Consider the following 72,089-nt stretch of genomic DNA (forward strand, 5'->3'; position numbering starts at 1 on the left):
TTGAATATTCTTAAAAATAAGCATCTCATCTGATAATAGTACATTGTTCTCATTAATAAACTTTTTTTCTTCTAACACTTTACGGCATCAATTGATAAGAGAAAAAAATTTCAAATATTTTTCTCCAACAGATCCTTTCCTTCCCTTTTCCTCTGAAGATCTTCACTATGCATTTTCTAAAAAAAAAGAAAAAGCAGTGTCCGAAAGCCGATCTTATTATAGAATAGAAATCTTTATTGCAATAATAATAATAATAATAATAATAATAATAATAATAATAATACAATGGATACATTGCAATAAGCCCATCACGGCCACAAGGCCAGGGGTTAACAGTAATATTACAATATGTAAGAAAAAGAAATTAATAAATTAAATATAAAAATACATATGTGAACGAATAAAAAGTAAATACAGCTCAACACTCAAAGTATAATACAATTAAAAACATCACAATGTACAAAGAATATACTGGTGGAAAACTGCAAGGTTGGTTGGTAAGCCATCTTCATGTCGCATTGCTGGATTGCGGCGTTAAGGCGAGCTTCAAGGAGTAGGATCAGGGACAGGGAAGTACAATTTAAGGATGCGGCATCTGTACTCCTTATCACTAGAAAACTTATTAAGGTCAGCATCCAAAGACTGGGCACATGAAAGTAGCTGATATGGCAGAAACCTATCGGATAGGTGGAGACGGCTGAGATGTGGGCATAGAGTTGGAGTCGCTCTGAGGAAAGACTGAGGGACTCTCCAAGAGCACAGGTCCCAGAATGATGGTGCCGAGATCTTTCCAGTGATCATTTTTACAGTTGTGGTAAGGCATTTTACCCTAATAAGCGTGGGAAGCCTGTGAATTTTTATCAAACTGGCCATTTCAGTTGTCCTTAACTGTGGAGGAAGTCTATGTTTGTTTATGGCCCATTTTAAGAGCCCAGACTCAGCAGAAAAGAATGGTCGAATTGTGCTAGGGGCGGCAGATGCCCATACTTCTGCAGCATATAGAAGCGGCGAGTATACCGTGCTTTTTATATATCTTCTGATGGTCGTTACTTCATTAATATAATGCAAATGCTGTTTGGTTATCCATCGGAGTCGAACTGCTTGGGTGAGCAGCTTTTCCATGTGGTTACCAAAGCAGAGCTTAGGATCAAAAACAACCCCCAAATCAGTACGTTTCTTGACGATGGGAATAGGGGAATTGCATAGTGTTGGCTGAATATAGGAAGGCGTTTTCTTTAATGAGAATATCATAAATTCAGACTTTTCTGGATTTATTTTTAGTCCAAACTGGTTGAGGTAGTTTGCAAATTCCAGGAGTATATTGTTAATTGATGCTGTTATCATAAGAAGATCATCATGTGGAGAAATCAGTGTGAGAAGTTTCATATCATCAGAATAACATAGAGTATCATGCCTGGACTCAACAAGCGGCGAGATAAGCGCTGTAAATAAGAGGCCGGATAAGACACCACCCTGTGGCACGCCTGAAGAGACACATCGCTCGTATGTTTGGCCGGGGACAGTAAGCCGGATTATTCTATTTTGAAGGAGTGAAGTGAGGAACTGTAGAGTGTCTCCCTTGATTTGATAATGGTCTGAAAGTAGCTTCAGCATTGCAGGAACGTTTATTGAGTCAAAAGCTGCTTCAAGGTCTACATAGGTCAGTGCAAGCTCTGCATGAGATTCAAACGCAGAGAGGATGGAGCTGGTGGTGGCTAAGAGATTAGTCACAGTGGATCTATGAGGAAGAGAGTAGTGGTTTTGATGAGGCTGATTTGAAAGAAGTTGTTTAGTTATAATGGGGAGAAGTACCTTCTCTAGGAGTTTTAGAAGAATCGAGGCGTTGGAGATTGGTGGGTAGTGCTTAAGAAGAGTAGGTGATTGAATTTTTGGTATAGGTTTCACAAGGTAAATGTTCCTCTGCTTGGGGAAAGAAATTACTTGACAAAATAGCATTAAAAATAGTTAGAAGGGGACCCAAAATGTATGGGCTAAGACATTTAATAATGAATTGGGGTATTTCATCTGCATCTGCCTTAGCAGAAGCCGGTGTAGAATTTATGGCAGCAATAAGCTGTTCCCTGGAAATTGATACTGCAGATAGCATGTCAGGTGGGATTTCAGTTGTTGGTGTCTCAAGATGAGCACATTGTTCCGAGTTCGATGCAAATCTAGATATAAAGTCTAGCCACTGGTTAGGTTCAAGTTTTTGTGGGAAATCAGAAGGCCGTTCAAAGTAGGGGGTTTTTCCTCTACGAAGGGGGTGTCCATATAATTCTTAATTGCTTGAGATTTCAGCCTGTTGAATGTTGCACGGGCTCTAGAGTAGGCTATCCTGTCTTGAGCACTTTGAGACTGCTTCCACATTTTGTGGAGTTGCTGTTTTAATTTGAAGCTCATATTAAGATGGGGAGTCCACCATGCTCTGGACCGAGGCATAATAGAAATTCTCTTTGATGCTGCAAATGTCGCAATCGTCTTAAGCCAATGAGTAAGCAGATTTACTGCAATTTCAAGATCACAGTTTTGTAGGACTGACCACGGGATGGCAGAGGCAGCCTCAACACATTTAGCAATGCTCAAAAATCTGGGACTAACTATTACTCTGGTGTTAATTGAATTCACAACATTGAAGTTTGGAGCAGGTATCTGTAAAAGAACAATAATTGGCTTGTGGTCCGAATTAAAATAAGTCTCTGGCATCTAATCAGGTGTGCAAGGAAAAGAGGCAAGGATGAGATCTAGTTGATTGTTACCTCTGGTCGGAAGGTCGTTAATTATTTGTAACCCTATACAAGATAGGTTTGACAGGAGTATTTTCTGAAGGTTAGCTAGTTGGGGAGGAAGATTAAAGTCTCCACAGACAAAGTGCAAAGCTGAAGGATGAAGCTGGTTAATGATCCAGTTTGATATTTCATGGATGGCGTCATATGAAGGTGCTGGGGGTATATATATGGCAATTACATCTATAAGAACGCCATGGTAGCTGAGAGTAACAGCGAGAGCTTCATATGCTGTTGTTTTGCTAGAAACTTGATGAACAAGTGAGGCCTGTGAGCTCTTAAAGAAAATGGCAACGCCGTCTCCTCTTTGGCCAACTCTGGAAGTAAACGCTGATTTATACCCAGCTGGAGTACAAAATGTAAAAAATTCTTGGTCTTTATCAAGCCAGGTTTCTCTAACACAGAGAATATCGATATCATTAGCGAGCAGAATTTGATCAATCATATCCAGTTTGTTGCGGAGTCTTCTTTACATCTGGTACAAGACTCTGATTATGCTAGTTTTTTAGATCTTTTTAAGGCAGGTGTCTCTAGTATTTTTATTCAAGGCAGGCTTTCTAGTTTGTCGGTTCGTGACCCACGTTGGGATGAGCATTCCCGAACTGTTATTTGTTGGTGGTTGAAGGCTGATGGTACCAATTTGATGATGCCGATGCCGCTGTTTGTCACCACTTGTATAAATTTGAATTATGCTGCGCACATTTTGAGAAATTGCCCGGAATGTGGGGCATTCGTGGTTGTTCCCGTGCAGCGTTGATTGCTATTGAGGAGGGTGAATTATTTGAGGTTGTTGATGGGGGCTCTTTTTCTCAGAAAATGGTCTGATATATATACCTTGGGGCCAGGAGGCTGGATCTATAACCTTTTGATAGACAGCAGGAGAACACATTATAAGGAAAGAGGCATAGCGTGTTTGCCGGCTTTTAAGCCGTTTAACCTGAACTGAGAGGTTATGTTCCTCGTTAAACATTCTCATTATAGATTCGGGAGATGTTCTAAGTCCAAATCTGGATGCAAAAATCTTGGCTTTGGTGGAAACTACCGAGATGTTATATTTCTCGGCCAGTGTCAGACGAGATTTAGAGGCTGTTACTAGGCGGGGCAGGGAGCTCTGGTTATAAATATTAGCGTGATGGGAAAGGCAATCAATATTGATATCAGAAAGGCATCCAGAGGAATTTGAGGTAGGGTTGGCTGTGGTAATGACGGAATTTTGTCTATCTCCAGATGGGACGTAAGTATCGCTAGAAGGGCTGTTGGTAAGCAAACCAGCATATGACATGGGCAGAGCTTGATGGGCGTTAATTGAATTACTGTTTAGTTCTGGGGCTTGTATGGAGTGTTTATTATTTTCTGGTGGGTTCTCTGGTTGGGATACTTCTTCATGAGATTGCAGCTGTAGTTGGTCACCAGCCTTCTGCTGAGTGCATGATTGGGCCCTGCTAATGTGCTCAGTCGGAGTGTCTGGAGATCTATCTACTAATTGTCTCGAGTGAATTTGAGCATGGGAGCCAGGCTTTATAAGGCTAGGAGGTTTGACATTTTGAGTAGATTTTGTCCGTTTATTTATTATTGGTGGCTGAGATGTCAGCTTTCTATTATCGCTCACCAAAGAGCAGAGGTCAGAGAGCATATGTGTGATATGTTTATTTTGGTTCCTCAGCGAGTAAACCTCAGCGATCCTTCAGATCCTCAATTTGGGACCTCAACTGGTGAATTAGGAGGATCAAGAAGTCTACGCTGTCTGGCTGTAGAGGAGGGGTCGACACTGTAGCTTCGGCGTTAATTCTTGGAGATTCATCTTCACGTTGAAAAGTACCTGCTGTGACTAGCGTCTGGTTTGAGGTGGAGGACACATTAACGACCGAGGCATAATTTTGATCATTGATTTCCGGTGGAGACTTGGACTGATTAGCGCTGCATGGATTGTGGTTGGCAATCCCGTCAGGTGGTGTTCTGTTGACCACTGTTTCGTCGCATGCGATGGTCATAAGTTCAGGCAAACCAGCATTTGAATGTTGAATGAGATCAGTTAACATCTGGTCGATAGGGCTAGTTTCAGTCTGGGATAGAGGAAGTTCAGATATTTCAGCGTCTTCTCTAAGGCATTTGTCACATGCAAACCTTCTCCGACGTAGTTTAGAAAGATGTGTGATGTCTGTTTTAACTGAGTGGGCACAAAAGTTTAATTTGCATACATGACATCGAATGGTTGGTTCCTTCCCATCGCGGCAGTCTAGGCAGACGAATTGTTGCAAGTTATTCTGTTTCTGTGACATGACTGATTTCGGGTCTTTAAATCGCTTGGTAGTGAACTTGGAAGTGAAGCTTGGAATAGCTTGGAAGTGAAGTAGTGAACAATGTTCAGTTTTATTAGTTAGTTTTTAATTCCGGATAGTTTGTTTGCTCTGGCACTATTAAGCTTTCATATTCACGTTTACAAAGAGATTACTGAGAAAACATAAATGGTTGTGACAGGTGTGCTAAGCACAAAAGACAGAAGAGAGGGAGGATTTCTCTAGGGAACTCAGTAGTGGCGACGCTTTGTGAGTTGGTCAAGGTTGACTCATTATCCACTTTTGCGAATTAAATGGCCATCTTGTGAGTTATTTGGATTAGGATATAATAGAAAAGGTGCATTGCCTTAAAAGGGATTAATGACTTTTAATCAAGATTGTCTCTTATCGATCATCTGAAAATGTCTGTGTACCTGTTTATCATAATCCTTCTCACTATCAAACGCAAAGAGATGTAGTTAAAGAGATAACGATAAAGTGACTCTTGATATTTTAAGGAGTCCTTATGTGCTGTAATGTAATAACTAGATCGTATGTATAGCTTAGCTTAATTTTCAGCACTCACCTCATAGTAATCCGCTTAGCTGGTGGAGGGTTTTATCACATACATAGTGGTTATAGGATTCTAATACTTTACAGGGATTATGGGTTTTAAAATTAAGTTATGGGCTGTAGAAAAATTTTTAAGAAAGGAAAGTGCACCTTCCATGGTTGCTTAATTAAATTAAATTAAGAGAAAAAAGGGAAATATATAAGCTAATAATCGCGCACGAGCGACTTTCGAGTTTCCTCGTCTTCAGTTAGCTATAGAGGAGGGGGGGGGGAAGAGAGCGCGCTTGTCTTATGTATGGGTTGGGTTCCCGAAATGCATTTCAGTGCACGTGGAAACTTGATACGTGCTAAATTCCAAATAGGGAAGAAGTTGGCAGGAATCTTTTTGTTTAACACGTTGAGTGATGTATGGCGCTTAAACCATTCAATAACGAGGGCTTCGTTTTCAAGGATTTTGTAGCTAGAATTTAATTTAATTACTGTGATGGCTGAATCGATGAGTGGGTTGTGATTTTGAGATTGGACATGTTGTGTTAGTTCTGTACTTGCTGAATTGGTTTTGAAGCTATTAAAGTGGTAGTATACACGCGTGTTGGAAATTTTTGATGTCCCGAATTTTGCTGTTGTACTGCCTATGTAACATGCTTGGCAATCTGATTGGCATCTGATCAAATATATGATGTTGTTGTAATCTTGTGTCTCGTACTCGTGTGTTGTCATGTATGAATTGAATTTGGAACTTAATTTGTTATACGATGTGAATATTAATTTTATATCTGTATTTTTAAAAATCTGTTGAAGTCTTCTAGCGTATTGTTGATGATATGGGAGCGCGATAAGGGGTTTATGTATCTTATTCTTGTTCACGTGGTTAATAATTTTGTTTGGGTTATTAGTGTTATGTATGTGATAAAACCCTCCAACAGCTAAGCGGATTACTATGAGGTGAGTGCTGAAAATTAAGCTAAGCTATACATACGATAACGATAAAGTTTAACGTGACTCTACGTCACGATATACTCACAAATCCATAGATATACTCACAAATTCCTGTTGCATACTGTGACTGCGGGAAGCTGATATTTTTCAGGCTTCGTTACGGCGATGTCTAGAGTCACGGGGTATCCAAGATATATAGCCAAGAAAAGGTATGCTTGCCAGGCGAATCCAGCGAGGCAAATCAGGAAAACTATGACCTTCACTGCCTTCATCATGGCTTTTGTTGCTGACTGCAAGAAAAAACATACTTTAGTTAAATCCAAATGGTAGGTTGTTGGAGCCCTTTAGGAAGGCCTAACGAAAATAATTATTCGTTTAAGACTCGCGTGTACGAAACAATTTACTGTATAGCGGAGCTATTAAGACTTAACCCGTTCTACGTTGATATCAATATTTGTAGAAGAATAAGAGAAATTCACCTCCATATGATACGCATGTGCGGGGGGAGGTCGACAACGAACTCGTATGCACTTGGTCAAAAGCTCATGAGCATGTGTTTGAACTCGTATGAACTTGTCCTGACACCCCCGATAATGCAATCAATTTGTTAACGGAACTGTTGTTTTATTTCCGAGGCCTGTGCTTCACGTTGCAAATCTATGGAGGTCTTCGGTACAGACCAGTCGTTTGTATGTGGCTAATTTTGTAATTTGTCGAGAAGTTTCCTAAAGTGAAAATGGTATTTTTGTTTATTAGAGTACCGAAATTTTAAGGCAAGTTTAACTATATTACGCGATGTGGCAAGTGCTAGTTGCTTTATGCCCGAAATTATGACTTAAATTAACACTGGAAAACTGTGGAACGATGTTGTTTTGAAAGCAATACTTTATAAAATAAATAGGGTAAATTTGGGCCGATTATCTTAGTGTTAATCTAATGTATTTTTGCACCAAGATGGTCAAAATATCTCCCATAATTGTGTGTATCCAAAAGTTATGCCTGGATAGGAAGAAAGTGAAGGAAATAGTCAACAAGAGTATAAAATATGAATTTGATAATATTTGACAGTATATGAAAAAACTTGTCTTTCAAAATTTACGTTAAACTTTTTAATTAATTTCTGAATTATTTTAATTAAATTTTTAATTAATTAATCTTTTATTCGTTTTAATTTCTGGAGAGTATCACACGGGAGTGTTCTACATATCATATTGAGGTAAATTTCTCTTATTCTTCTAAAAAATCATTTATAGTCTAAAAAAGAATGTCAAATTCCTTGATCAAAGCTACTTTCATGACCATATAATAAATTAAAAAACTAAGAGAAAAGCATTCTAAATATGACAAAAATGAACAACCAACCGTTTTCTTGATTAGTCCATCAAAGTAGCTCTTTCGCATTAAAAGAAGTAGGTAGAGGCCAAGAAAAGGAAACCACCTTTTTGTTTCTTTTTCTATTAGTACTAACTTACTGACCAAACAACAAGAAGGAATCAATCACTTATAAGTTTATCAAGTGGAAATCTGCTGTACGCCAATGGAAACAGTGAAAGGAGTGAAGGTGGAGTTGGGTTTCTGGTCCATAAAGATTTTAAAAACAACATTTTGGAATTCAAAAGTACATCACCAAGGGTGTCAAGACTAATACTCAAGATTTCTAAGAGGTACAAAAAGCTAAAGGTTATAATGATTTATGCACCAACATCGAGCCATGATGATGAAGAGGTTGAAGAAATGTACACCGAAATTGAGAGTCTTCTAGATGAGCAGAAAACCCAATACACTATTATTATGGGAGAATTCAATGCTAAGGTTGGAAAAAGACAAAACAGCACAGAAAGAGGAACTATAGGAAATTTTGGAATTGGTGAAAGAAATAAAAGAGGTGAAAGACTTGTGGAATTTGCAGAATCTCAAGGACTGTCAATAATGAACACTTTTTTCAAGAAAAGGGTGAACAGAAAGTGGACATGGAAGAGTCCAAATGGATTAACAACTAATGAAATCGACTTCATCCTCACTAACAGAAGATATATTGTGAATGATGTTACCGTCCTGAATAAGGTAAATGTTGGAAGTGATCACAGAATGGTAAGATGTACACTTGATATAGATGTAGGAAAGGAAAGGAAAAAACTGACTCGAGTAAATAATACAAATGTCTTTGAGATAGCAGAAGAGGAGAAAAAGCAGTATGTACAGGAACTTAAGAACAAGTTTGAGCTTCTGCAGACTGCTCAGGACCAAGATATCGACGAGGAATATTACAACTTTCTGAAAGTGATAAAGCCCAAGAAACCTATAGGGAAAAAGAAATCCAAAGAAGAAAAAATTAGTCAAGAAACACTTGCCATGATGAACCGAAGACAAATGAAGAGCAAGAAAAACACTGACAGGGAGAAAATTGAGTATACTGAGTTATGCAAAGTCATTAGAAAGAGACTCAGAGAGGACATAAGAAGATTTAACACAAGAAAAGTAGAACAAGCATTAAGGGAAAACAAAGGATTTAAATCAGCAGTAATACAGAAAGACAAATGATACTGAAACTGAAGAATAGCGATGGTGTACTTATAAACAGCAGAGAAGGCATGACTCAAATAGCAAAAGACTACTATAGAGAATGATGCCAGCAGTGGGAAGATCGATTTCAAAGTAGCAACACACACACGACATACTCGATATTCTTCCTGATGAGGTAGAACATGCATTGTAGAAAATGAAGAATCAGAAAGCCCCGGGGGAAGATGAAGTTACTGTAGAGTTGTTAAAATTGGGAGGAAGAGACATAACACAAAAACTGACAAGGCTCTTCATAAAGTGCATTCGAAAAGGTGTGACGCCTAAGCAGTAGAATAATGCAATCATAGTTTTGCTGCATAAGAAAGGAGATAAATCAGAAATTGGAAATTATCGACCAATTAGCTTGTTATCCCATATCTACAAGTTGTTCACAAGGGTAATTACTAACAGATTAGAAAGAATACTTGATGAGAATCAACCGAAAGAGCAAGCTGGCTTTAGGACAGGGTTCTCAACTATGGATCACCTTCACGTAATATCACAGCTAAAAAGAGAGTAAGCAAATGAATATAAAACACCATTATGCCTGGCATTTGTGGATTATGAAAAGGCATTTGACTCCATACAGCATAAGGCAATGTTTCGGGCACTGGAAAGACAAGGCATGGATACCCCACATATTATGATTTTGAAGAAAATATATGAGAATGCTACCTCCTTTATTAGACTAGACAAAGACTGTAGGAAATGTAAAATGGAGAAAGGACTTCGACAAGGAGACACAATATCTCCGAAGCTGTTTATTGCTGCCCTTGAGGAAGCTTTCAGAAGATTAGACTGGTCGCAGAAAAGAGTCAATGTGAACGGAGAGTGCCTAAACCATCTACGATCCGCAGATGACATTGTGGTCATAAGCCACGACCCCAAAGAATTAAAGGAAAAATCTTAATCAGTTATGCAGAGTTAGTAAGGATTTAGGACTAAAGGTGAATATGGCTAAAACAAAAGTAAGGATGAACAAGTATGCCACAGAAAGGGAAATAATGATTGGAGGAGCAGCAGAAGAATAAATTTTGGATGGATAGTATTCAGAAAATATAGTCACGTACTGAAGAGCAATATTCCAGTTTGTCTGAAACGTAAAATAATGAACCAATGTATACTCCCCACCATGACTTATGAAAGTGAAACTTGGGCACTCACCAAAAGAATAGAAGAGAAGCTGAGAACTACACAGCGAAGAATGAAACGAATTATATTGGGAATAAGACTGTTAGATTAGAAGAGAAACACATGGATTAGGTAGCAAACTCAAGTAAAGGACATTCTTATCAAAACTAAAGAACTAAAATGGTCTTGGGCAGGACACATAGCTCGAAGGCATGATGACAGATGGATTAAAAAATAACAGAATGATATCCAAGAGGAGCTAGAAGAAATCCTGGAAGACAAAGGCGGAGATGGATAGGTGAAATTCATGAGTCTGTGGGTAGTAAATGGATGGTAAGTGCTCAAAACAGAAAGCACTGGAAAGTTGCTGAAGAGGCCTTCATCCTGCAGTGGATTGAAAATGGGTGATGATGATGATGATGATGATGATGATACTGACTCAGCCTCTTGGTTACCTTGTGGCACTGCACCTGCCTCCCCGTGGCGAGGTCGGAAACCTGGGTGGAAAAGCAAATCGCTGTGGCCAAAAGGGGCAAAACATGGATTTTGATAACTTTCCCCCGATTCAAAATCAATGGATTTGCATCAACCTGATGATGACTAAACCAACCGAAAGAGACTGAAAGACACACACACACACACACACACACACACACACACACACACACACACACACACACACACACACACACACACACACACACACACACACACACACACACACTACTTCCAAAGGTGTCATCTCAGAATGAGACCTAATGAATGTCTCAGAGGAGCAAATTGTCAGTGAATTGGAGTATCAGAAGGTCACACAAGCGAAGAGAGGGCGAAGAAAGCTGAAGGAAGATGGTGAACTTATCCCAACTCGCAGCATCATACTGACATTTAGTTCACCAAACTTACCTTCATCGGTGAAAGCCGGGTATTTGAATTGCCGCGTTCAACAGACCTGTATATTCCAAATCCAATAAGGTGTTCTAAATTCAGAAATTCGGACACTCTCGAACGGTCTATCGAGGTGATGTAGTATGCCCTAACTATAGTTCGAAAGAGCATGCCCAAGATAATTGTAAATTGCAGTCCTCACTTTTCCCTAACTGTAAAGGAAACCCAGCTTTCTCTAAAATATGTGACCAGTAGAAATATGAAAAGAAAAGTACAAGATAAGAAAGAAAGTCGCATTTTCTGAAGCAAGGCAAAAAATGAGCGCAACAGATGTCGAGACGTACATATGCCGATGCTGCTGCTCAAAGAGTTCATTCAATATCAGACTGATACATTAATTCCGACAAGGATCTCTATTTCTGAATGGGCTCGACGTTACTCTATTCTATACCACAATCTTCGAAACAACAGACTTCGTATAGATCTAGTAATACACTGTCTTCTGGATAATCATCCATAAGACGTAACAGATGCAAGGCCTGTTTTTTCAAAGAGACACAGAATGAAAATTGACCTCCTGAAACAGACTTCCAAAAAGCCGACAGACAAAGTTTCTCCGTTTAAATCCAAACAATGAAAAACATCGTACAATGGATCTGCAGAGGCTTTTGCAACATTTTCGATGACATCCACGAGATAATTATGCATCATAATCCAGTTGGAATCTGTTTACTAGAGACATATTTAACACCTTAGACGTCTCTTTCAATAAATATTATACTCGCTTTGGGCAAGACACATCTCTCCCAAATAATGCTCAAGGAGGGGGTAACCACGATCATAGATTAGCGAATTCCTTGTAAACGCTTCAGTTACAAACTGCTGTTGAAACTTTTACAACGCGAATAGCGATTGGCATTACTCTCATGGTTGGGCGGCAGGTAGATAGATAAATTACTCTAATCTTTCTTTCTACCTGCCGCCCAGTCATCCTTGTACCTTTTATGAACTTTACGATCTCATTCTGCAGTTGCCGACCTTTTCTGTTTATTGGGCAACTTCAATGGACACCATCCATTGTGCGAATTTCCCAATGCAGATGGACCAGGACAACTCATTGAAATGCACGTTGACAGATAAAATCTAATCATATTAAATACTGGATCGCCAACTTACCTCTGCCTCCCAACAGGAACAGGCTCTGCAATAGATCTCTCTATCTGCTGTCCATCCTCTTTCCTAGAATCGAGTGGACAGTTCTGGATGATCAGCTCAACAGTGACCACTGCCCAATAATCTGTAAAATTCAAACGTCGCACTGCATAATTTTAGAAATCCGCACAAAATGCAATTTTTCCAAGTTTTCTGTTCTTTGCGGTGTGAAAGATTGACACCGCAAAGAACAGTGCTGCTTCCCCCCGATGGAATATATTACATAATGCTACAACACCCAGACAATAAATCACTATCTTCGCTGTTTCGCTTGTACAATCGCATCCTAATTGAACGTTCGTTCCCCAGTTCCTCGCGTCACTCTTTTTGAACTGGCGATACACAAAGCAGGAAAACACATCTCTATTCCTAATAATTATAGATCCATTTCTCTCCCCAGCTGAAGTAAAACCCTAGAAAAAATTATACACCATCGACTGACATGGTACCTCTATTCTCAAAATATGATCTCCGGTAATCACTTTGGTTTCAGAAAAAACCGGCCATTCCTGGATCTCATGATCAATGCAGAAACAAATATCAGGAATGCGTTTATTCAAAATAAACATCTCGTCGTGGTATGCCTCGACATAGAGAAGACTTTTGACACCACCTGTCGTTTTGGTATCCTGAGATATCTTCATTTCTTGAGCTCTTCATTCTCTTGAGACCACTTCCGTATTTTATACAGAATTTCCTAAAGAGGACCTTTCCTCTATCGCTATCGACTTCGCTATCGCCAGGTTTTTCCGCAAACATATATACAAGAAGAAGAAGTTCCTCAGGGCTCTGTTCTCAATCCAACCTTATTTGCAATATGAATAAATCAGATGATCAAATATATTCCCAATACTGTCAATCCATACTTTTATGCCGACGATCTGACTGTCTCTTGCAGTTCTCAGAACATGAACTTTATTGAGAGGCAACTACAAACTTCAATTAATAATATTGAGCTATGGATGGCACAGAATGTTTACCAACTATTTCATCAGAATAAAGTGTCATTCATTTTTGTAACAAACGAAAGATTCGGAAGTACCCTTAAGAAACCAACGTATCATTGTTTTGAGCAGCGTTCGTCTTCTTGGTGTGATTTTGATAACAAATTTAATTTCTCAGAATACGTCAAATATATACCGACTGCTTGCCAGAAAAAAATTAATTTACTAAGGGCTATCTCTTCTAATTCATGAGGTGCAGATCGTTATACCTTGCTTCACTTGTATAGAGCCCTACACAGATCTTGCCTTGATTATGGTGCCCCGGTGTATGATTCGGCTAGGGAAAACCTCTTCTCAGACTCAGGAGAAAGATGTTAGTTCTGAAATATATAGCCAAAATTCAAAGTCTATTTATTCTATACTGAATGATCCATAGTTCACAATGTACTATAGAAATAACCCTACAGCAGCTCAGCGTACTGGCATAAAATTGCAGGCACTAACACAAACTTGACAAAGTCCTCCGAGATCCAAACAGTTCAGATCCGCCATGGTTTTCTATTAAACCATCTTGTGACTGCTATATCCTATACTGGGGAAAACATTCGCTTGCAAATACCAATATACAGCAACTATACTGCTTAACGAAAAAATTACCCACATTTTACAAAAGTATACACTGATGGATCGAAGTCTGAGAATGGAATCGGGGCTGCAGCCGCTTTTCCCTATAACACCATCCCTGTTTCACTTCCCACTGAATGCGCTGAATTATGTGCCATAAAGCTTGCCTTAGAAAACACTCTCCATCTGTCCATCCAAAAGACTGTAATATACACAGACTCGCAGAGTGCACGTTAGCCTTGCAAAATTCCTCCTCACCAACGCATCCCTTAATAAAAACCATAAAAACTCATTGATGCATATTCATGATCACCAGCAAGTAGTCATCTTTTGCTGGATGATATCTGATATCCCAGGCCACACTGGGATATCAGGGAATGAAAAAGCGGATTTTGCAGCCAAAAATTCATCCAACATAGCATCGCTAAATTACTCCGTTCCATATATTGAGTGCAGATCCTATAAGAAATATATGTAAGAAACAATGGACTCTTCTATGGCAAGCTCAAGTGCATAACAAGCTCATTCAAATAAAATCTGAACCACAGTTATGGACCTCCAGTTTCCGTGTAAACAGAAACGCCGAAGTCATCCTATCGAGAGTAGGAATAGGTCAGTTGTCAGTTAGCTCACCCATCTTTATATTCTCAGAGGAAACGATCCTCCGAAGTGTACGCACTGCAATTCTTTTCTCACAATCAAGAATATTCTCGTTGATTGTACGCTATACATTTATGCAAGAAAAGTCTCATTTAGTTTTCTAAGAAATCTCGAAGAACCTTGAACACTTCGTCATATCGTAGGCGATGATGCAAATCTCCCGGAATTTTTCTGCTTCCTAAATCGGATAAATCTATAGGATCATCTCTAACTGTTCGTAGAATTACCATGTCTGACCTCCATCTCGTTGATAGGCGCAATATGGTCCTAGTAGCCCTTGCGCCAGAAGTAACAATACCAATGAACTACAAGATGGTGTCCATGTTCACGAACAAAGAACATCGCCGATAGAGCCAGGATAGAGGGTTCTAATTGACGCCATGAATGCTGGATAGCACAGTGGTTAATTTTACCGCCCTTCTGCACCGGGTGAAAAAAAGCCTCAGTTCGAGTCCCTCACTGACGCGGAGAATTTTTATGAGCTTTTATCACACCATAACCGTGTTAGTCGATCTGAGCAGAGGGGAGGCGTGATTTTTTCTTCCGGAAACTCAGGTTGTTCGTCCAGCAAACCGAAAAACGAAAGCACTTTACAGGCGCAATATACTGACGTTTCATGGTCTTAGGTGGTTTGCCGCTAGACGCATACGTAATCTAACGTCCGGAACAGTGTTCATATATGAGCATATTTAGAAAATCTCCACTACTCCTGGAGTAAAACACGTTTGAAATGAAAATTTACTTTAGCTGAGTAGCCAGTGAGGGAGTGCAGTAGCACGCGTTCCAGTTGACTGATATTCGAATTTACATGACTGCTAAATACAGTAATGATTGTAAATTAGGGATAAATTTTTCACTGACCCTCTTGTGTCTCTTTGTATTTCTTCCCACGCATTATAAACATTTGTAAATTATACTTCAAGTTGCTCACTTGTCAGGGAGGTTATTACCAAATATATGGGCGCCTCCGTAGCCAGGTGGGCAGGAGCAGCAGTGCGTAGCACATGCTTCTTGATTAGACTGGGTTCGAGCCCGTGACTACCAAATACGGAGGATGCGGAAAGGTCAGGGAATGACCACCGCATATTCCCGGAGCAATATGGCCTTAGTTGCTAATACTCCTAAAAAAAAACAAACAAACAAACAACCAAATATATAACCGTCGTCATTAGAAATCAGTACTAGCAAAGAGGAAGAGAGATTCTTAGTCTAATTTCAGAATAAAAGAATCAAAGTCTCACCAGGACGTTGCAAACCTTCAAGAGAGTGCTCCTCTTCTCGCTATGAAATATCGATGCAGTTGAATGTATTCGAAGCGATTCTACGACAAATGGGGAAGCATGAAAGACCACCGACATATTAATAATCGCTCATTCATTAAAATTTAATATTAAACCTTCTCATTGGTTGTTGTTATCTTTCTCATTGGCTTTTATCGATTTGGATAACAGCCAACGAGAAATCGCATTTAATGAGGGATTGATGTGCCGTACGGTGGCTTTTGCAAGATATCGATGGCAATTTTAGTTTCGTTTTGAAAACTGGTAAACGGACAAGGTTCGGAAAGAGAGAATTTTTATTTCGATCCATAAGAATAAAGCCGGTAATTTTCATTGAATCCATAGGCAGTATCCGTCTAGGGCTAGGGCTCGTACAGTCCAACACAAATTCAATTTAATTTGAATGCGAGGGCTTTAAGGATATCACGATCAATGAGCTCCTTATCTCAATCCGAATTAAGCTACTAAAATTCTTACGAAATCTTAACTAACTGGCTTCAATTGGCAGATGACAAAATCACGTTAAAATCCTACACCTTTTTAGTGCACACAATATCTTGAGTTATCTATGCAAGTAGGATGTTTTTGTATTAAGAGCATTGGCAACTAAGGCCGTGTTGCTCGGAGATTATTGTCTGTAAATTGCGGGTGTTCTAAGGCCAATTTTCTGTTTGCTGGGCGAAAATTTCCAGTTTTAGGGAGAGAAAAAAATCATACTACCCTCGCTTGACACCGACTAACTCAGCCACATTGTGAAAAAGGCCAATAAATATTCCTCACGTTATCGATGGGATTCGAACTCAGTTTTTTTTTTTACTTGGTTTGTGGAGGGCAGCGAGTCTACCAACTGTACTATCCACGCGTGCAAGCATCAACGGTCATATTAATGAAAGCAAGACATTGAAAAACATAAACACGTAAAAAAGAGACAAAGAAAAACGTAAAAGAAAGAAAGACATTGTGCTTCTTGAAAAGGTACAAAGACGGGTAACTCGCCTGGTGAGATCGGCAAAAGGGCGTCGATATGAAGAAAGCATCTTTGGTTCATGGTTTACGTTTATTACGAAAAGATCCAGTTTTCTGCGAAATCTTAAAGAACCTTTGGCACTTCGTCATATCACAGGTAATGATGCAAATCTTCGGAATTTTTCTGCTTCCTAAAACCAATACATCTATACGATCGTTTCTGACTGCTCTTGCAGTCACCACGTCTGATCTCCATCTCGTAGATAGGTGCAATATGGCCTAAGTAGCCCTTGTGGGGGGGTGGAATAAGAAAGATGATATATAAGTCATGATGGGGGGAACTTTTTTATTACTTATATAGTTCCTATTTATTTATTCTTATTTCGTTTCGTTCCCTATTATGTGTTTGTCCACTTTATTCTTATTTCCCCTAATTACGCATCTGACTTTTCTTCCTAGGAGAATTCCAGATTCGAGGGAACTTCTCAGTTGTGTATAATTCCCTTCGGAAAGGCTGAGTGTTCAGGAATAACAAACTCACAATTTAATAAACAACAAAGTTTATTTAAGTATATATATACAGTATACAACATAATATACAATTGAATAAAAAAAACATGTAATATGCATACAAGGTTAAGTCAAGGATACCTTGCATATATTATTCTTATATTAACAATCAATATGCTATTTTCATCATTATACTCTGTGTTCTCGCCATTCTGTTACAATACACTGAAGACTAATCTTAACTTTCCTAAAGTCTCTAATTGTTATTAGTCTTTCAGTTGGACCAACAATTCTTCATCAATACAAACACTATATTCAATTATCTATCCTTAGATCATTCAAAGATTCTCACTATATTCAATTATCTGTCCTTAAAACATAATCAAAACTTATATAAAATTTACTATCCTTCTAACATATTATAATCATTTGAATAACAATTGAATCTATTACTTATCTTTCGTGTCTCTTGCATTTAACAATTTTTTTGAATTAATTAAACTCTTTTAGTATATATTTAATTTACTTAAGACATAATTTATCTATCAATTTTCTTCTAGTGCTATCCCTTTTTCATTAATTAATCACTATACTGTTTCACTCACAGTCCTTGTTAACTTACAGTACTTACTATTATCTTTTTTCTTTCCTTTGCTTTCCGGGGCGGTTTCAGACTTCCATTTTTGGCTCACTGAGGATCTCCTTCATCTGCTTTCAACTGAATTTGCTACAGATAATTTTTTTAGGAACTCTTGGCTGCATGGGACTGGAGTTCTTTCTCCACCTTATTCGGGCTACCATCCATTCGCTGCTTCCTTCCTTCTCATCGAGCTACTAATTTCGCATTTTCGCTCCTTTCTCTCCATCTACTGATTCTGCGGATTTCGCTCCCTTTCTCTCCACCTTATTAAAACCTATCACAAGGAAAACTCATAGGGCATCTCACTCTAACTCCTTCTCCACTCCACGTTATTAAAACTCACCACAAGAAAAAACTCATAGGGTGCTACCCTCGTTTTTTCGCTCCACCTATTAAGAACTCTTTCAAGAAGAAAACTTCCCAGTGCGCTACCCTGCTTTTTTCCCACCACGACCAAACACTCCACTGTTAACTGACACATATTTCCTACCGCAACAGAACCCTCAACTGTCCATGTTACTAACTCATATTACCTATCTCGACGAAAATCTCGACTGCTGTGTCCGCTGACTATTTCATTTTCCCTAGCGCCAACAAAAACTCAACTTAGAATCCCACTAACCCATTTTCATAAACACCCACAGAACTCAACTTGGGGATCTGTGTCTAATTCATCTTCGCAAAACACTCCCGAATTCTCAACTCTGTGTCCTAACTCATTTTCCCAAACGCCGACGAGAATCTAAACTTTGTCTCCCCCTAACTCAATTCCATAAACACCCACATAACTGAACTCGGGGATCTGTCTCTTTCTCCCCCTGTTCACTCACTTTTTGTTCATCTCAATTTCTGTACCGCCTACTTATGTCAAATCCATCCTAGTTTTTAGTTTAACCAATCTTACTCATTTTATCAACTTTCTCTCTCTTCTTATTTGCCCATTTTATTTTCTCAAGCTGATTCCTTGTTGCTCGATCTAGCTTCTTATTTTAAGAAATTTGTAAAATTTCTCAGGCTGTCAGTACCTTTGAAGTCAGCCGCTTATAGTTATACTGTAGCAGACTAATTTCCCACGATCTAAAAACTTGCCATCACTGCCAGCCAGACGCTAATCTTAAATCTAATTATCAGCATTTGTTCCGTTTTCATTCCCTTGTCTCTGTCCAGATGTCACGATCAAAGAAATGTCCTGATAGCACATGGTCCACCGCGCTATTGTTTACCAGAGTTGATACCTTCTACTAATAGCCGTTGCTACTGGTTTCTATTGTTCTGGTCTGCCTGTGTGAGCTGGGAGTCGAGTTTACCCAGGTTGCTAATAGCTTTTCAGTTACCGCTCCCCTTGTATAGACGTTGTCTAATTTAATCCCTTGGCTTGTAAGGTTCGCTCCCCCATATTGTCATATTATAAGTTTTACTTTAAATCAATCTCCCTCCTCCACAAAATATTATATTTGTAAGATTTTACATCTTACAACCTTGCTCCAGAAATAACAATACCAATTGTGAAATGACTTAGTATTGCGTTGGAATGAAACCCTACACGTTGGAATCATTGAAGAATATTGCGTTCACTAGTCAGGGGGTCAGGATTGATACAGACTCCATTGTAGGAAGACCACTTGATGAAAAGAATTCATTTTAAGCTCTAATGGCCCTAATGACTGAAGATGTAATTGGATTACAGAAATTGGCATAACTGAAAATATTAGAATTGACGTCTTATTACTTATTTCTATCCAGGATAAGGTCGTTTATGAAGGGGAGGAAATAAAGGGAGCACTCATCTTCTTGATAACGCAATAGAAGAAGAATGAAGTTCTGATTAATCATTACCGGATTAATCAGCTGTATAGTCCAACGAACATACATTTGGGTTGTCTTTCAATGTATGTAATGAAATTCACATTTACTCAGCGGAAACGTTCAGCATGAAACTTTGGCTTCACGGCTCCATTCTTTTCCAAAATTCATTCTCCCTAATATTTTCTAAGATTCTTTTCCATATTTTTTTCTGTCTTTTCTATGTTCTTTAGCATTAGCGTGTAGAGGAAGAAAGCAAGCTTATGCACCATCAGCCAAAACAAAAAAAAAAAAAAAAAAACACTGCCATTTCACCCCTCTGTTCGTTCAAAATACCTGTCCAGCTGAGCCTTAAATTTGTTTAGGCTATCAACTTCCACGACAAGGGATGGAAGTCTGTTCCACTAACCAACCACCCGCTGGCTAAAGGAAAATTTCCGCACGTCGATCCGCCATCTGTCTTTCCTCAATTTGAATTTTAATTTATGCCCTCTCAGGTGATTATTCTGAGCAAGAGGCAGTATTCCATCAGCTTTCAGCATTCTCAAACCATTCAAGGCTTTATACACCTCTATCAGATCACCTCGCTGGTGCCTAGTCTCCAGACACTGTAATTTGCAAAACTTAAGCCTTTCTTCGTAAGAGCACCCCTTTGTTCCATTCACTAATCTTGTTGCCCTTCTCTGTACTCGTTCCAGCAGCTCTACATCCTTCTTAAAATGAGGCTTCCAGACCTGTATACACTACTCCAGGTGTGGCCTGACTATTGCCTTATACAAGGAAATAATCACCCCCTTATCCCTGCTAGAAAAATTCCTATATATCATTGGCAATACACCATGAGCTACTCTTGCAGCCCGTCTGCACTGCTCAGAGAACTTCATATCTGCCTGCACAATAACCCCCAAGTCCCTTTCATTCTCTACCACTGTCAGTGTAGTACCACAGAGTTGATACGTTGCTCTGGGGTTGCTGTTTCCCATATGTAGTATTTTACATTTGTCAATGTTAAACTTCATTTGCCACCTCTCAGCCCATCTGCTCAACCTTTCAAGATCCTGTTGCAGCAGCATAGTGTTAGTAGTGTCCTTGACAACCCTGCCAACCTTGGTATCGTCTGAACTTGGACATTAAGCTTGATATACCACCATCAATATCATTTATAAATAGAGAAAACAACAATGGACCCAACACTAAACCTGATGGACTCCACTAATAACATTAGTCTACGATGCGCAGTGTCTTGATTACCACTCTCTGTCTTCTCCCCCTCAACCACCCCTTTATCCATAGCAGCAATTTGCCTTCAATGCCACACTGCTCCAATTTGTGCAGCAGTCTTCCATGTGCAACAGTATCAAAAGCCTTTCTAAGATCCAAGTATATAATATCAAAGTTATTCCCTGCATCCAGTTCTTTTGTGACTGCATCATAGTATCCAATCAAATTGGTCAGGCAAGACTTCCCCTTAACAAAACCATGCTGTGTCCGAGCTATAACTGAAGTCTTGTCTAGATGATCCTGCAGTGCTTCTTTAATCAGGGTGTCCATTAATTTTCCTGGTACAGAAGTTAAACTCACAGGTCTATAATGACTTGGGTCAGCCTTTGATCCTCCTTTGTGAATTGGAGTCACAATTGCACATCTCCAGTCTGTGGATACCTCCCCTGTGTCCACAGAAGCTCTCATAATTATGGCTAAGGGTTTGCTTACTTCCTTTTCTGCCTCCTTTATTATAACTGGATAGATTCCATCCACCCCAGGTGCCATTCTTGTGTTTATCTTCAACAATTTCTCCTCCACTTTACTCTCAGTTATTAAAAGATTCCCTAGCTTACTGCCAGAGTTGAATACACCTCTGGCATTCCCCTCGCTGAATAACTGCAAATATTCATTTAGTTTGTTAGCTACCTGAGCAGGATCATCGACAGTTCACAGATCGATATCAAGTGGACCAATCTGATTCATCCCCTTCCTTCTAGAGTTTACATAAGTAAAGAACTCCTTGATGTTTTTCTTTGCATCCCTTGCCAAAGAATTCTCGTAATCTGCCTTCGCCTGCCTAATCTCCTTTGTAACTTGGTTACAGATAAACTTGTATCTATCATAGGCTTCTGTGTCACGTGTTAATTTGTATGTATCCCATGCATTTTTCTTCTCTGCCACATGTCTCATTAGTTCATCTGACATCCATTTAGGCCAAAACCTTGAACAATATTTCTTAGGTGGTATGTAAAGCCTAGTAGCTTCGAAGATAAGTTCTTTGAATGCTTCCCACTTTGAATTTGCTGTTGGTAACATCATCAGTTGGTCCCACTGTATAGAATTTAAATACTGTCTCAGTCCATCGTAGTCTCCTTTACGAAAGCAATAACCCTTCCCTTTACCCCTAATGGTAGTTACCTCTTTGTGTAAATCCCAATTTAGCACACTGTGATCACTGCCACCTAGTGGTTCTTCTATCTGCAGATTATTAATGCATGAAGAATCACTACTGATAATCAAATCAAGAGTATTACTCCCCCTAGTTGCCTCCTAAACATGCTGATGTAGAAAACAATCATCGAATAAATCCACAAAAGCCTTGCTAGTGTGTGAGTGAGTGACCAGCCCCAAAATTCCAGTCAATATCTGGGAAATTAAAATCTCCCATTATAAGACTCTCTGATTTACTGGCCCACTCTATTTCCCTGTACAGTTTCTTATTATACTCATCAGAGTCATTAGACCTATAGTACACTCCTACTCTCAATTTTGATCTCCCAATGCTTATGTCACACCAAACTGACTCAACACTGCACTGTCCAGCGATGTCGACTGGCTTCACTTCCTTGGATTTTATGTGTTTCTTAACTAATAGCATAACCCCTCCTCCCTTCCTATCCAGTCTATCCTTTCTGTAGACATTGTACTCCCCAAATTCCAGTTCTGCATTCCTTATATCTGTGTGACACCACGTCTCTGATATCCCAACAATATCTGCCTTTGATGTTTTGAGCAATACCTCAAATTCATCAAATTTATATACCAAACTCCTAGCATTGGTGTACACGCAAGTATACCTGCACCTGTTTCTATTCTTAGTTACCCTAACACAACCCATGTGTTTACGTGTACCGCAATGACTCCCAGCAGTCTCTGAAATATCCTGCAACTTGTGTTTCAGGCTTCTGCTCATTCCAATAGAACTCCACTTTACTCTCAGTTATTACAAGATTATCTAGCTTACTGCCAGAGTCGAATACACCCATTCCCCTCGCAGAATAACTCCTCATGTGTGAATGTCGATGCAAAATATTCATTTAGTTTCTTTACCAGTCTGCGAGTGTTGCACAAATGGTATAATCACGGTCCTCCTCACACTTCATCGAAAAGACCCAGGTTCGGATGGAGTTGAAGAGACGAGTAATATTTATGGGATATTTTCACTAACACGATACTTTTGTATTATCCTCCGTAGTAAACCTTGAGTTCTTACGGATAAGAGTTACTCTCAGGAATACGTGTGATCAAAATGACCCCGAAAATTCAGCTGAGATCAACAATTATTATTACTAGTATTATTAATTTGTTTTTAATCCCCGGATAGTCGCCTAGATGGAAGAATGTACATAAAACAGTATATCAGGTTACACAAGTATTACAAGAAAATAATAAGGTACACAAGAAAAGTAGAACAAGCATTAAGGGAAAACAAAGGATTTAAATCAGCAGCCATGAGCAGTAATACAGAAAGACAAATGATACTGAAACTGAAGAATAGCGATGGTGTACTTATAAACAGCAGAGAAGGCATAATTCAAATAGCAGAAGACTACTATAGAGAATTATACAAGGAGCGAGGGAATGATACCAGCAGTGGGGAAGATGGATTGCAAAGTAGCAACACATACGACATACCCGATATTCTTCCTGATGAGGTAGAACATGCATTGAAGAAAATGAAGAATCGGAAAGCCCCGGGGGAAGATGAAGTTACTGTAGAGTTGTTAAAATTGGGAGGAAGAGACATAACACAAAAACTGGCAAGGCTCTTCACAAAGTGCATTAGAAAAGGTGTGATGCCTAAGCAGTGGAATAATGCAATCATAGTTTTGCTGCATAAGAAAGGAGATAAATCAGAAATTGGAAATTATAGACCAATTAGCTTGTTATCCCATATCTACAAGTTGTTCACAAGGGTCATTACTAACAGATTAGAAAGAATACTTGATGAGAATCAACCGAAAGAGCAAGCTGGCTTTAGGACAGGATTCTCAACTATGGATCACCTTCACGTAATATCACAGCTAATGGAGAAAGCAAATGAATATAAAACACCATTATGCCTGGCATTTGTGGATTATGAAAAGGCATTTGACTCCATACAGCATAAGGCAATGTTTCGGGCACTGGAAAGACAAGGCATAGATACTCCATATATTATGATTTTGAAGAAAATATATGAGAGTGCTACATCCTTTATTAGACTAGACAAAGACAGTAGCAAATTTAAAATCGAGAAAGGAGTTCGACAAGGAGACACAATATCTCCGAAGCTGTTTACTGCTGCCCTTGAGGAAGCTTTCAGAAGATTAGACTGGTTGCAGAAAGGAGTCAATGTGAACGGAGAGTACCTAAACCATTTACGATTTGCAGATGACATCGTGCTCATAAGCCACGATCCCAAAGAATTAGAGGAAAATCTTAATCAGTTATGCACAGTTAGTAAGGATTTTGGACTAAAGTTGAATATGGCTAAAACAAAAGTAATGATGAACAAGTATGCCACGGAAAGGGAAATAATGATTGAAGGAGCAGTAATTGAAAAGGTGGAGTCATATACTTATCTGGGACAAGTTATTAGCTGTAATAATGATAAATGGCTGGAAGTCAAGAGAAGAATAAATTTTGGATGGATAGCATTCAGGAAATATAGTTACATACTGAAGAGCAATATCCCAGTTTGTCTGAAACGTAAAATAATGAATCAATGTATACTCCCCACCATGACTTATGGAAGTGAAACTTGGGCACTCACCAAAAAAATGGAAGAGAAGCTGAGAACTACACAGCGAAGAATGGAACGAATTATATTGGGAATCAGACTGTTAGATAAGAAGAGAAACACATGGATTAGGCAGCAAACTGAAGTAAAGGACATTCTTATCAAAACTAAAGAACTAAAATTATCTTGGGGAGGACACATAGCTCGAAGACATGATGACCGATGGACTAAGAAAATAACAGAATGGTACCCAAGAGGAGCTAGAAGAAAACCCGGAAGACAAAGGCGGAGAGGGACAGATGAAATTCATGAGTTTTTGAGTAGTAAATTTATGGCCAGTGCTCAAAACAGAAGGAACTGGAAAGTTGCTGGAGAGGCCTTCATCCTGCAGTGAATTGAAATTGGCTGATGATGATGATGATGATGATGATGATGATGATGATGATGATGATGATGAATAAGGTACATTAAACATTCTTAAAAGATAATTAAGTTTAACGATATGTTTATAAGGAGATTAGTAAACTCGCATATATGTTTACCAGAAAATACATATTATGGTTAACATCCCTTTCAGCAAATGATTGAGTTAAATATAAGATAATAGTCTTTTGAAAATATCTACTTTTGGAAAGTTTCGAATATATCTTGTGTCCTTTTGGAAAGGCTACAGAAACATAAATGTAGTTTTAAATATTTAAATACAGTTATATGCACCTCGGTATAATGTGCAGTTCACTAAACCTCCCAAACACTTCCTAATTCATTTCACAAATATACGTGGTCTCAGTTCTAAACTCAATGATGTTCATTTCCACATGCAGTCTGGAAAACCCCATGTACTTTTTCTGACAGAATCTCAGTTATCGGTTGATTCAACTACTGGTCACCACAATTGCCCAAATTATTCGCTGTATGATTCCTTTCGCCTCAAAGGTGGTACTTGTGCATATGTCCGTTCTGATATTGCCTGTCAGAGACTTGGTAATTTGGAATCTCCTCTCTTTGATCTTCTCTGGCTTAAAATCTCTTTGCATCATTGTGTCAAATTCATCTGTTGTCTCTACCGTTCTCCCAACTCCACTAATCACTTGGAGCTCTTGGACTTCCTCTCTTTGCAGCTTGACTTTCTCCAGTCCAACTTTCCTAACAGTGAGGTAATTTTCCTTGGTGATTTTAATGTTCACAACTCCAGCTGGCTTCCATTTTCTAGTCACACGGACCCAGCAGGTCGAGATGCTGAGGCTTTTGCAATTACTAATGACCTAGCACAGATTGTTCATTTACCTACCGGAATACAGGACAATCTTAACCATACAGTCAACACGCTTGATCGTGTTCTCACAAACAACACTTCTAAGTGCACGGTCGAAGTGAGTGCTCCTTTAGGTACCTCAGATCACAACTTGGTGATTGTCTCTTCTCCATTGGAGCCTTTATCCCATGGCTATTTCAAACCTCGTGTTGTTTCGCATTACAAGAATGCAAAATGGGATCACCTGCGCGATTTCTTTTCTTCTTTTCCTTGGTCGGATTACTGTTTCAAAAGTTCTGATGTCATCGTTTGTTCAGATCGTGTCAGTGAAATGATCCTTGTAGGAGTCTGCGCGGATAGCACAGTGGTATCGTCACCGTCCTCCCCACACCGGGTGGAAAAGGCCTGGGTTCGAATCTCGTCGATGACGCGGGGAACTTTAATGGGCTTTTTTTCACTCCGTGGCTGAGTTAGTTGGTTTCAGGCGTAGATAGCAAGGTTTTTCTCCCCAGTAACAGGGGTTTTTTCGTCCAGCAAAACAGGCAAATCAACCATAGAACATACGCAATTTACAGACACCAATACGGGTTAATGTATTTAATTACGGGTAACTCTAAAATAATAATTCGATTTTTTTTTATCCTTGTAGGAACGGAATCCTTTATTCCCCACTCCACTGTAAAATCTCGTCCTTTATCTAAACCGTCGTTTTCCAATAAATAAGTTAAGGCTGTTCAAGAGAAGAATGTTTCATATTGTAATTGGCTTGTGTCCAATTCTTCAGTTTCATTTTCTATCTACACCAAAGCTCACAAGAATTGTAAAGCAGTTATAAATCAGTCGAAACTAGATTTCGAACAGGCCAAGAGTAGAAAACTTGCTTCTTGCCCTAATCGTAGCCGAGAATTCTGGTCTCTTGCAAAGCTATTGGCCGCAACCTTTGCCCATCTTCGCTCCCACCTCTTTCAAAACTAGATGATTCTATTGTAACTTCAGCCAAGGATAAAGCTGACCTATTAGCATCCCATTTTCTTCCAACTCATGTATTAATGATCTTGATAAAACACCTCCCACCATTCGCAACCCGCTCTATTCAATGCCTGCTGTGGTCTTCCGTCAAAAAGGATGTCAGAAGGATTTTGATGAATCTTGATGCTAAGAAAAATCAAAATCCTGATGGCATTTCTCCGCTTGTTCTCAAAACCTGCTCTCTTGAACTTACCCGTAACCATCAACTCTTAAAGTGTCTAGAAACCTGCCGTCTGCTCAACGATCGCCAGTATGGATTCCGTCAATGTCAATCCACTGGTGATATTCTGGCTTATGGTTACCCATTTATGGACTAATTCAATGGAAAGGTTCGGTGAAACACAAGTAGTTGCTCTTGACATCTCAAAGGCTTTCAATCGTGTTTGGCATAAAGTTCTTCTAAACAAGCTTCCATCTTATGGTTTACCAACTGTTTTTAGTAATTGGTTATCCAGTTTTCGCTCTGATCACTCACTGAGGGTGATGGTAGATGGCTCTCTGTCTTCTAACTTCTCCACTAATGCTGGCGTCTCCCAAGGTTCAGTACTTTCCCCACTCTTTTCCTCTTCTATATTAATGATCTTCTTCCATTGACTGGAAATCCTATCCATAGTTTTGCCGATGATAGCACATTGCATTCCATTTTCCATTTTGAGAAACCTTGTCCTGCTCAATAAGCTTCATCTTCTCGAAAATCTGCTACCAATTCCGTAAATTCCGATCTCCAGTGGGGCAAAGACAACTTAGTTGATTTCAATCCTTCTAAAACTCAGTCTTGTCTTATATCTCGCAAAAAGGATTCTTCTGCTCCTAAGCTTATCTTTAGTGACATTCCTATTTATAGGCAAAATGATATATCTCTTTAGGGGATTACCCTGACTTTTAATCTCTCTTGGCACAAGCACATTACAAATATTGCTTCCTCTGCATCTAAAAACTTGGTTTTCTCTTTCGCTCTTTGCGTTACTTTTCTTCCAAACAGCTGTTCACTCTGTACAAATCGCAAATCCACCCTACCATGGAATATTGTTCCCACATCTGGGCCGGTGCCCCCAAAACCTCTCTCAGGCTTCTTGATTCCGTTCAGAAGAGGGCAGTTAGGTTAATTAATGACTCCTCTCTAACAGATTCTCTGCACTCTCTGTCAGATAGACGTACTCTGCTGCATGCCTCTTCTACAGATACTTCCATGGGCACTGTTCTGGATTGACTTTTATAATTCTCGCTCTCTCTTTTAAAACAGTCCGAACACAACCCGACATCCATTTAGTGTGCAACTTCAAACTCACAGAACCAACTTTTCATCTTCCGCTTTTCTTCATTGAACTGCCGTTTTTTGGAACAACCTTCCTTCATACGTATTTTCTGAAAATTACAGTGTACAGAAGTTCAATTCTAATGTCACTAATAAAAACTAAGCAGTGCGTAGATAAAAGCATATTAATCTTTTCTCATACTGTTTGCTTTCATGTTGTAGATGTACTGGGGTTTAGGATAATCGGCGACTAAGGCCAATTTGCTCCGTATATCCTGTCTGCAAATTGCGTGTGTTCTGAGGTCGATTTTCTGTTTTCTTGGAAAACCCCGAGTTTCCGGGAGAAAAACAATGTTACTTTAGTCTGAGACCGATTAATTCTGCCACGCTGTGAAAAAGCCTCTTCAAAATTTCCCCGTTCCTGACATGATACAAACTCAGGTGTTTTTTACCCAATGTTCGCAGGACGGTGATCCCAGCAATTGTACTACCCATGAGGGCATTGCATGCTGTATCTATCAATTTGTTGTTTTGTATTTTTTTTTCTTAGCAATAAAGTGCGTGGGAATATGTTCCTGTTTCTTGTATTTCAAAAGCTAATTTAACTGAAATGGTAAAATATACAATAATTTCACACGTAATGTGATTGTAGACAGTGCGAGGTTTTCATTCCAATTTATGGAGTAAAGTGCTATATTGAACTTTACTGACGTGCATCTAGATACCCATCCATTGAGTATTTACACAGGATTTAGTTTTACAGTCTCTTCACTGTTATTCGCTTTATTGAATGCATGTCTGTAATTTTCCCTCTGTGACAAACTCCTCCCTCCCCAGTAGGCTTCTATAATCGAATAATGCCCACCCCACCTGTTTCCAGAAGGTCGTTCATGCTTCTTGCATAAAAGTGTCCAGTAGAGATACTGATAATAATGCGCCTGACATTCCGAATTCTGTACATTCATACCAAGAACAATTCTCAAGCAGCACCGGAGGTATGGCATTTGACATTGTCCTGTTGAAACAAACATGGGTCTGTACCAAAGAACTGACGGATCTTACAGAGTATGCAATTGCTGAAAATGTCAAAGTAAGAGTAGGCCTTCGCGGTTCCTTTGCAAAACCACGAAAGTTCCAGGCCGAGTTGAGAAATAGCCCACTCCATAACCCAATCTCTTCAAAATTGGAAGGACATTGTTTTATCAGGAGACTCCATTGTCAGGAAAACGGGGAATATTTTTTGTAATAAGGATAGGTGGAGTACAACCAGGGTATAACTGCTGGGAGCAACTATTGATGATGTCACCAACAGATTGTCACATTTTAAAGGGGGTAAAGAGAATATTATTATTCATGTCGGGACTAATGATATTAAACGTACACGATCTGACGATTTGTAGGAAAAATACAGGTGTTCAAGTATGGAGACCGCACCTCAAGAAAGACATCGAGCTTCTTGAAAGGGTGCAAAGAAGGGTAACTCGCCTGGTGAGATCGGCAAAAGGGCGTCCTTATGAAGAAAGACTTCGAATATGTGGGTTGCAGAGTTTGGAAACTAGACACCTTAGAGGAGATTTGATTGAGGTGTTTAAGGCTCTGAGAGGCATCAGTAAAATGAATGAGGACAAAATTTTCAAGATTATAAATAATGCTAGAACTAGGGGACATAAATTCAAGTTACGGGGGGAAATGTTTAGATTGGACTGCAGGAAGTTTTATTTTAGCCAGCGAGTTATAAATTACTGGAATAAGTTGCCTTCATGGGTGGTAGAGGCCGACAGTTTGGGGAAATTCAAAGGTCATCTGGATAGTACTTTCGGGTAAGGGAAGCGCATAGGATGATAGGTTTAATTTCCTGTTTTTTTTATTAATTATTATTATTTATTTATTTATTTATATTGTTTTTTTTTTGTTTTTATCATTGTTTTGTTCGTATTTTTTTTTTTTTTTTTTTTGGCTGGTGCAGCATATAAGCCATAGGCTTTCTTGCACCATGCGGCCATTACTAATACTAATATTTGTTGGCACGAAGCACTGCTTCTCCAGATTTCCTCAAATCATTGTGATCAAATCATTGTGACTCATACATTGTGATCAGAGTGAGACTGGACACAGCGTAGAACCGATTTCAACTGCTTTCTGTAAATATTACAGCATTGCTTGAACCATACAAGACGAGACGACTGATTTAGTATTAGCATTAGTAACGGTCGCATGGTGCAAGAAAGCCTATGGCTTATGCTGCACCAGCCAAAAAAAAAAACAAAATAAATAAATCCGAACAAAGCAATGATAAAAACAAAAAAAAAATAAATAAATAAAATAAATAACTAAATAATAATAATTAATAAATAAAAAAAAATAAAATAAAAAATAAATAAAAAGGAAATTAAACCTATCATCCTATGCGCTTCCCTTACCCGAAATTACTATCCAGATGACCTTTGAATTTACCCAAACTGTCGGCCTCTACCACCCATGAAGGCAACTTATTCCAGTAATTTATAACTCGCTGGCTAAAATAGAACTTCCTGCAGTCCAATCTAAACATTTCCCCCTGTAACTTGAATTTATGTCCCCTAGTTCTAGCATCATTTATAATCTTGAAAATTTTGTCCTCATTCATTTTACTGATGCCTCTCAGAGCCTTAAACACCTCAATCAAATCTCCTCTAAGGTGTCTAGTTTCCAAACTCTGCAACCCACATATTCGAAGTCTTTCTTCATAAGGACGCCCTTTTACCGATCTCACCAGGCGAGTTACCCTTCTTTGCACCCTTTCAAGAAGCTCGATGTCTTTCTTTAGGTGCGGTCTCCATACTTGAACACAGTATTCCAAGTGTGGTCTAACATAAGCCTTATATAATGGGATTATCACGTCCCTATCTCTACTTGCAAAAGTTCGATAGATCATCGATAGGATACCATGGGCCTTCCTTGCAACCTGTTTACAATGCTCAGAGAATTTCATGTCTGACCGTATCGTAACACCCAAGTCCCTTTCCTCCAGTACTGGGTTTAGTTGAACTCCACCAAGTGAATAAGTTTTTTTGGGATTACTGTTTCCCAGGTGAATACCTTACACTTTGTTGGATTAAAGCACAGCTGCCATTTTTCTGACCATTCCTGAAGTCTATCTAAGTCTTTCTGAAGAAGCTCAGCTTGACAGTGATCATTAACTACTCTACCAATTTTAACATCATCTGCAAATTTAGACATCACGCCCTCTATCCCTTCATCAATGTCGTTTATGAAAATTAAAAACAACAGCGGTCCTAATACTGATCCTTGGGGAACCCCACTTCTTACATCAACCCAGTCTGAGGAACAGCCATTTATCACAACCCTCTGCCTCCTGCCCTGAAGCCATCCTTCTATCCATCTAAGGATTTTCCCAGTGATTCCAACCTATTCCAGCTTATAAAGCAACCGCTCATGTGGGACTGAGTCAAAAGCTTTACTGAAATCTTAATAAACAATGTCGAAATTATTCCCTAAATCCAGCTCGTGAGTGACCCTTTCGAAATAGCGAACCAGATTTGTTAAACATGATTTTCCCTTTACGAAACCATGCTGAGTATCCTTGAGAATTTCAATTCGATCCAAATGATCCTGAATTCCACCCTTGATCATTGCCTCCATGATTTTCCCTACTACTGAAGTCAGACTGACAGGTCGATAATTTCCCACTTCACTCTTAGAGCTACCCTTATGTATGGGAGATACATTTGCACTTTTACAATCCAAGGGAATCTCCCCGGAGTCTAGTGATGCTCGCATAATTAGCCTCAATGATTCAATGTACTCGCTTGCCGCCTCTCTTAAGATTATAGGGTATATTCCATCAACTCCAAGAGCCTTACTGGTCTGTAGGCTCGAAACGTTTTTCATTAAATAATCTTGCAAAATTTCAATATCATTAATTACATAATTTTTAACTTCGCTCCCACAATTTCCCATCGCCACAGAAGGCTTTTCATTTGTAAATATCGATGCAAAATAACTGTTGAGTTCATCTGCAACGGCAGCTGGTGTATTTATTACTATCCCCTTTCCCAATTGCCGTTTGTGTTGGTCTTCTTATGCGCCGCCTCTCTCCAATGTAAACCAAGGTTTGAGCTCCGTACGTAGAGTTCGTACAGGTTTAAACGTGTTGAAATTTTAAATTCGTACTCTGCTAGTTGTGCCCTCCTTCAAGTTTTACTCTCTTTGTTGTACTCTACTTCAAATCTCGTACCCTTCTTCAAACTCCTTCATTTCTCCTGCCCTCTGGTCACGTGATGTAACCTTCCAAGGTCTTCATGTGCGTTGCTAGATGATAGCGCTACCATCACACTTTCATTTCCTGATAACATCACCAATGGTCGACTTTAGATCGTGTAAGACGTCAGACCTTGCACGAATCGCAAGCTTGCAACGTGACAACTGATAATAGCACATTCACAAAATTCGTCAACTCTGCCAAAGTACGTTCCATCACTAGAAAAATTCACTTCTGTGGCTCAGGCGCCTTCTTGTGTCATTGACGGAATTTGAACTCAAGTCTTTTCCACTCAGTGATACGTTTTTTGGGAATGGAACAGTGTGAATATTCTATTTTTTATTTTACTTTTGTTTTTTAATTTACTTTTTTTTCGCTGATGCAGAATGTGTTCTTAGTCACTTGTTCATCCGGGAAAGTGCAATCAATTCTGTAAAGAAAGTACCCGAATACTTTTTGATGGCCATTTTATTTCCAGTACATTTTGCTAATTTCACGAATTAGCATTTCCATTTCTGAAGTGACTGATACAAATTTCTCTCAAACTATAAGCGTATCCTGTAGCAACGAAAAGATTTCGATATTTGTTGTCATTTCGAAACTAATTCATCATCATTATTCGCAGGGAAACTGTCCTGCTCTCATGACCATTTGCATGAACAGTCGTTGAGTCGCATCCCCAATTAAAGTAATCGCTATATCCAGTTCGTGTTCTTGGAACTTGTAATCACTATGTTGCCATGCCTTGACGACATTTCAATATAATAATCGACCACCACACCATTTCATCAAGTGGGCGTATTGGACAGAAATATTTTGATCAGCTGTAAATTATTCATAATACAGGAACCCGATACGCACAGGTAATACAGACGTTCAGGAACTGAAGTATCAGAATATCACATTGAAATATGGCGATTGTGGTTTAAAGTTGCCCTCATCCGAAAATGTTCTGATCGTGGCGATGTCAATGGATATGGTCTGACAAGATACTATCGAGTTTGCTCAGCAACGAAACTACAGATGGAAATCGGAAAAAAAGTGGACTCGGGTCAGACTGGTGTCTTATGAATGCCGTCAGCTCTTCACTCATGACTGTTTCGTAAATCTTACCACCCCATTAAAAAAGTACGTCATAATTAGGGTCGTGGAACAGTTGCTTTATCTGCACATGTGTATTATGTATATTGCATGTGTTCTCTGATCGAGCTGTCTGTTTTGTTGGACAAAAAATCTGAGGTTCCTTCCTGCCCCTAGGAAAGGGGAAGTAGGGAACCTTGCTGTCCAGTTCTGAGATAGACTGACAAAAGCTCATAAAAAATTTTTGTGTCATTGATGCAATTCGAACTCAAGTCTTTTCCACTCAGCGATACTTTTTTGGTAATGGTATGAATATTCTATTTTTTATTTTACTTTTATTTTTCGCTTTACTTTTTTTTTGCTAATGCAGAAAGTGTCCGCTTCCTTGCACCATTTGTCCGTACTAAAACTAATACGAATATCGAAGTGTAAAGCCTCCTTTCTTATGTTAAAAATACTGCCGATATTTGTCCACGATGCTTTGAATCACAGATTTCAAATCCTAGTTGCATTCCGCTAGTGATTTGAAAACGTGAGGTAAAGTACTCAAATAGCCTTCCTGTTTGACTTGTAAAATGTTATAACAGATAAATACAAAATATAAAGCATTTACATCATATCAAAGAGAACTTTAAGCACATTTACAGGGGTCATTTAAAACCACCTTAATTTTCCAGAGGAAGAAATTATTGAAGACTTGAACCTCAGCGTGTGATTAATGCCAAAAGGAGAATGCCCAACAGGATGATGTTTTTACCCCCACAAGGAATATTATTTTTACCATCAGCACTCAAAATCTCCCATTATCACTTAAAACATGGAGATTTTAACTGCTGGCTGCCTTTGCGTTCAACAAAAACAACAACAACAACAATGCAGACTGGTATTGGCAGTGTAATGGGTCGAGGAGGGTTTTTCTGGTGCACAATCGGTCCCTTGATACCAATAGATCACGTGGACGTCATAGTTCACCTTAAAATTGTTTCCGACTAGGCGCATCATTTCATGGCTGCGGGGTATCCATCTGTGGATGAATTCTTCCAACAGCATAATGAGCCATGTCAAAAATCCAGAAGTGTAGAACTGGACATGAAAATGAAATCGGCCTGCCACGACGGCCTCCCCATCCAACTGATCTCAATCCAATTGACAACTTGTAGAATGCAGTGAAACGAGCTCTTGAAAGTACAAATCTGCAACCATTAAGGTGCAACAACTGCAAGAAAAAAAAGTGAGTGATCATGGTGTCCCTGTGGTATATGACAAATTCAAACTGTTCTGAGAGATGTAACGGAGCGGGGAACCTACTGTAAAGCGAGTAGAACATCAAAAAAAGTGACTGCTTACTACGTATATGTTTTATGCATTCTAATGTAACATCATTTGGGTCAGTGCTTTTAAACAATGTTTCACGGGTGGTCAAGAAGGCCATTTAAAGTCATTTTTTTTTAAAGTGGTTGTGTTTCTGTTGGGCATGCAAATTTTCGAAGAGATTTGCACTGTATACTTTTTAAGAATAGTTTTGTTTTCTATTATTTTTACAAGATTTCATAATCTTCTTAAGTCTCCCATGCTCATAGCTAAAATTATTTAACTGTATACGGCAAGGACTAGTCGCTACAGGCAGCTAAAAATAAAGTTGTAGTTGCTTTCATTCCAAATTAGCAGTTCACCCAGTGGGTCTTTCCTCCAAATCACATTCGGATCATTTACTTACAGTTCCAACAAATAGTGGAACTGAGATGCAGATTTCTTCGGATCGGAGTCCACGGATCTGAATGGATGATACACTTCCAAAACTGTTCCCAGTTACATTGGCTCCAAGTTGAATCTCATACCACACTGCTTTAGACCGCATTACGCATTCCTAGGAGAAACAATTTGAATTTTTGGCACAATCAGCTGACGACGGTTCACTCTCTTCTTTTGGAAGAACTCTCGGAGACTGTCCAAGACTTCGAAGCAGGCGAAGAGAGAAATGCCAAGCCACATCCCAATGTAACCTCCGATGTAGCTGAGGACCTCTACAGGCTGCAATGAGAAAAAATTAGTTGGAATGAAAATACCTTTTTAATTAGCACATTTTAAAGTATATTCAAAAACGATTCTTGAGTCTTATATTTATGTATTTTAACTGCAGAATCTCTATAGTTCAAGAAGACGAATAGAAACGAAGTCCATGAAACTCCAATATATTGTGTCTGTACATGCGTGTATCCTACGGTTCGTTTGCCCGTATTGCTGGAACGAAAAATCCGAGTTTGGGGTCAAAATACGTATAGCCCTCTGCTAATTACATATTAGGAAAGAATGAGAATGGCAATCGTAGTGCTCCTAAACGAAGATGGATATGCTGGAACTCCTAGCTTTACGGATCAAATCTGGACCAAATCACCAAAACTACTATAAAATCTGAGCTTTATTTATATCAGAAATGTATAATATGTAAATAAATTGATGCAATAATATATTGTAAAAGCTAAGCAATATGCAATGAAAGATGAAATATATGTAGCTCAAGCTGTGTGTGTAATTACAATTTTAATTTAATATAAATTTTATTTTAAAATTAATCAATTCTTGCTATTATGTAATTATAATTTTCTAATTAATGACATTTAATTTAAATATCGAAATTTTGTATAAAATTGTACGCTGTACATCATCCTCCTAGCCCACTGGCTGTACAACGGTGAACCTAAGGTGAGTGGTAATCAATGGACACTGCTCATCGTGGACTAATGTTATTAGTAGAGTCCCTCAGGGTTCAGTGTTGGGTCCATTATTGTTTTCTGTATTTATAAATGATATTGATGATGGTATATCAAGCTTAATGTCCAAGTTTGCAGACGATACGAAGGTTGGCAGGGTTGGTAATCACAGTAATCAGGGCATGCTAGTGCAACAAGTTCTGGCCAGATTAGACAGATGGGCTGAGATGCGGAAACTGAAATTTATTATTGACAAATGCAATTTGCTTCATATGGGAAGCAGCAATTCCAGATTAAGGTACTAGATATGTGATACCATACTCAGAATAGGGAAGAGAGAGAGAAAGACCTTGGGGGGAAGAGAATTGTGCAGCTAGATATGAAGTTTTCTGAGCAATGCAGACAGGTTGCCAGGACAATACATGGGGCTTGTCAATGATGTACAGGGATAATGTGATGATTATCCCATTGTTTAAGGCAATGGTTAAGTCGCTTCTTGAGTACCCCATACAGCTCTGGAAGCTTCATTTTAGGGAGGAGGTGGGACGAATTCAGCGAAGAGCAACTTGTTGGATGAGCAGAAAAAATGAGTGATCTTGCCAGGAATGGATTGGGTTCTGGAAATAGAGGCGTCTGGAGACTAGGCATGTGCGTGATCTGATTGAAACGTTTAATGCTTTGAATGCAGTGATCAAGCTCAGTGCTGTTAGTGAATGGCAACAAAAAACCCATAATAGGTAAGAAAATTTATTTAAAGTATACCCAGTAAAATAAAATAAAATAAAATATTTCCAGAAGCTTTCGGAACTCGTGTCCCTTTCTCAACTGACAGAATTTTTGAATACATTACAAGCAAAGTGTGGCGCGTTACTCATTCGTCATTGTTGTAGCACGGACGTGTGCTGCCTTGCGCCAGTGATCATCCATCAATAAAACGGTTGTCTCCAGGATTGGATGTATACGCATGCCTTTCTGGCGATTTAATGCCTTAGGGTTGTTCATTATGTTTAGTGACTCTAGCCATAGGCGGTGGCGAAAGTGTCGCGCGTGGTCCACTATCTCAAAGTCGCGCTTGGGGTCAAGATCGTGGTTGGTAGCCCAAAAATGTTCTGCAAGCGCGGACTGGTCAGTTTCGGCAAGCCGGATTGCTCTGTCGTGTTCCGTGAGGCGATCCTGGAGACGTCTCGATGTCTCACCTACGTAGCAACTGTTACAGGCCCTACAGGTGATACGGTACACTACATTGCTGCGTAAGACAGGTGTGACAGGGGTCTTCACACTGGAGACAAGTGAACGTAGGTTCCTACCTGGTAATTGTACACATTTGATGTTGTAACTTCTCAGGATCTTCGAGATACGTCCTGACACTCCTGGATAGTACGGAAGGTAGGCGGATGATATGCCGACTTGCTTCGGAGGTCTTGGGTTGGAAGTAAGTTCTTGTGCCTGTAACAAGCATCTGTTTAGTACATGGGATGGATAACCGCATCTGGTTAAGTCCGCCTTCACACGGGAGATCTCGTTACGTCTAATTGTGTCGGTGCTGGAATGGCTCCAGGCCCTGGAGAACAGGGTGCGGGCAGTGCTATTGAGATGGCTTGGAGCGTGGCCGGACCCGTAGTTGGTGAATTGACCGTACCACATGGGTTTGCGGTATACTGAGGTCTCTAGATGTGGGCCTACGCGATGCACTAGCACGTCCAGAAACGGGAGCGAACCGTCCACCTCTGATTCTACGGTAAACTTGATGAAATTGGATAGAGAGTTGAGGTATTCTAGTAGTACCGTTTCAGAACCACGTGGTATTATGGTAAAAATATCGTCGACATATCTACACCACGTTGTAATAGGTGTAGGTGGGTTCTGGTGTATCTGCTTCTCCAGATCTTCCATGGCGATGTTAGCTACTACGGAACTGACAGGGGCACCCATAGCAGTGCCATGTACTTGTTTGTAGAGTGAGTCTTCAAAGGTGAAGATGCTGCTAGAGAGGCATAGGTTGAGGGCGGTACAGATGTCATCAGTGGATAGTGACGTCCTGGATTGGAGGCTTAAGTCGCTCTCAAGGAGCCTTCTGGCGCAGTGCACGGCCTGTTGGACGGGAATCGAGGTGAATAAAGAAACCACGTCAAATGATGCCATGACAGAGTTATCAGGGATTGAAATGTCCTTAATGGTGTTAATGAATTCACTGCTGTTTTTAACGGTGTGAGATGTATTACCTATAAGAGGCGAGAGGAGGCTCGCGATGTGTTTGGACAGTTCATACGTTGGGGCACTGCAGCAAGACACTATAGGTCTGAGAGGAATACCCGGTTTATGGATCTTTGGTAATCCGTAGAATTACCAAAGACGGATTACCTACGGATTACCAAAGATCCATAAACCGGGTATTCCTCTCAGACCTATAGTGTCTTGCTGCAGTGTCCCAACGTATGAACTGTCCAAACACATCGCGAGCCTCCTCTCGCCTCTTATAGGTAATACATCTCACACCGTTAAAAACAGCAGTGAATTCATTAACACCATTAAGGACATTTCAATCCCTGATAACTCTGTCATGGCATCATTTGACGTGGTTTCTTTATTCACCTCGATTCCCGTCCAACAGGCCGTGCACTGCGCCAGAAGGCTCCTTGAGAGCGACTTAAGCCTCCAATCCAGGACGTCACTATCCACTGATGACATCTGTACCGCCCTCAACCTATGCCTCTCTAGCAGCATCTTCACCTTTGAAGACTCACTCTACAAACAAGTACATGGCACTGCTATGGGTGCCCCTGTCAGTTCCGTAGTAGCTAACATCGCCATGGAAGATCTGGAGAAGCAGATACACCAGAACCCACCTACACCTATTACAACGTGGTGTAGATATGTCGACGATATTTTTACCATAATACCACGTGGTTCTGAAACGGTACTACTAGAATACCTCAACTCTCTATCCAATTTCATCAAGTTTACCGTAGAATCAGAGGTGGACGGTTCGCTCCCGTTTCTGGACGTGCTAGTGCATCGCGTAGGCCCACATCTAGAGACCTCAGTATACCGCAAACCCATGTGGTGCGGTCAATTCACCAACTACGGGTCCGGCCACGCTCCAAGCCATCTCAATAGCACTGCCCGCACCCTGTTCTCCAGGGCCTGGAGCCATTCCAGCACCGACACAATTAGACGTAACGAGATCTCCCGTGTGAAGGCGGACTTAACCAGATGCGGTTATCCATCCCATGTACTAAACAGATGCTTGTTACAGGCACAAGAACTTACTTCCAACCCAAGACCTCCGAAGCAAGTCGGCATATCATCCGCCTACCTTCCGTACTATCCAGGAGTGTCAGGACGTATCTCGAAGATCCTGAGAAGTTACAACATAAAATGTGTACAATTACCAGGTAGGAACCTACGTTCACTTGTCTCCAGTGTGAAGACCCCTGTCACACCTGTCTTACGCAGCAATGTAGTGTACCGTATCACCTGTAGGGCCTGTAACAGTTGCTACGTAGGTGAGACATCGAGACGTCTCCAGGATCGCCTCACGGAACACGACAGAGCAATCCGGCTTGCCGAAACTGACCAGTCCGCGCTTGCAGAACATTTTTGGGCTACCAACCACGATCTTGACCCCAAGCGCGACTTTGAGATAGTGGACCACGCGCGACACTTTCGCCACCGCCTATGGCTAGAGTCACTAAACATAATGAACAACCCTAAGGCATTAAATCGCCAGAAAGGCATGCGTATACATCCAATCCTGGAGACAACCGTTTTATTGATGGATGATCACTGGCGCAAGGCAGCACACGTCCGTGCTACAACAATGACGAATGAGTAACGTGCCACACTTTGCTTGTAATGTATTCAAAAATTCTGTCAGTTGAGAAAGGGACACGAGTTCCGAAAGCTTCTGGAAATATTTTATTTTATTTTATTTTACTGGGTATACTTTAAATAAATATCTGTTAAACTATGGACCCCAGTACTCCAGGCCCATTTGTCACTAGGTAAGAAAATGTTATACCACTATACTGGAAATCTAGTTCAATGTTAAACAGAAGAGAAGAGGTTATTCTTGTAAGAATACGGATTGGTCATACTCATCTCGGCCACCTTCACTTGTTGACAGGTCAGAAAGAATCCTTCTCACTGTTCTCGTTGTCCCGCACTACGGTCACCACAATCAAGATGCTCGAATGGCAAATTATAGAGCTCTTCTAGCTCAGAATAACTCATTAGAGCTGAATCACATTCTCAGTGATGAAGAAACTCTATCCGATTTATTTAGTTTTCTAAAGGAGATTCATTTATACGAACATTTCTAAGAAATAACCAGGAAAAAATATTTTATTTACATAATTACTGTGTCAGGCACAATTTGGCCTTTGTTGGTTTTGCACTAGAAAATCTTCATTAAAACCAACCAACCAATGCTGATGGAATTTTTCTCTTGCTGAGACTATACATATGAGGGAGAAGGTATAATTCAAGTTGCCGAATAGATAAGTGAAAGTTTGCCTTTAGCAGCTGGTTGTTGATTTTGAGACAATTTCCAATTGGGATTGTAAAGATTGACAGTTTGAATAAATTGAAGGAATAAGTAAATAAAAATCCTTTGCCAAAGATTATGAGAAATCTTTGGCAAAAGATGCTAATAAAAATCAGCAACGACTTCTTTACTTATATGAACTCTAGAAGGGAGGGAATGAATCAGATTGGTCCACTAGATATCATTGGTTCAACTATTGATGATCCTGCTCAGATAGCAAACAAACTGAATGAGTATTTTGCATCTACATTCACACATGAGGAATTCAGTAAGGAAGTGGAGGACAGAAGCTTGTTAAACCCTAACAGGGATCTTAATGATTTTTGTAATAACTGGGAGCAAACTGGAAGAGAAATTGTTGAAGTCAAACATATGAAAGGCACCTGGGGTGGATGGGATCTATCCAGTTATCTTAAAGTTGTTGTTGTTGTTATTTGGTCTTTAGGAGCATTAGCAACTAAGGCCATATTGCTCCGGGGATATGCAGTGGTCATTGCCTGACCTTTCCGCATCCTCCGTATTTGGTGGTCACGGGCTAGAACCCCGGTCTAATCAAGAAGCGTGTGCTACGCACTGCTGCTCCTGCCCACCTGGCTAGGGAGGCGCCAGTTATATTAAAGGAGGCGGCAAAGGAAGTAAGTAAACCCTTAGCCATACTTATGAGAGCATCCTTGGACCCATGGAAGTCCTCACGGACTGGAGATGTGCAAATGTATTCCGAATTCACAAAGGGGGATTTTACAAGGTGACACGAATAATTACAGACCTGTTAATTTAACTTCTGTTCCGGGGAAAATAATGGAGTCACTAGTTAAAGAAGCATTTCAGGATAATCTACACAAGACTGCAGTAATAATTAAGATACAGCATGAGCTTGTTAAGGGAAAGTCTTGTCTGACAAATTTCATTGGAACTGAATGCCAAAAATAATTTTGATATCATATACTTGGATTTCGGGAAAGCTTTTGATTGCACATGGAAGAATACTGTACAAATTGGAGCAATATGGTATTAAAGGCAAGTTGCTACAATGGATAAAAAGGTTGTTCAGTGGGAGAAGACAGGGAGTGGTAATGAATGGGCTAATATTCGTGGACTAATGTTATTAGTGGAGTCCCTCAGGGTTCAGTGTTGGGTCGATTATTGGTTTCTGTATTTATAAATGATATTGATAATGGTATATCAAGCTTAATATCCAAGTTTGCAGATGGTACAAAGGTTGGCAGTGTGCTACTGCAATAGGATCTAGAAAAGTTGGGCAGATGGGCTGAGAAGTGGCAACTAAAATTTTACATTGACAAATGCAAAGTACTGCATATGGGTATCAGTAACGCAAGAGAAACATGCCAATTGTGTGGTACTGCACTCGGGAGGTGGAGAATGAAAAAAGACCTGGGATAATTGTGCAGTCTTGAAGTAATTGAGCAGATATGAAGTTTTATGAGCAGTGCAGACAGGCTGCCAGAGTAGGTAATCGGATCTTGTCAATGATATACAGGAATTTTGCTGATGGGGACGTCCACATGCGATCTACAAACTGCTGTTTAACGTCAAATGAAAGCAGCGTCAAATACGTTTAGTCTTTGGTGTTGTCGACTGTGACTTCGTGTAATAGCGATTTTCTTAGTTTGTACACCTTTTTTCAAATCGATACAAGTGCAAAGGGGAATTTAATAGTTTCCACTGAATCTTGCTGCAAGCATCTGGCTTAAATTCCACTCAATCGAGAACGGTCATTTCTCGTGGAGTGTGCCAAAAATTACGACTCATCACGTGATAAAACGTTTTTGGCACACTCGTGGAGTGTGCCAAAAATTACGACTCATCACGTGATAAAACGTTTGAACCATTTTTGCTGCGGGTTCACTCACTCGTATCTTCTCCGAATACCGTGATTATCTTAAGGACTGTTTGTATAGCGTTTGTGTCCAGTTTATACACATAAGTTTTGCTATTTCGCCGAAACTCAATTCACACTTGCTGAGCAATTGCCTCAGTGTCATTTTACTTTCGAAGTGCATCGATAGAGAATCACCATCTACAACGGCTTCCACGTAATTTTTAACAATAACCTTGAAAAGACCGTGAGAACATTTTGATCACCTGCCAGGGAAGACACCAAATTGTGCACAACTCAGTTTCACACAATTCTCAGTTGCTAATTTTAGTAGAGCTATCACAAATACGAAAAATATCTACTCAGCATTAGTATCTGCGTATCATCTTGTATGGTAAAGTGTATTCGTAATATAAATGTGAACTATTATTTACAATTTTAAGTTTATTTATTTATATTGTGGTATTGAAAAGGCTGTGACGTAGAGTTACGGATCTTACTTCGTATTTGGCTTGGTACGTGTATGTGGTCTTCACGCTGTGGTCGAAGTTGATGGTGAACTGGATCCAAGAACAACTTGAAAAGAAAGAGAAAGAAAGATGTCAGAATGTATTAAAAAGATTAAAATTCACAATTAATATTAAACCCTATTATATCACCGTTAACAAAATGAGCACCTGACATTGTGAACTATAATTTGCCATTATTTATTGATTAGATGTTTACAAATATTTCTTTGTATGCGCTTCATTTTGGGCAGAGCCATCCAGCTTACAATTACTTATTTAAAAAACCAAATTCCATGATTTCCCAGTACCGAGACAGCTAAAATATGGAATTTGTATGTTGAAGAACTTTACGCACTTCATATTTATTTAAGGGCCTACAGATTTCTTGCACCAGGATAACCGAGTTTATTGGTAGGTAATAACACAAACTTACAATACAGTACACGCAATTAAAATATTTCGGATTTTTACAAAAGCGAATATTATATCATTGTATCCAATATTTGAATGGTGGACTTGGAAATTGGTGGATTTGGAAATTTTAATTTCCAAGTCCACCATTCAAATATACACAGTGTCTCTTTTGCACGGATTATATATACACAGGTAATTATTTGGGACTTTATACATTTTTGTTTACTTACTGGAGTAAACAAAAATGTATAAACCAAAAACTTGCCACTCACTACATACAAACATGAACAATCGGATTGTTCCTATTCCCATGTATGCCTCGATGATCTGGTCTTCTGCTTCCCTCACTAACATCAAAAAATTCATGGGTATCGAGTACTGGATTTTAAGGTGGTTGAACCGTGTTAATGGCCACCCTTTCACCATCTCGAGATCAATCATGTATGCTAACCTTGGTTGCACTTCTTGGAATCAGTTGCTCATTACAGGAAATCTGCGTAATCTCTGTCAACTCCTCACCGATCGCTTTGACGCTTCAAATGTCCATAATCTTGTTGTAGGCACTAGGTTTTTCCGCGTCCTTTGCAATAGTGCATGGATTCACCTAAAAAACTTATTACAGAATTGAACTATGCTTAGAAGATGTACAACACCATGAAGATTGATCCCCACAATGGTGATGAGAAAGCATACAGATCTGAGAAGATACAGGACATGTACCACCACATACGACTGTAGAAGTTTCCTGATTATCTCCTTCAGGATGGACTCTCCCATGAATTCTACTTTGTTGAAGAATTAATTTGATTTAAATTATTATGTGTCTTGTATGTATATGTATTAGCTGTATATGCATATATTAGGATGGGTATGTGTTTATATGTCTCTACCTTTTGCTTGTGTCACTGTATATATTTGTATGTGATTTATTTGCTCACATCAGATGTTATTTGTTGCATTATTTTATATAAACTAATGTTTATATATGCGTAATTTATGTACGATTTCTATGTTTTCTCTCTTAGTTATAATGTACAAATGTATATAGGTACCCTCCTAGCCGAAGGCTGTTCAGGGGTGAAGCATACGTAATAAATTTAATAATAAATAAATAAATAAACATTTAAATACTCCTGTTACTTTCATACAACACCGAATACACTAAAAGTGTAAAATTTATACTTCTAAAATATAAGCAGGCTTTACGAACTTTCCAGATTACACAAACATGCAGTGTAAAAAGTAATATACTTACTTAGAGCGCAATTAAATTTTATTTTATCGCTAATTAAAGATGCAACTGTGTCTAACTGAGCAGCGATTTATTTGGAATTGAAATGTTACGCACTTTTTTGCAATGCATTGTAACGCACCATTCGTTTTAAAATATTTGCACCCACGCTTACTATAGTAAAAGCCATGCCGTACTTTTTTATTTACAAAATAACGGTAATTAATATTAATTTATCAAAATATATTAATTTATTTGATAAATTAATTCATTACTTTATCAAAAACTCATTGCATTTATTCTAGACTATAAAGTGACCAGATCCTTAGTATTCCAATGCGGGACATCGATTTTACAATCCCCCACCCTAAAAAAATATAGATGTATTTTTGAATTTTTTTATTTATAGAAAATATTCTCAAACAATAATATAAATTAAATAGATATACTTCTTTGAACTAAACTTATCATTTTAAAAGTACAAATAAACCTAATGCAATTAATACATACGTATTTGTTTTTGTTGTCCAAAGTTACAGTTATCATGCGAAAACTGCAGCCAATAAACAATTAATATAACCTTCTGACCACAAACTTAAATCACAAATGGCAAATGTGAGATGACCGTTTGTGGTCAGCCAGCACTCTCTATGAGAAAAAAGATGTCGCAAGGATGCAGAATAAAATAAAATATACAAAATCGTGATTCATGATATCAGTATGGAGGCTACATGTCCAATTCTGGAAAATTTCCGGGACAGTTTGCAATGTAGGGAAAACGACTTAAATCCGGGAATGTCCAGCATAGTCCAGGACGACTGGTCACCTTATTCTAGAGCCACACATCACATTTTCAGCTTGTACGAATTAAATTTGAAGATACTGCATTTGATTATAAATAAAGAAAAAATATATCTAAAATGTAATTAAGAAGAACAGAAAGAATAACGCATTATAACCGTATGAATTAAAATATAAAAAAATATTTATTTTGGTATCGAAAGATTTTGTATCAACTAGTGTGAGCATTTCAATTAAATATTAATATATTCTGTCCATTATTGATAACGATTCAATAAATCATGTACTTACTTCCAATTCTCGAGAGCACATTTCTAAAAGGAAAAATGAAGAACATCATAAATTTTTAATAGCTATAATGATTGTTAATGACAATGATAATTGCTAACTACAATTGTTAATGATAATTGCTAACTACAATTGTTAATGATAATTTATAACGATTATTATCAACTGAATATAATTGAATATAATGAATTCTTAATGAAAATAATAATGGTTAATGATGGTTAATGAAAATGATAATGGTTAATGAAGATAATTATTGATGCAATGATAATTGTTAATGATTCTTAATGAAAATAATTATTGAGACAATGATAATTTTTAATGATTGTTAATGAAAATAATTATTGATACAATGTTAATTGTTAATGTTTGTTAATGAAGATAATTATTGATGCAATGATAATTGTTAATGATGATTATCATAAAAACGTCAGGAAGTACATGTATACGGTTGAGATCAGTAAAATATTATGGAAGAAGAAATATTAGTATTCGGATGAAACACGAATTTCATCTTTATCACAGTCGATTAGTTTCCTTTCTGACTACTCATACGAGAAAAGGACATTTTACCTTGTGGTGCGACGTGCAAACATGTTCATGTTCAAGTTATCTCACTGTTCGATGTTCCGTTTTGGTCCTTTAACATTTATTACGATAAAGTTTATATAATTACCATGCGTTTATATAGCTGCAGACCCGATAGTATATATTTGCAAACAGTTTTAAAAATATCATTTTATACTGACAGCTTCGCGTGTCCCAAGTCGAGGTCACTTTACTCGTAGTTTTGATGAAACATTTTTAAAAAGATGTAAACATTAAACACATTGAAAATTCTTCCAAAACCACTCACATAAATCGATGGATGATCCGCTTCTTCAATCCTCAGGTCGTACGATGTTTGACTGAAATAAAAGTGATCGGTGTTGAGATTCCCCAGAATAATTCATCGAGAAAATATTCATCATTTCATTAGCACGTGAACATTTTATGGTTTCATATGATGAAAGGGAAGCGTGTGCGCAACTGCAGCCATTAAAGAGGAAGAAGTAAAAACGTTATGCATCACTCAGATTGATTAATTTTTCCGTGAACGATTTCAGCCATTCTTCCAGTAAAAAAAAAAAAAAAAAAGCTTAGTCATTCCAAGTGATGCATATTGTTTCATTTCGTACAGTAATCGATCAACAAACTCGGGAAAGATTAACGTACAAAACCGAAATGCACGACCAAAAGGGTTATCAGTTGCACTCACCTGCAAGCAGGGCTGCACATCACCGAACACTCCAGAGACATACTTTTGTATTCTAGAAATGTAAGAATAGATTCATTGGGGTATGAATTAATAACTGAGCAAGAGAAGTATCTATATAACTCCACAATTAGTAGTGGAAAATGGTAATAGTTTCACTGTAGCGAAAAAAAAAAGCCAAAACGTGGATATCGTATAAAATAGTATTGACCTTTGAAACGCTAAAAACCTTTAAAATTTTAAGGTCGATTTATACGCAGAGTAGAAAATATTATGCTTGAATTAAAGGGACCTGCTTAAAGTAGAAAAACATGCATTAATAATGCTACATTTCAATTTTTTTGCCTATATAGGCATAAAGTGTATAGATTTTATACACATATACGTTCTTTTTATCTTTTAAAACCTGTCATGAGAGCATTTTTGGATTCAAGTGAGGTCCATACTGATGGAGAAGTACAAATGTCTCTCCACTTCAAAAGGCAAAATTATATTACCGTTTAGTGTTTCTTTAAGTAAAACCTGTAAGCTTGGCTTCTGTTCCAGGGAAAATAATGCAGTCACTGGTTGAAGAAATAATGCAAGACCATCTTTACCATTATTCGGAAATCACACCATGGATTTCTAAAAGGAAATGCATGACCAATTTGATTATCTATTATTACGGTCAAAAATCATCTGCATACAGTTGATTTGTGACCACATGAAAAGTAACATTTATATGATTTTTAGCTTTTAGTACAGCTTTAGATACTTCTCCACACGAAATCGACTGCAATAAATTGGAGAAGTGAGACATCAGAGTTAAATTAAGGCTGTGGATAATAGGATGGTTGAGATAAAGATTCGTTATTAATGACGATTCCTCTTTATGGACTAAGACTAACCGTATTAATGAAGTCACCTTGGGGTTCGGTGTCGGATTCAGTTTAGTCTTCTTAATTTTTTTTTTATTAAGTTTAATGCATGCGTTTGATGATGGATAGTAGGATAAATATCGACAAAAAAAAGAGCATGCCACTGTAACAGGACCTGCAGAAATTTGGCAGATGCGCTACTGAGTAAACTAAATGCTGATGGCATCCTTATCTTTCTCGGGCAACACAAATGAGGGGGATAGAATTTATATTGAAAAGGGTGGTTTCAGGGTAGATATGCGGAAATTTGTTTTCAGCAAGAGAATAATTGATTGTCGGAACAATTTACATCTGGTGTATAAAAGCAGTTAGTTTGAAGAAATTCAAGTAGGGATTAGCTAAATAGTTAAAGTGGAAGAACACGATTAATGTGTGTAGATTTTTTTTTTATTTTCTATTTGATGATGTATAAGCTTTCATCCTTTCACCACTTGCCATTATTTACAGTAATATATTATATTAATACTAATACAGAAGTATAGTTACCATCATACATCGGAATAAACGGTATACAAACTACAAGTTCTTATTTTTTTTAAGCAACAGAATCAAATAGAAACAATTATTTTATCTTCTTTATTGTGCCTTAGCCTAAAGAAATAATCTAGGAATGGAGAGATGGTTGAGGGAGAGGAAAGGAGCTGCTCTCTTGTTAGGCTTACCCATTGAGCACAAAGGCCAGAAGTGGGGATATTTTATATATTCCGAGACGCAGTTTTCTCCTCTTCCTAGGGATTTGTTGAGTCTGCATTCTTCGAAGCACATCTGAAAGAACCGATAGGGCTTTGAGAACTATCGCCATTGAAGAATTTGTTTCTTATAATTCATGCTTCTACAATATAAGCTTATTAATTTAGGAAAATAAATATTCAAAAGATCAGTCACCGAAAACTCACTGACAAATAAAGCTCAACTGTCGAGAGTCTTTTTTCTTTTCTTTTTTTACCGGAAATGCATATGTTGAAAAACACACACACACACCAAACCACAGTAGATCATCCTTCTTGGATTTATCCTTCCTGGACATGGACAGCTGAAGTTCAGATTTTCTATCCAAGCAATGAAAAATAATCGGTTGTATACTTCTGTTAAGAATGTCGGCGGCATTGGAATAGGAACCTTCCAGCAAAGACGTCTTGGACACCAAGTAATGTGCCAGCTGCATACGGCACAGTTAAGTGCTGTATTTTTTCAGCTTTCTCAAATAGTTCCTTTTGCACAACTACTTAGTTTTAGGTGAAATAAATATTACGCCCTAAGATAGGGAAAACCTCACGGTCGTTTCCTGAAAGGATTCGGATTTATAAGTACATCTGATCCCATTGTGCCGAACTTTATTTTAATCGCATTCGTTTGAAAGCTTTGGCATTTTATTATAGTAAGCAACTGATATCAATATCCCGTGATGAAAATAAGTGTAAATTCACAGCATTTTGGCAGCGCAGAGTATACCTGAAAATTGAGTATGGTGATATTAGAATGTCTCTTTATCATGAACTAGAGTCAATACATTTTACAGTTATTATATCATGAAAATAGTCTTGCGCCCAACTTAAAAATTTACGTTGCTTCTAGAAGGAAATGTAAATTCATTTCTTTCAATGATAAGAATACTTTTATCAGTCTAAAGGGATCAGCAGAAGTTCAGAAAGGTGAGGCTGTTGACAGAGGTAATAATCTTATCGTAATAATGTATTTAGTCGTAACCCTTAACGCAAATTCATGTTCAAAATAAATAAGGAAAGAAATTAATTAGCAGATTTACAAGAATCTGCAGAACAAAAATTACACTTTCGCTAATTCATAATGAGGACTAACCTGCTGAGTGACTGGTCCTCGGCCTCCCCTTGCTCTCCACAGAGACAGGTAGTCAGTGCAGTTCGATACATAGGGGGTAGGTTTCAGATATTTTGTTACCTGCAAAAAAAAGAAAAAGAAAAAACAGTAAAACTTTGAATTCGTGGAAATCTTTATTGCAATAATAATAATACAAATGGATACATTGCAATGTCGTCCTTCACGGTCACAAGGCCAAGGGTTAACAGTAATAGTACAATATGTAAGAAAAAGAAATTAAACATAAAAAACGCATATGTGGACGAATAAAAGTAAATACAGCTCAACGCTCAAAGCATAATACAAATATAAACATCACAATGTACAAAGCAAAGAATATACTGGTGGAAAACTGCAAGGTTGGTTGGTAAGCCATCTTCATGTCATATAGCTGTCTTGCGGCATTAAGGCGAGCTTCAAGGAGAAGGATCAGGGACAGGGAAGTACAATTTAAGGATGCGGCGTCTGTACTCCCTATCACAAGAAAACTTATTAAGGTCAGCATCCAAAGACTGGGCACATGAAAGCAGCTGAAATGGCAGAAACCTATCGGATAGGTAGAGACGGCTGAGATGTGGGCACAGAGTTGGATTCGCTCTGAGGGAAGGCTGAGGGACTCTCCAAGAGCACAGAACCCGGAATGACGGTGCTGAAATCTTGCAATGATCATTTTTACAGTTGTGGTAAGGCATTTCACCGTAATCAGCGTGGGAAGCCTGTGAATTTTTTATCAAACTAGCCATTTCAGTTGTCCTTAACTGTGGAGGAAGTTTATGTTTATGGCCCGTTTTAATAGCCAAAACTCAGTAGAAAAGAGTGGTGGAATTGTTCTAGGGGCAGCAGAAGCCTATACCTCTGTAGCATATAGAAGCGGAGAGTATACTGTGCTTTTTATATATCTTCTTGTGGTGGTTACTTCATTAATATAATGAAAATGCTGGTTGGCCATCCATCGGAATCGAGCTGCCTGGGTAAGCAGCTTTTCCATGTGGTTACCAAAGCAGAGCTTAGGATCAAAAACAACCCCCAGATCAGTATGTTTATTGACGATGGGAACAGGAGAATCACACAGTGTTGGGTGAATATAGGAAGGCGTTTTCTTTAATGAAAATATCATAAATTCAGAATGTTTTGGATTTATTTTTAGTCCAAACTGGTTGAGGTAGTTTGCAAATTCCAGGAATATATTGTTAATTGATGCTGTTATCATGAGAAAATCATCATGTGGAGAAATCAGTGTGAGGAGTTTCATATCATCAGCATAACATAGAGTATCATGCCTGGACTCAACAATCGGCGAGATAAGCGCTGTAAACAAGAGCCCGGATAAGATGCCACCTTGTGGCACGCCTGAAGAGACACATCGCTCGTATGTTTGCCCGTGGACAATTAGTCTAATGCTTCATGCAGTCTTCAAAATTCTTCCTCTTATCCTCAAAATGATTTGTTCGAAATGGCCGGTACGCAATAACAGCAATCCCATAACTTCTGATCGAAATGGAAATCTCCAAAACGTTGATTGATATAAAAACATCTTTCACAGAAAACTGCCCTTTATTTCCTTTAGTAAATGTCGTCCATAACCATAGCTGCTGTTGCTGTGAGAACCCTGATCCGAGAAACTCCAGTCATCAATTATGCATATAAGTTTTATATGCTGTCTGATTTTTGTAAGTGTCCTCAATAACCTATTACAGGGGAAGTATTTACTAAGTACATTTACAATATTCTGCAACTAAGTGACGGCTGCCAAAGAACTTACTTCGTTAGGATAGAACCGATAAATCTTGTTGTTCCTTAAGAAGTGTCCTTCAGCGTACATATAGGGGATGTGGTAGGGACTGTGGATGTCACACATCAATCCCGGTTCTTCAAGGATATCAGCGTACTCGTCAAAGCGGGTTTCCACTGTTATGTCAAAATCTGAAAGAGAACCCACATTTTCAGGGCTTGGAAACCAAGGAACCAGGACTTAAAACAGCGATTAGGAGAGAGGAGGGTTCAAATATGATGCAAGTCTAAACCTTTAAAACCTGCTTTTACGTGCAATTGTAAAGAAAAATGAAGTTAATAACGATTTCAGGTGACTTACATAGAGCTGTGCGGAACTGACGAGGTTTTGCTTCTGGCTTTCCTATGAGGGAGTTGAGGGTGTAGCAGTTGATGGGGAAGCGGTCTTTGTATATCGACTGGAAAGAAAAAATGTCGGTGCTATGAAGGAAAAAAAAAATTGCAACGTTAGAGCACAGGCATTGCTTGCAAATAAAATATACGCAAAAAGCATCACTGGAAAAGATGATTCGAATCTCTCCCTGGAATTATTAAAATTACAAAAAAGAAAATTATCGGAAGAAAATTGCAGATTGTTGTTTACTTACCCACAGTTCTCGTACTCGTGGTCGGCATACAGATCACAGGTGATCATGTCGGTGACTTGATGTCCCATCTGCCTCAAAACTGCCCGAGGAATTCGGAAGTATTCGATCAAGTTCTCATTGATTCTCTAAAGATACAAAATTAAACAAAATATTAATATCGCTTCAATGCTGAGAAATGATCTCGTGCATCGATAACAAGCTGCAAGCTGCACCTACATAAAGTTTCGGTTTGTCACTACAGCTGGACAGGAGCGGCTCGGGAAGCCAACGTTTTCCTGGCCAAGCGATTCATTTGAATTCTATTCAGTTCTTATTTATTAGCGACTAAAATTCTATTGTCTTTCTCCACTTAGTTCATTTAAGGTAGTTCTTAACTTTAAAAGACACAAGCAGAACTCAGGTATGAAAGTAACTTTCTCTTTCTTAGTATACCAATAACTAACATTACTAATTCAACTAATCTTTCAACCCCTTGGCGGCATTGCTCCTGCTTCCCGTGGCGAGACCGGTAACCTGAAAGGTAAATGCAAAACCCCCGATGACCACCATGGCCATTAATACCTTTTCACCATTAGATGTGATTTTTTTCACGGTTTGGCCTGGAACCACTGATTGTTTTCGACAAAATCATGAATGCTGAGATCTATTTATGTGTCCTGGCTTTTTTTTAAAGGTTTCAGAGCATTATTCATTTCCTTGTAAATAAAGGTTATTTATAAATATTAAGGTGTCCAAATATTGATGGTAGTGTGTATATATAATAAATAATTTTTATTTTTATTTCGAATATGAGATTTCGATTGTTTTCTTTTTTGTGCATTTTAATACATTTAAAAGAATTTTAATATTCTTTTTAGTATCTGTTTAATATATTTAAAAACTATTTTATTATATTCAATTACTGGCTAATAGGTGTCAATATTGGACATGCTTTTAAAACTGTCATAACCTATGAAATTTTAGCTTAACGTTTTTAACCATGCAAACATTATCGCTGGGTCTTTCTTCAAGAAAACATATATTCAGTTTGTGTCGCTCTAAAAAGTAAAATGTTTGTGGACCGTTTTATTTCCTTCCCGTGTCCTGTGGTTTTTCTATACTTGTAAATTGAAAACAAAAGTTTGTCCTACTTCAAATACAGATTTACATTTCCTGCTCTTTTGTTTTGTCTTGTTAGTAAGAATGAAATTTGATTTTTCCCAACGTTGATTAAAAACTAAATATTCCAAAGAGTTTTTTAAGACTCTGGGTTCTAAATGTTCCTTCCCTCGAACTGGACACCTGTACGTTGTGAGGGGACCTCCCAGTGACGCTGTTGGTCCTACAGTTAGCATTACTGGAATCCAACGCGAACAACCTAGGTTCTAGGCTAATACCATAGGAATGCTGCGTGTTTGCAGTGCGCTGTGCCACGAGGAAACTCGGAAAGGGGGCTGTGGTGTTTGAGGAGTCCAGCTTCAACAACAAACCACTTTGGCTGCTTCAAAAAGACGGATAGTCCTGGATGGCTCAGCCCGGATAAATTGGCTAGTCGGCTCGCCTTCGAGGGTCAACTGTGTCAATGCTATGCCCCTACCCTCATGGTCTGAGGGACAGGATTCAGACTAGAGGCTATGCGAGTAAATGCACTCGGGAGTGGGAAGCTCCCGAGTGCATTTACAGTATTGTTTGTTAGGTAGTGGGCGTCCCATTTGGGTACTGTGGTTGGTGGAGAGATCGAGCACTGAACCAAAACAAAAACACTCATGAATCCTGATAATGTAACCTTTACTTCTATGACCCCAACACGGTCCCCACCAGAAAACAAAGATGTGCACGATAATGCTACTAAAGCAGCATAAAGATTCAGAACAGAGGTGGAATCAGAACCAATACCATGCTTCCTGATAATCCACTCAAACAGTGAAAAGCCCATTGCAAAGATATCATCCTTCAAAAAGAGAAGGCGTTAGAAGGTTTGGCCGGCTCTACGAAACCGCTAAAATAGCTACATACTGGTGACCTCTTAATCAAAACTAAAATGATAAGCATTCGGAACAGCTCCTTCGAACTACCTCTATGTGACGACACTACACATGTACAATATCCATACACTTTTGAATCTTTGCCATTTCCAGTAAACTGGCACACCCATCACAATGCAACCAACGCGGAGATGGGGAAAACCCCTGGTGCCGCTTGACACTAAACACACTTTACACTTTACTTCTATGTGACTGTATGTGGAATACCAATTAGAATTATCCCACATAAAACACTAAATTCATCTCACGGTGTGATCTCAGAGTGGGGTCTTTTGAAAGTTTTCATCAACTGCCAAGGAGAACGCTCTGTGTGCTTAAGAGCATGATAGCGGTGGAATGAAGAGAATAGATACAGAGGCTCAAGACAGCTCAATATATCCTATGAGGAGGTAAGAAAAGAAGTGAAGCCAATAGATAGTAGTAAGCCAACATATCCTAACTGCACGCTATTTATTGAGCTCACAAAAGCCCACTCAAAAACAGTCAGCTGCCATTCGTCTATCCGTTCCTTCTAATGCTCCAACACTAACAAAACAAAGTAGGTCGGTAAAACCGAAAAAAAAAAAAAAAAAAAAATGGAGGACCCAACAGCTGTACAAGAAATAATGGATGCAGAGTTAACCTCTGCATCCATTAACCTCTGCATCCTTTCACGTTTATATTATTAGGGGATTCCAAAGGACATAATACTCTGTGGTGTGCTGTTGATATCAATGAAAGGATTCGAACTATCGAGCATATGCTCGAAAACAATGACCTTGTCCTTCTAAATGTGGGTTCTAATCCTGTTGAAGAAAAAAGTTGAAGACCAGCATGTACTGCTGTCCTGTGTGTACATGGGAGGTCGAAGACAACCTTTATGGTAGTGATCAATTCCCTGTGATATCCACCCTTTATAAAGGGAGAACATCTGGCTTCCAACGTCTGGCATCATTTAATGCCACCACAGTTATCAAAGAGCCAATTAATGACAGAGAAAGTATTGTCCAGGCAACGGCAAATGCAATTCTGATGATATCAACCCGGATGCCACCAAATCCAAAACCAATGAAATGCAGAATGCATAGCAGCAAGAAAAGCTCGAAACATGGGGGATATTTTGTCGTTATCACACCACAGATAATTTACTATCCTTCAAACGTGCACGCGCCAAAGCACAATACGTTAGGAGTCAGAATTAGAAAAAAATCTCGATCCACTTCACATCTTCCATCACCCAGACTACATCTCCTAAGCTGCTTCTCTGGGATAAAATCAGGAAAATGAAAGGCAGATCGTATAGTACGTCGATCATAGAATATAGTGGATGTGCAGTTTCAGAGCCAATTGAAATTGTGAACACTCTAGGGGAGTCATTTACTCAAGTATCAGCCGAAACATCCTGCCCCTGAGTTTCTGGCCCTCAAGTAAAAAGTTGAAGACCAGCATTTGAAGTTCGAATAATTATGAGGGATACCATCGGCCCTTTACAGAACGCGAAATAAAGGTGGTACTATGTCTATCCTAGGTGAATGCCGTTGGGCCAGATGTCACCCATTATGAGATGATTAAACATTTTTCAGATCAGCTGTTCTGTCTGTACAACAGAAGTTATCTTGAAGACCAGTCTTCGGACTTCTGGAGTAAGGCAAAATATGCTTGCTTTCCCGAACCCATGAAAGGATCCAAAATTCACAAATAATTACCACCCGATTTCTCCAAGAAGCTGATCGTGCATATCGAAATTATGGTCACTGCCCATATCAATCGATATTTAGAAGCAAATAACCTCCTTTCCAAAGCACAATATGGCTTGCAAAGGAAGAGGTCAACACTTGACCATATAATAAGGGAACATCTATTCTAATTGCTGTCCTCAAACGCGAGCATCTGGATTTTGTTTGATATAGATAAAGCGAATGACACGGCTTGAAGATTTGGAATTTTAAAAGATATCTATAATCTTGGTGTTAGGGGCAATCTACCCGGGTTTTTTTAATTTTTTTTGAACCATACGTTCCAATTTCTTGTAAAGTCCGTTCTCTCTCTCTCTCTCTCTCTCTCTCTCTCTCTCTCTCTACCTATTTGCTAAAAGGAGGGAGTCCTTCAAGGATTAGTTCTAAGTGTTACGCCTTTTTTGCAATCATAAAAGTGAATTCCATTACTGAACACTTTCCCTCAGCTGCAAACAGTGCCCTCTTCGTTGATGACTTCAACATCTTCTCACAGTCGTGCAATGTTTTTTAATCCCAGCAACTCAGCCATTTCATCTTTTTCGAATTTATATTGGCAATTTTTTCTACATTTTAATTCAATCAGTTCTTGAATTTCTTCACTAGCAGATCTGGCATCGCATCCAATTGGATCTAACATCGATGGCTTCACTTCAAAAGAAAGTAAATCTGAAAATCTATTTTTCATTTCACCTTTTAAAGAACACAAATGATTGGAATAATTCTTAAGCTCATTCGGTGAGAGATTCATTGATTACAGCTAACTCTTGCATACCATGAAATTGTTTTCTCATGAAACTGCTTTCACATATTTCCAGTTTTTCAGTGAAGGCTTTTAATACACGCTTGCAGTCTATATATAATTGATTTCCCTCGAAGATGAAGTGATACTTTATTAAGTTTTCGAAAAATGCAAGCCGTATAGTATATGTTGTTTTTCTGTTTGCTGATCTTCTTTGCTAAGTCTGTCTCCTTCGCTTTCTAAAAAAACTAATTATCGTGTTAAAAAGGTTTACAAATCTTGTTAGACAGCTTCCTTTAGAAAGCCATCTGACCTGCTTATAAAAGAAACTTCACATACTGTTCTTCATTATCAACACAAAATTTTCGGAAAAGGGGATGATCATATTTGCTATGTGACTTTATTTTATTGATGGTTTTAATAATTATACTGAGAGATTGATAAAGAACTGGACTAATATTTTTTGCAATCCGATAATGTTGGCACAATGCAGTGCATTGCAAGAACTTCGGGACGTATTTCCTTTAAGTGGGCTATAAAACCTTTATATCTTCCAACCATTAAGGTAGACCATCGGTGGCACAGGATACAAAATTTTCCAGTGCTACTTGTTTTTCATCAAACCATGTTTTTACAGTAGCAAAAATGGATGCTGCAGTACAGTCAGTTTCTATAGGTTTTACAACAACATCTCTTCTTGCAATTGACAATCGTCATCAAAATAATGAGCTATGCCATTAGAAGGGCCTTATTGTTAATAACTGGGGATTCATCAATCTGAATAGAAACTTTTCTCCTTTTTAGTTTGTCAGTTGGCTGCTCTTAAATGTTAACTGACATCTCATCGATTCGTCTTTGAATTGAATCGTTGCTCAATGGCAATGCTTTTAAAATACTGGAAGGATTTTGATGCATCACTGTTGAAATTACCGTCTCTAATGCGGGTCGTATAACAGTCTTAGCAACTGTGATTCCATCGTCATTTGTTTGTATTCTTCTTAAAATATTCGATATGGTTACCAACATTATCAGGATGTTTCCTTTTTAAGTTATCTAAAAGTCTTGATGGTTTGATAGCCTCATTTGAAAAAGAACTATTACACGTGGACTGTCTTGAGTTTAATGAGCTTTCAATAGAACCATATGCCAGATATTCATCCCGATGCAGTCGACACTTTTTCTTTTTAATTATAAATAATTAAAAAATAAAATATAAACTACTTTTATTTAATTCTCATAGTCCATGTCACTTACAAAAGCATCGTGGATCAACAATAAACAACTTCCACAAGGAAACAATAAATCAATATTAATTGTCGTTCAGAAAGTAGAAGCAATAGACTGAAACATTTCCTCATCCCATCCGTGCCTCATATATTGACCAATGAAACAAAAAAATAAAAATAAATAAATCAACCACGCCGCCGCCAAGGTTGCAGCTGTTGGAAAGGCGCAAACGCCAAGGATTACTGGGACATTACATCTGGAAGCACTTAGGCATTTAATGCCTAGATGAAGCAAAGGTGGTTGAATTAAATCACGCCCACTATCTTCCTTTTATCAAAATTTCTCACTCACTCCTAATATATAATATACCTAAATGTTAAAAATCAGTTGTCTCGGGGGAAAGGAAAATCCAAAGAGAGAAATTAAATATTAAGGAATAAGATGTCATTGGGTAAGGAAGAACTTCGGAGGGCCACAAACCATTATAATACCCATGATTTTTTCGCGCCCCTGAAAACCAGTTTTCGCCCCCGTTGAGAACCCCTATTTTAACCGAATGCCCACTCTTTAGACATGAACGATGTGGATTTGTTATTGCTTTAACCATCTGACTGATCCCTGTACACCCAGTTAGTTACTCTCTGTCAGTGACCAGATACCAGCTGTTTTTTGCTACTTAAGGTTAATTAACTTATTTATTGGTATTTAATCGTGTTATATCGAGCTTTAATTTACCGATTTTAAATAGTAAATTCTTTCCTTCCTATTTCTTTTCTGCCATTAGCGCTTCTAATGTTCATTCGCGAATATTATATTCACAGCTCTGTTGTCGTGTCATGCGCACCCTAGTGTCATCAGACTGAACTTTTGTTTTGCGATCTATTAGTAAATGAAGTAAGTTTAGCTCTTAGCAACAAATGCATTTAGCACATATATGTAAGCTGCGGAAAAACGAATATAGAAACAAGCTGAAGAAAGGTACCATTTTTTGTCCGATTTAAAAACATTTCCCACGTTGTTAGTTAAGTAAACATTTCTTTTATAAAAAAAAACAACGTTGTTTTTAATTAAATTATCAAAAGGTAAGTTAAATATGTATAATTACCACTGTCCATTACAAATATGCAAAAGGTATGTTATGAAAGTTCAACGAAACAGAACTGACCTTTGTAGAGAGAGTTTCGTTCGCAGGAGCCACCGTGCAGAACCTCTCATTTACTTTGCACAAGGCAGAAAAGTTCTGGATCTCTGTGCAGAATTGGCGATACTCCGCGCAAAACAGATTTCTTCTAGCACTGAAAACGTAAAACATTGCATAAGTAATCCAAATGACCCTTCTTTGTTTATCGATCCAATTTTGTTCATCTTTCGAAACTAGTGTTCTCGTGGAATGATGTGCAGTTTCTTCCAAACAGAAACTGCGCATCTCCCATCACTGTATCATCACAAAATAATACGCTCGTAAATGGCCGAATCCGTATGCTGACATAAAAGAATGTCAAAATATCAAAATTATGCTGCAAAGGAAAAGTGGGAAAACTAAGCCCAACGAACGACTTTCTTTGATTATTACAAATTTGAAAACATTAAAGAAATATTTTAAAACTATTTTAAAAGTAATCTGTTACTGCCGTACAGCTATTCTGACTCTGTGTGTGTGTATACGAATACATTCATTAGAAATGAACACTTAACTTTCTGACACAATGAAGCAGTACTACGTAGCAAGGATAGGAACAGAGTGCACTGATTGTAGCCCCTTTCATCACCTGTAAAGAGAAGACCCTCCACAATGTCCTAATTGTCACACTCCACGAGCAACATTTGATCATGTTCTAATCACTTGTCCAACTCTTGCCAAAGTGCGGCAAAACAATTTCGAAGAACTGTGATCCTTCCTCGCCCTCAAAATGAAATTGAAAGATAGAAAAAATATAAAGGATATACTTCAGTTTCTTAAACAAATAAATTTCTGTAATCAAGTTTAACAAAAATATCATGCAAATAAACCTCTTTACTCCTTGGTCCTCGGAAACCAGTACACTCGGAAATTTCCAACAAAAAGGGGTAAGAATAACATTGTCACATACAACCGTCAAGGTGCGGCTTAACCGCAGGAGCTCTTGTGTCAAGAATCCCCCTCTCAACCAACCAATTAGCCACTAACTTACGTTATTTTGATATTGAAAAAACCTTTGACATAGCTTAACGCCCTGTCATTCTGCAGTAGCGATAAAGCACTAGCCCTAAATAGATATTTCACAGATTTATACAGACGTTCTGTAACATCGGTCTTTTCGGATCCGCTTTCGATCCTTTCTTTTTCACTAGGATCTCTTCCTTCCTTTCACCCAGCTAAGAACATTCTGACGGTTCGGTTTTAAGGTTCGTCTTCTTCTTCATAAAAATCAACTTAATTGCGTTATCATTCATGCTTTAAGGGCCTGTTGTCTTCACCATGTCCATTTATCGGCCTGTAGTAACTCAACTCCAAAGCAATTTTCATAAAATTTCAGATGTGCCACTTTAAGAAAAAAATTATCATTAAAATCGATCCAATAAATATCGGGCATTTATTATTTCTTTGTTTGTACATCCTCATGAATAACTCGGCTCCCATCGGATGAAATTTCATGAAATTTTATAATTGAATTGGTTCTTTTAAAACGACTTGTTAAGCCTTCCCAAATTTCATTAAAATCGGACCAACCAGAAAAATCTGATTATGATTTTTTTTCATACATATCACTAGTCCGTCCATATACCCTCTGTAGTAGAAGAAACTTTATTGTACAGTAAACATACAATAGCTTAAATACGTTGTTTTCTGCTATGCTCTCGTTGGAGGAATGAATGGCAATATGGAGGATGCTCAAAAACGAAAATTTTCTCTGTTCGCGCATAAAAGTCGTTGCTTTTTGCTCACTCATGATTTGTAACAAAAAGATTGTTACTAATCATGAGTTATTACTATTTGCTAATGGGACGGAAACGTAACGCACTGCGTACATTAATTATCTTGTTTAATACAAACAGTATCCAGCCCAAAGAAGTCTGCCAATCTAAAATCAAGAAATACTTTGGCATAAAGAGCCATCACATCATGGGATGTATATTTTTGTATCGAAGCGTACTTCTTTTAAATTTAAAGACAACTCCTCTGTGTTATTTATCTCATAAGTGGGTGCGGTTAATGCCAGGGAGGATGTGACATTTAGCAAGTACAACGAAAGGCTTGAAAAGGCGATAACCTGATGTGCGCAATTTCATTGTGCCGAATGAATATGAAATGACCACTTCACTTCCTCTCTAATTTGCCGTATAGGTGGCTGTGGACAACTCCAGCGGGGAATAATATTTACGAAGAACAACAACTCTTTTGCCACCATATGGTAGGTTTTATGGAGATCTTGATTTAGATTTTGCAAAGTTCTGCAATTGATTTTAAATGGATGCACCTAAATGAAATGCCTTTCAGTATTATTACGGTCTTTATACTTTTTGTCATTATTATTAGCAGTAGCAGTGGTACTAGTTTTTGTTATTATTACGTTTCTCGATCTCACCGAAATGTTTCTCTCCAGTAAATCTGAAGGGAAACTTCTCAGATTGAAAGAAGTACGGTGACAAACGATGATTTCTTTTTTCTGTTGTAAAATTTAAAGGACGCTTGTTAAAAGAAGAGAAGTGCCAAAAGCAGAGGACACAAAAGAAAGGTGTTTGTTGATCTAGAAATGTACTTACAAGTTCCTATTGCAGAAGGTCACAGCAGGAAAGTCAAACACCAATGGCCTCTTGACACTGATGTCCAAGCTAACGGGGTAGTCAAGATAAAGCCTCAGAAACAGGACCGTCTGGTACGAAAAGCCTCCAAGACAAATGAGGAACACCACACACTTCAGTATTTTCTTTTGCATCGTTTCTCTGGAAAAGAAAATTCTTCGTCAAAGGTTTAAAAGATGAACAGTATCAAGGTAGAGCGAGTCCATAACAGGATAAGTTTGCTGCTGATTTTCTCCAAATAAAATCATCCTATACTTTAAATGAAAACGAGATAATGAAAATGTATATACTTACAAATAGATGTGTCACTTCTCCAAGAAAATGTGGGCAAACAACGTTCAGAACTATAAAAATTTTGAAACTGAAAATGTGCTCTGAGTCTGTTTTATGTCCTTTTTTTATGCCATGAAAAAAAATGAGGGGTGCTGATCCCTTTCCCAAAATGTCTAGTTTTCTTTAGTCCATAAAATCAGGCAAACCAACTACAGAATACACTACGCAATTTACTGACAGTACTCTAACTCCTTAGCTCATATAAACATGAAAGAAAACAACAACCGTTACTACTAAGACGTTCGTAAAGCGCCAGTTTCAATGCTCTCCTAAGGACTGTTACTAAATTCTAATTTGAACTGTAGGAGACAACTAAAATTCTAAAATCAGCTTAAAATAGTTCAGCTCTTGATAAATAACGCTAAAATATTTGTGTTACGCTACTTAATATTAATCTGTATCTGCATTTATCATGTTGAAGCCAAAAATTCGTAAAATAAAATAAGACTGTGTACAATAAAATAAAAGCTAAAATTATATAATGCATAAAAGTTAAACTGTGACCACAGCATGTTATAACACTGAAAGTGTGAATTCAACGATTGAATATAGTCTTTACAATCTAAGAATTTAACTGGTAGTAGATCCTTAAGTGGACTACTACCAGTTAAATTATCTCCTTAAGTAGAGCATATTATGGGCAAGGCCACATGAAGCCTAGACTGGGTCCTCGACAAATACGAAGCTTTGGTCAGTAGCAAACTGACACAGTGGGAGGAAAAATTATTTGACATCGCCATAACTCCTGTACCATTCTGCCCTGATTTGTCTGAATTGTTGTAAGGCTTCTTGAACAGTGTAATCTGCACTTCAGTGAAATTCCCCAATCCGGACACGTTAAAGAGTTCTTTGATCCAGTGTCCAAACTGTGACGTACACACTGATGTAAGCTAAAAGACGATTGAGGGGGCCTTTTGGGAAATCACGTCAACGCTACGGAATTCAGCTCAAAACTTACTGAATCCTCATGCAGAACCATTATGAATGGCAAAAGGGTTCAAAATATTACCACTGGTTTGAGGCGATCTTCATTCGCAATACAAAACATAACCTTAACATTGAAGTGGAGTAGGATTCATCCCATGTGTGAGCCCTTAATATGACGCGCATCGGTGGTTGGATGGGCGGGGGAGATAGAAACACTGGCAACCAGTGACACGATAATTGACACGTGCGATGACAACCTCCAGACGTCACACTAGGGATCGCTTGATTTTTCCTCTGCACTTGTATAATCTATATGAGCGTTTAAGTTTATACTGAATACTGCTATATTTTTTACGTATTTTTGTACACTCTTTTTTCCATAAAGAATGTACAAAACAGTATTATATTTATAAATAAAATAGCGTAAAATAGAGTTATGTTTATCTTAATATGAATAACGTATTCCCCCTATTTGTCGTAAAATAAACTAATATTAATCAAAAGACTGCTGTATTAAATTTCAAAACAACTTTCATCTCATAAATATTTTATAACGAATTTCGGCAGAATTTCCACTTGAAGCGAAATTAAGTAAATAAATAAATATGCCCGCTGAAAAGCAGATGAGCAATATTTTACCTGGCTGCTTCACCTGTGCATGAATCTGTTTTCTGTTTGCTGCAAAAATACATAGCTTTTGACTGCCTTCGGAGCTGAGAGAAAATGGAAACAACAAAGAAGAATTTGGAAGAACTTACAGGAGTTGGAATGGAATTTCTTGGTCTTCAAGCATCAGGAGAAGTTCCCACGAAATGTCGACATCTCAGAGGGACGTTCGTTCGTTTCTGCACGCATGGCTACGTCCATCTGCATTCTCGTGTGACCTCCAAGTCGATCGATGCAAGAAATGACTCCAACGGACTTCGTTTTGTTACCCCACAGGGAGTTGCGTCAATAATATGTTTCTTCATTTGTAGGCCAGAAATTCCTTTTCCCCGCCTTCTTGGGAGGTTCCGCGGTGCAATTACTGCCTAATTCGTGTTCGTGCTTGTTTTGGATATTGTGGTACATCAAGTACGTCATCGATGACGTAATGTGATGCAACCCACACGGAGATGAAAGCCAATTTGAAGGGAGAAGGGGAATTGCGGAGTGTGAGTAGAAACAACTACTACTTTCCTTCACTCCTCACGAAAGAGGAGTCGTCACCAAATTCGGACTTTTACATAAATTTGTGCTTAGCGGATAACAGGCAATTGGAGCATGCGCGAATCCCAGCAAAATAGAAAAACGACTATTTTCTGTTTTAAGCCGAAGACCGCCGTACTGTAGTGAACTCAAAAAGAATTAAGAACATACATTCACCGGACAAATTATAAACGTTTTATAACCGGTGCAAACAGACAATTAAACCTGTGCTATGCTATGATTACAGGTTACTTTACTCTTCCCTCCCTGGGCCTTCCTAGTCAATCGGGTCATGAAGAGACGGGTGATTTTGATCTTTTCTATTTTCAGAACGGTTTTATTATAGGAGACGTTTAAGATGACTCGCAATTAAGAGAGAAAAAAACAAAAGAAATCGCTGACCAGTCGAAAGCAACCAACATAAAAGTATTATAGTGAGTGGAGGAGAAAGGTGAACGTAGATCTAAAAGGAAGAAATGCGATGTGAAAAGTAGGTACAGTACTCCAAAAACGAGACTGCAACAACTGAAAAAGAACTGTGATCAGAATATAAGGTCCAGTGTACTGCAAATGGCTGATAAATTGAATTAGGCAAAGAAAGCCCATTTCCAACTATCAATCTCTGATTTGTACATATAGGAAAGCTACTTCTTTCTGTAAAAAGTCAAAAAATTCGATTTGAGGAGTGCCGCCAAGACCAAGACCAGACTGTGAAACAGTCGAAAAAGATCACATGTCTGACGAAATCTCGATTTACGTTTATTTAAACCAAAGCTTATGATCATAGTGGTGTGATTCTCATGAAGCCGTGTATCCAGGTTGTCTCGAGCCCAGCACTCGAGCAGGTGGAGGTGGTATCATGGCATGGGACTGTTCTATTGATAGGAACTGTGCCCGCTCGTACAAAAGATATTCAGTGAGGTAGCACGAGCTTCCAAAGGTCGAGTTACCTCACTGAATACCTTTCTGCCGTATGGGAAGAATTTCTCCCTGCAAGGTTCCATTTTTACCGGATTGGGATGGATTCTTTCAAGGCAACAGTGAAACTATCCACCGTGCAAAAAAAATATGTAAATGGTTCGAGAAACTTTACTAGGATTTCCACAATCTACCTGGCCTTCTAATTCTAAAGTTCAGATTCCCATTCAGAATGTCTGTGATATGTTGAAAGGTCAGTTCGGCTTCTCAGCTGTCAGCTGTAATGTAGCAGCTATCAAATATCTTGATGGATAAATGGTGAAATAGAGCTACAATAAAGAGTTCTTCTTCGACACTCCTTGAAGCATCTAATGAAATTTATGTCATTCTTACTGTAATTCGAGTTAAAGGCCGCTCTACTAGATACTGATTAAAGGTTTACAAATTTCTGGCCACTGAGTGTATGATCAGAGTTTCAGTAAAGATGTGCTAAACCGGCATTTATTTATTTTCATTTTAAAAAATAATATACCTAAGTGGAAAATAAATAAAGCTATACGTTGTGAATTAGTTGAGCAGAACCACAATATTAAAAGCATTTAATTGTTTAAATGAAGGGGCAAATAATCATCATACAATTGCACGCACCAAATCAACCGCTGACAGGAAAATTAGTTACGTACAGCGGCATTTGATCGATTTACCCCCTCCCCACCAATTGACCATGCTACCCGAAACCTACATTTCGCAGCTCACTCAAAGATATGGACAGCCCCTCCCCAAGCTTCATCGGAAAATTCGCTAGAGCTCTATAACGCCAGGTGATTGAGTCTGAAATGACTTGAACCGACAAGAGTTACAGAATGCGACTCTTCCCTACTCGTACCATGACCAGTAGAACAACACACTACTCACATAACCAACACCGACCGGTTTCGCAAAGTTGTGCAGCCTCACAGAGAATCTAACGCGGATTTGCGAGAAACCACAGGAACAGCCTAACAAATGCAACTCGTGCCTCCTCGTACAGATTCTGTGGACGTCTTCAAGTCACACAATTTACCAGACGGAACTACAGACGACTTATTAATGTGTCGTGGAGTCAATTGTGCTGCAGGAGGGTCGCTATTGTGCACTTCGGATAAGAACTTGGCCGAAGACAACAATAAATTATGAATTTCCAATTAAAACTCAGTCTGCAGAGTATTCTAAAATTTAATCTCCAATATTTCTTTTTAACGATGTATTAATTCAAAGATAATTTTTAAAAAAAATGTAGAACATGGGATGAACGCCTCATGACGTATGTGACCTCAAACTGATGAGGGTTCGTTTCATTCCTAATATGTAACCCTTCTAGCTAACGGCTGCTCCACTCAAGAGAGAATTAATGTTTTATTATGAATAATAATAGCATTCAATGGTGAACCTAAACGCTGTTCTTAGTACAGTCGACAGATGTCAGAAGTGATCGTGCAGCCAGAAATGACTGCTCTGTTTGGTATGCATTAGCCTCTCCAAGTGCTTGCTTGTAACTTGTTTGTAGTGTCATATGGCAATTTTAGACCCTTTGACAACGTAAGGACAGTAAAGCAGACTAATAAGGAAGGAATTGATTTTTATCATCTGCTCCCGTGCATTGAAAAGAGGAAGCCATCACTGTCCAGCATTGTTTTCTTTTACACACTTGACGCATCGACGTGTTTTGTCAAAATACTGTTTAGGAAAACCCATAAAAAAAGAGAGTTCCAGTCCACAGAGAGGCATGCCGTAAACAAAGCACCTGATGTGACATGAATGCAGACGATAATTTCAATGAAATGGGACGTCGGAAGTATATTATCATGTTATCTGTCACAGTAGAGTCTTTATTTTGATACCTTTCTGAGACAGAAATACAACACGAGCAGCACGTAATGATTTCAACATTCCCGGTTAATGCCCAGGCACTTCAAGTGGCATTGAACAGTAGTTAAGCACCAGTTCGAAGCAAATACTGTAGTTCACGGCGTTTGTTTGTTATTTGGTTTTTAGGAGCATTAGCACTAAGGCCATATTGCTCCGGGATACGCGGCGGTCATTCCCTGACCTTTTCGCATCCTCCGTATTTGGTGGTGACGGGCTCGAACCCCGGTCTAATCAAGAAGCGTGTGCTACGCACTGCTGCTCATGCCCACCTGGCTACGGAGGCGCCTCCCTTCACGGCGTTTAAAGTGCAGGAATAAAATGGCTACATTCTGTAATAATAAAAATCTAATTGGAAAGAACTCTCATGGGCTTCTTACAACGTGACCGTGTTAGTCGTGGTCTGGCGGTAGTTGCAAGGTTTTTCTCCCGTAAACGTGGATTTTCATCCAGCCAAACAAGAAAACCGACCACAGATTATTTATTGAGTAAATTTGGTGCTTCACCAGAGAACAGTTCCTTTGTGAATCCCAAATTTCAGGAATCACGAGTTTCTGTTCTAAGAGCGAGAGAGAGAAAGAGAGATAGAGATCCTATGTCGTTCTGCCACTTTGAATGAAGATGGGGAAGAGTTCAGATTATGAACACTACTCAGAAATCTTCTGTTTTACGGTTTGATTTAAATGAAATTTTAAGAACATGGGAGGGATATGGGTATCCTTGTTGTAGGATTTTAGGAGCATCAGCCACTAAGACCATATTGCTCCGTGTATACTGTCTGTGATCGTGATCGATTTTCTGTTTGTTGGACGAAAAATCCTAGTTTCCGAGAGAAAAACTATGCTACCTCCGCCTGAGACCAGCTAGTTCAGCCACGTTGTGAAAGAGGCCCATAAAAACTCCTCCCGTCATCGACAGGACTCGAACTCAGGTTTTTCCTCTCGTTATGGGGAAAGACCACAATCCTACCAACTGTGCTACCCACCAGCGCAGGTAGTTGTTTTGCCTCTTTCCTATTATTGATCGAGGAACTTTCTGACATTGCTACAGGTGTTCAAGATCGGGGCTTTCTGGAATTTCTTATAGGCATGCTCTGGGAGGCCTGTTACTGCAAAGTTCTTATGTTGGTTCGATGGCAGCATTCCAATGGTTGACAATGTGATCGAGAGAGAGAGAGAGAGAGAGAGAGGGTGGTTATTGCTATATGTGACACATCTCTTTGACCTCCTGTCTCAGGTCTATATACTTTCTAATCTTTTTCTCGTAGGTTTTGTGATGGTCGCCAACGTTAAGCATCCCTATGTACATCAGATAGGTAGCCTTTTCCTTTTTGTCAACGAAGAATATATCCGATCTTTTGTGTGATCTTGTCTGTTCTTATGGCGCGATTCCAGTAAAAATTGTTGGTAGAATTCTTTAGTACAGCTTGAGGCCCCACACTTTTAATACGGAATAGTTTCTTTCATCAACTGGTATTTATTCGCTAGCTTCTGATGTATTATCTGGTCTTGTCTATGAGCTTCTTAGTGATCACCATGTACATCGTACAGTGATGTATAGGATTGTTTCTGGGGCAAGTTGGCATTATCGACATGTGAAGTCTCTCACTCCCCGGGTCTTGCGATATATTTTCTATGGTTCCTGGTGTTGATTATTTAGTTTTCAGTTTCGAAGAAACGAGCGTTCCACTCTTGAGCCATTTGTTCGAAGCACACTTTCAATTTAGTCTTCATGATGGTCATCCCCGGGAGCTCACATCTGGTGAGTATGGGATTGGCACACCCAGGGTCCTGAGCTGGATATGATCATTTTTCTCTTTCTTGGTGATTCCCTTCTACTTCTCTCTCTCTCTCTCTCTCTCTCTCTCTCTCTCTCTCTCTCTCTCTCTCTCTCTCTCTCTCTCTCTCTCTCAGGGTTACTCGGGAATTTTTTTTTTCCTGGTGCAGCATAAGCCTCAGGCTTCCTTGCATCATAATAATAATAATAATAATAATAATAATAATTATAGAAACTGCCATAGAGCGCATCTTCGCCTGTCTTTCTGCCTTCTTTTCTTCCGTCTGGATGAGTGGAGTATCCTCGTTGAGGTTGAACGGGAATGTGTTGTTTTTGTACCCCGGTGAAAATATCATGAGCTAAATATTATTTCAATTATTTTGGAAGGGCGCTGCATAATGATTTATAAATTAATTGTGGTACGTAATGCTTGGGTTGATGGCCCAAAACAGTCGTATCATAACAAGTCTGTATGCGCATGCGTTTCCCACCTATTTTTTTTTTTAACTTTCCAAATACGTGCTCTTTTAACTAAGGGACTGCGCAGGTGTTGTTTCTCCGTATGGATTCCCGTTTTGAGGGATTAGAATTGTCCAAAGAGGATTTTATCGACACTTTATTATTGACTGGACGACAAATGAATTTCAAACTGCTGTCAATACTTCGCTCGTTTCCTTCTGCGAAATAATTCGGTTTTATTTTTCATGGACGTTTTGATGTCCACATTGGCACTCGTGTCTTGTTGATAAAACGATCTTCGTGTAGTTCGATGGATAAATATAGAGTGTGTATAATTCATTCCTTGCGTGTGCAGTGCAGCACACAAAGAGAAAATGTTCGACAGCAGCGCGCTGCAGTTGCAGGTTTTTACTTTCTTCTCGGAATAAATAATTTGTTTGGTGCGCGGTCACTGTCTGCGCGGTAGAACAGTGGTAGGATCAAGGTCCTCCCCACACCGGGTGAAAGGGTCCGAATCCCGTCGATGACCTGAGGAACTTTAATGGGCTTTTTTCACTCTGTGGCTGAGTTAGTCGGTCTTAGGCGTAGATGGCAAGGTTTTTTACCCAGAAAATGTGGTTTTTTTCGTCCAGCAAATCGACCAGAAAACGCACGCAATTTACAGATATAATACATATGGGTAATGAAAGGTAGATGTAATCATTTACGGGTGACCCTAATGTAATAATTTGATTTTTCTTTTTTTTTTTTGTTGCCCGGTCACACTGAGGTACAGGGACAATACAAACGGGGAGACATAGAATGAATGGTCTAGTCAGTTGTTTAATACACTATACAGGTGGAAAAGGAAAACCCCGAGGGCTGAATCCGAATCATCGACTGCATTCAACATGGTAGATGACTTTCATCAACCGGTGAAATACCACCACTTTGCTTATTGGAGGCTTGAAGTGGTGAAACCCATGTTTATTCTCTAGAGCAAAGTTTCCGGCATCCCCCTCCTCCCATATTTCTCCTTCCCCTTCAACCCATGCACGGCACTAAGTACTACAGGTTTTGATACCTTTCGTATTTGGGGTTTTCATAAAAAATAAAATAAAATAAATAAATAAAAACTATTATTAGGACGCGTAAGAATTGCTTTGTATAATAAGAAGAAAGGCCAAGCTTTACATTGTTATTGAAGATGGCGGGATTACCACAGCATTCATTACTTTTATTCCAAACGTTTTTATTTTGAATATTTTGAAATGCGCATTTTGTGAATAAATGAACTGTGAAGGAATTTCTCTGTATGAATTCCGTGCTGATGGATCGAAATTATCTAAACAACATTTTATTGACAACTATAAACGCCCTCTTACATTCAGCCAACATAGTGTAATGCTCCTATCCCCATCTTCAATAAGCACACTGGATTGTTTTTTGCTTCTTAGCTCTGCTTCAGGAACCACATGGACAAGATGCTCACCCTGGAAGATCGACTCCAACGGATTGCCAAACAGGATTTACATGACATTAATAAAATCACAACTACCAGAAAATATATAAAAACCACAGTATACTTTTCGCTTTTATATGCTGCAGAGGTATTGCCATCCGCTGCCCATAGCACAATTAGGCCACCTCTTTCTGCTGAGTTATGGCTCTTAAAACAAACATGGACTTCCTCCACACTGAAATGGCCAGTCTGATACAAATTCACCGGCTCCCCACGCCGATTAGAATGAAACTCCTTACCAAGAATATTAAAATGATCACCCTGAGCCTTCTCTCAGAGAAAATCCAACTCTGTGCGCACATCTCAGCCATCTCCATCTATCTGATAAGTTTCTGCCGTTTCAGCTACTTTCACGTGCCCAGCCATTGGATACTGGCCTTAATAAATTTGCTTGTGACAGAGAATATAGAAGCCGAATCCTTGAATTGTACTTTCCTGTTCCTGATCCTCCTCGAAGCTTATCTGAATGCCGCAAGCCAACAACACCATCTGATATGAAGATGGCTTACTAACTTTTCAGTATTACAGTGAGCAATGATGAACTTAATACCTCATTATTTTACTGTATCTAAAATTATTTGTTTCCATCTAAATCTTCCTTGTATATTGTGACGCAACTGTATTATACTTTGTTTTCAGCTGCACTTCCTTTTATACACCTACATATGTTTCCTTATGTTTACTTTATCAGTGTTCTTTGTTTATTATTACATCGTCTAACCCCTGGCCTGATGGCTGTGAAGGGCAATATTACAATAAATCGATTCGATTATATTATTATTGCAATAAATCGATTGTGTTATTATTGCAATAAAGATTTCTTACCTATTGAAATTTTATTTATTTGCGTAAAATACATAATGCGTACACAAAAGATTTGTCCACTATCACTGATGTGGCAGAGTTTGTCATTTTCCGTCGAGGGTTGCATGATTTTTGTCACGGAAACTCCGGTTATCTCTCCAACAAACGGCAACCCCAAATGCAACTACAGATATGTTAGGTTGTGCAAGTGCTATTTCCAACTGACTGACTATTGCTCTTCCTATCGTGTTTCTTGCTTTTAGGGCCATATTTCAAGAATTAAAATATTCAGGTTCCAAGTGTTAAAATGCAAATCCTGAGGAAGTCATCCCGATTATCAGAATCTAATTTCAATTCTTAAGATAAATGGGGGATATTATATGTTAATATAATATCGATAAATGCGGGGATA

The 72,089-nt window shown here is 38.7% G+C and overlaps 1 protein-coding gene across 1 annotated transcript; it reads right to left on the reverse strand.

Moving 5' to 3' along the window:
• Positions 1–35,512: 35,512 nt before the first annotated feature.
• Positions 35,513–59,395, reverse strand: LOC150090454 (acid-sensing ion channel 4-B-like). Its single transcript, XM_090390321.1, has 11 exons — positions 59,249–59,395; positions 52,379–52,503; positions 52,093–52,211; positions 51,763–51,923; positions 49,983–50,081; positions 48,827–48,929; positions 47,251–47,302; positions 46,849–46,900; positions 45,996–46,018; positions 43,250–43,325; positions 35,513–35,686 (listed from the first exon to the last, which is right to left on the reverse strand). Exons 1-11 carry the CDS (start codon positions 59,393–59,395, stop codon positions 35,513–35,515), a joined length of 1,131 nt encoding a protein of 376 aa, XP_090246447.1.
• Positions 59,396–72,089: the final 12,694 nt, after the last annotated feature.

Source organism: Mastigoproctus giganteus, chromosome 2, assembly GCF_048544385.1.
Source record: "Mastigoproctus giganteus isolate SK-2022 chromosome 2, ASM4854438v1, whole genome shotgun sequence".
Taxonomy (NCBI): Eukaryota; Metazoa; Arthropoda; class Arachnida; order Uropygi; family Thelyphonidae; genus Mastigoproctus; species Mastigoproctus giganteus.

Excerpts from the sequence above, each read along its gene's own strand:
- LOC150090454 (XM_090390321.1), bottom strand. The coding sequence starts at position 59,395 with ATGTTTTACGTTTTCAGTGCTAGAAGAAATCTGTTTTGCGCGGAGTAT. Across the intron at positions 52,212-52,378 it reads CACGAGTACGAGAACTGTGG|CACCGACATTTTTTCTTTCC; the intron begins GTAAGTAAACAA and ends TTTCCTTCATAG. Across the intron at positions 51,924-52,092 it reads TCAGTTCCGCACAGCTCTAT|ATTTTGACATAACAGTGGAA; the intron begins GTAAGTCACCTG and ends GTTCTCTTTCAG.